This window comes from Nicotiana tabacum, chromosome 9 (assembly GCF_000715075.1).
Source record: "Nicotiana tabacum cultivar K326 chromosome 9, ASM71507v2, whole genome shotgun sequence".
NCBI classification, from domain to species: Eukaryota; Viridiplantae; Streptophyta; class Magnoliopsida; order Solanales; family Solanaceae; genus Nicotiana; species Nicotiana tabacum.
Window position 1 is genome coordinate 90,142,312 of NC_134088.1, and position 72,089 is coordinate 90,214,400.

General features: G+C 39.4%; 2 protein-coding genes and 1 non-coding gene across 6 annotated transcripts in view; 1 reads left to right on the forward strand and 2 right to left on the reverse strand.

Moving 5' to 3' along the window:
• Positions 1–27,292: 27,292 nt before the first annotated feature.
• On the reverse strand, positions 27,293–27,399 carry LOC142164431 (small nucleolar RNA R71). The gene has a single exon (XR_012695202.1). It is a non-coding gene; the product is annotated as a small nucleolar RNA R71 (small nucleolar RNA).
• A 33,419-nt stretch (positions 27,400–60,818) lies between these two features.
• Positions 60,819–69,095, forward strand: LOC107777853 (uncharacterized protein At2g33490). 4 transcript variants are annotated; one of them, XM_075221845.1, is made up of 11 exons: positions 60,821–61,115; positions 62,644–62,716; positions 64,304–64,378; positions 64,773–64,957; positions 65,241–65,302; positions 65,382–65,450; positions 65,964–65,992; positions 66,070–66,277; positions 66,394–66,654; positions 67,421–67,474; positions 67,723–69,095. In XM_075221845.1, exons 5-11 carry the CDS (start codon positions 65,255–65,257, stop codon positions 68,686–68,688), a joined length of 1,635 nt encoding a protein of 544 aa, XP_075077946.1. In that variant the 5' UTR covers positions 60,821–61,115; positions 62,644–62,716; positions 64,304–64,378; positions 64,773–64,957; positions 65,241–65,254; the 3' UTR covers positions 68,689–69,095. The 4 variants fall into 4 exon arrangements, with proteins under 4 accessions (XP_075077943.1, XP_075077946.1, XP_075077945.1 ...); XM_075221844.1 differs by having other exon boundaries at positions 60,942–61,115; positions 64,773–64,952; XM_075221842.1 differs by lacking the exon at positions 64,773–64,957 and having other exon boundaries at positions 60,819–61,115.
• A 1,747-nt stretch (positions 69,096–70,842) lies between these two features.
• The window catches only part of LOC107777855 (leucine-rich repeat protein 1), a 1,589-nt gene continuing 342 nt past the window's right edge, over positions 70,843–72,089 (reverse strand). The window contains exons 2-7 of the mRNA XM_016598010.2: positions 72,000–72,089; positions 71,745–71,816; positions 71,511–71,654; positions 71,325–71,405; positions 71,187–71,239; positions 70,843–71,095 (exon numbers count right to left, since the gene is read on the reverse strand). The exon at positions 72,000–72,089 is cut by the window's right edge and continues 43 nt beyond it. Coding sequence (XP_016453496.2) covers positions 71,055–71,095; positions 71,187–71,239; positions 71,325–71,405; positions 71,511–71,654; positions 71,745–71,816; positions 72,000–72,089 — 481 coding nt within the window. The 3' untranslated portion in view covers positions 70,843–71,054. The remainder of the gene's footprint in view (positions 71,096–71,186; positions 71,240–71,324; positions 71,406–71,510; positions 71,655–71,744; positions 71,817–71,999) is intronic.

The following is a 72,089-nucleotide window of genomic DNA, read 5'->3' on the forward strand; positions in this document are numbered from 1 at the left end:
TAAATGGAGCACCTTTCTAGGTCAATTTAGTCATAGGCAATGCAATAGTCGAGAATCCCTCCACGAAGCGACGATAATATCCAGCCAAGCCAAGAAAACTCTAAATCTCAGTAACTGAAGATGGTCTGTGCCAACTCCGAACTGCCTCTATTTTCTTCGGATCCACCTTAATCCTTTCACTGGACACTATATGTCCTAATAATGCCACCGAACTAAGCCAGAATTCACACTTAGAGAATTTAGCATATAGTTTCTCCTCTCTCAGCCTCTATAATACAATACCCAAGTGTTGTGAATGCTCCTCCTGGCTACGTGAGTACACCAGGATATCATCAATAAATACCACAACAAATGAGTTAAGATACGGCTGGAATACACTATTCATCATGTGCATAAATGTTGTTGGGGGATTGGTTAGCCTAAATGACATCACAAGAAATTCATAGTGACCATAACGAGTCCTGAATGTCGTCTTTAGAATATCCGAATCCCGAATTTTCAACTGGTGATACCTAGATCTCAAATCAATTTTGGAGAATACCCTCGCTCCCTGAAGTTGGTCAAATAAATCATCAATACGCGGCAACGGATACTTATTCTTGATTGTAACTTTGTTCAACTGCCTGTAATCGATACACATCCGCATAGTGCCATCTTTCTTTTTCACAAACTGAACCGGTGCACCCCAAGGCGACACACTAGGCCTAATAAACCCCTTATCAAGAAGCTCCTGAAGTTGCTCTTTCAATTCTTTTAACTCAGCTGGTGCCATACGATACGCAGGAATAGAAATGGGCTGAGTGCCCGACACTAAGTCAATACCAAAATCAATATTCCTATCGGGCGGCATGCCTAGCAGGTCTGTAGGAAATACATCCGGAAAGTCTCTCATTACCGGTACTGAATCAATAGTAGAAATATCTGCATTAACATCTCTCACAAAAGCCAAATATGACAAACACCCCTTCCCAACCATACGTTGGGCTTTCAAATAAGAAATTACCCTGCTGGGAACATAATCTAGAGAACCTCTCCATTCGACCTTCGGCAACCCCGGTATCGCCAACGTCACGGTTTTTGCATGACAGTCCAGAATAGCATGACATGGAGACAACCAATCCATACCCAGGATTACATCGAAATCAACCATACTGAGCAATAAGAGATCAACTCTAGTCTCTAGTCCCCCAATGGTTACCACACAAGACCGATATACACGGTCCACAATAATAGTATCGCCCACCGGCGTAGATACACGAACATGTAAAACTAAGGACTCACGGGGCATATCCAGATAATGAGTAAAGTATGATGATACATACGAATAAGTAGAACCAGGGTCAAATAATATAGAAGCTTCCTTGTGGCACACTGAGACAATACATGTGATCACTGCATTTGAGGCAACGACATCTGGCCTGGCAGGAAAAGCATAGAATCGGGCCTGACTGCCACATGATCGGCCTCTCCCTCTTGGACGACCCCTAGCTGACTGACCCCTACCCCGAGCTGGTTGGGCAGGTGGTGAAGTAACTGGTGCTGAAGTCGTAGTCTGACTTCTCTGCTGCACTGGACCTCCCGAGAGACAAGGACATTGTCTCCACATATGCCCAAATTCACCGCACTCAAAGCAGCTCCCCAGTACTAGTGGTGGTGCTGACTGAATTGGGCCCCGAGAACCAGAATAACTGCTAGAAGCACTCAGTGCAAATGAACCCTGAACTGAAGGAGAATGAGACGAACTCTGGGCTGGCAGGGCACTGAGAGATGACTGGCCCTGATGAAAACTGTATGAACCATGGCTGGATGATGCACCACGGTGAACTAGATGACCCGCCTGAGCGTGCCTATAAGGATGACCCCCACCGCGGTAACACTGACCCCGTGAAGAAACACCGCTGAAATCACCTGGACTATGAGGCCTCTTGGCCTCCCTATCTCCACGCTCCTTGCTACGAACCATCTCTATCTGTCAAGCAATGTTAACTACCTCATCAAAAGTAGCACCAAATACTCTCTCTCGAGTCATAAGTAATCATAGCTGATATGTGAGGCCATCAATGAACCTCCTAATCCTCTCCCTATCATTGGGAACCAAACAAACTGCGTGACGAGCCAACTCAGAAAATCTCATCTCGTACTGCATCACAGACATACCATCCTGACGTAACTACTCAAACTCTCTGCGTAGCTCCTCTCTGCGAGACTACGGCACAAACTTCTCCAAAAAGAGAACGGAGAATTCCTGCTATGTAAGTTGTATAGCACCGACCGACATGTGTCTCTCATAAGCCTCCCACCATCTAAAGGCAGCCCCAGAAAACTGAAAAGTAGTGAACGAGACCCCACTGGTCTCCAAAATATCCGTTGTCTGAAGCATCCACTGGCACTTATCCAGAAAACCCTAAGCATCCTCTAACTCAGCACCGCTAAATGATGGAGATCGAAGCCTCCCAAATCTCTCAAGTCTCCTCTGCTCATCATCTGCCATAACGGGGACTACCGGGGCCTGAACAACTGCAGTCGGCTGGGATGGTAGTGCCCTCGGTATCTGAAGTCCATGTACCACTTGATCTGGAGTACGGGCAACAGGGGTATGAGTACCTCCCCCGGCCTGAGAAGTGGCAGGTGCGGCCTGAGCCGAAACCACCTGAGCAAGTCTAGAGAAAACTGTCAATATCTGGGCCAATGTCTCCTGAAGGCCTGGAATATTAACAAGCACAGCTGGTGCCTGAGCTGGTCCTGTCGGCTCAGTTATATCTGGAATCTGCTCCTAAGCTGGAGCAACTAGTGGTGCTACAGGTGCTGCTCTAACTGTTGTACGAGCTACACCTCGACCTCTACCTCGGGCCCGGCCTCTACCACGGCCCCGGCCTCTCGCGGCCCTAGCTGCTGGCACTAGTGACTGAATGTTCGATTCGGTAGTATGTGTCCTCACCATTTTTGAGAGAATAGAATAACAGAAATTTAGTTTCCGGAATCACCAATTTGCACGACAGAATACAAGAAAGTGAAACTTTCCTAACGGTTAGGCAGCCTCTCGAAGATAAGTACAGATGTCTCTGTACCGATCTGCAAGACTCTACTAAACCTGCTCATGACTCGTGAGACCTATGTAACCTAGGCGCTGATACCAACTTGTCACGACCCAAAATCCTAACTTGTCGTGATGGAGCCTATCTCAATACTAGGCAAGCCGACAACACCAATAACCTACAATTTCTTTTAAATACTAAAAACATAATAATTAAGTTTAAGGGGGAAACTCCCACCAATACTAAATATAAATTTACTCCCAAAACCCGGTGTCACTGAGTACATGAGCATCTATACATTACAAGTCTGAAAAACGTGGTCTATAATAATCTGAGACCAAATACAAAAAACAAAAGGATAGGGAAGGAGACAAGGTCTGCGAAACATGGCAGCTACCTATGAATCTCTGGAAAATCGACTGTGTGAAAGAATCAACACCCACTGTATCTGGGATCACCTCGATCTGCACACGAATTACAGGGTGTAGTATGAGTACAACCAACTCAGTAAGTAACAATATTAAATAAAGAACTGAAAGTAGTGACGAGCTTCTCAGCTAAGTCCAAATACAGTACTTTTCAATATAAAGGGTAGGCATGCTCTCAAGTTCAACATTTAAGATTTCACTGAAATTTCATATCAAGTTTGACTGAAACAAAAAATAATGTTTTTCCAAAATTTCCAAAATAGCGATATATGACAGTTGAAATACAACAAATAATGAAATCAATGCATCCTCTCAGAGTAATAGTCACTCAGTCCTCCCATTCACTCCAACCTCACAGTCACTCTTTCCTCACAGTCGCTTATTCCTCACAGTCACTCATCACTCGGCACTCGGCACTAACACTTAGTAGATACATGCGCTCATTGGGGGTGTGTACAGACTCCAGAGGGGCTCCTTTAGCCAAAGCACTATATCAAGTCAATCATGGCACAAATCAATAAAAACATGCTGCAGCGTGCAGCCCGATCCATAAATATCCTCACAATCAAGCCCTCGGCCTCACTCAGTCATCAACCTCTCCAGTCTCTCGGTCTCTCAGAAATCATGATAAGCAGCCCAACAACAATGATATGATGCATCAATAATGAATAAGAGAGATGTGGTAAAAATGTACAAATAGAATTGTGACTGAGTGCAAAACAATAATTTAGCAAATAATTTCACAAGTACACGACCTCTGTAGGTCCCAACAGTGTAAACATATGATTTAAACATGATTCATAGATCAATTTCTCTAATACGGGGAAATATGTACGAATATCAACAGATTTTTCAACTACACAGTTCCATGGAATTGACCAAGTCATAATTCATACGGTGCACACCCACACGCCCGTCACCTAGCATGTGCGTCACCTCAAAACCAATCACATAATACATATTCCAGGGTTTCATACACTCAGGACCAAATTTAGAACTGTTACTTACCTCAAGCCGTGTAATTCTTTATTCTGCAATATCTTTTCCTCGTGAATTGGCCTCCAAACACCTCGAATCTAGCCACAAATAATTTGATTCAGTCAATAAAATTTATTGGAATTAATTCTATAAGAAAATACTAATTTTTCCAACAAAATCTGAAATTTAGCTCAAATATTGCTTGTGGGGCCCACATCTCGGAACCCAACAAAAGGTACATAATTCGAAAGCCCATTCAACCATGAGTATAACCATACCAATTTTACCAAAATCCGACCTCAACTCGACCCTCAAATCTTCAATTTAAACCAAGAGGGTTTTCTTAATCTTCCAACTTAATTCACTAATTAAATGTAAAAAAACAACCATGGATTCGGGTAATTTAACCAATATTCAGTTAGGAACACTTACCCCATTATTTTCCTTGAAAATCTCCCGAATATTCTCTCTCTCCGAGCTCCAAATCCGTAAAAATGGAAAAATGGGACGAAGTCCCATTTTCAGAACTTAAACTCTCTGCCCAGTCATTTGCTCTACGCGATCGCGGATAACCACACGTGATCGCAAAGCACAAATTTCCACTACCCAGATTTAACCCTACGCGATCGCAAACTTTTCCACGCGATCGCAAACTTTTCCACGCGATCGTGAAGATCACTCTCACAGGCCTACGCGATCGCAGACTTGTCCACGCAATCACGAAGCACAAAGCGTGTGACCTTCTTCACGCGTTCGCGAATAACAAACTCGCACAGCTACGCAATCGCGGCCCTCTTCACGCGATCACAAAGAACAAAATCATCACTACCTCAAATAAGCCTACGCAATCGCGGACATTCTCATGCGATCGCGTAGAAGGAAGCCAGTAACAGAAAACCAGCATTCTTCAGCTGGAATGCCAAGTCCAAAATTGATTCGTTAACCATCTGAAACTCACCTGAGGCCCTCGAGACCTCAACCAAATACACCAAAATGTCCCAAAACATCATACGAATATAGTCGAACCCTCAAATCACCTCAAACAACGCTAAAACCATGAATCATACCCCAATTCAATCCCTAATGAACTTTGAAATTTTCAGTTTCCACAAACGACGTCGAAACCTATCAAATTAGGTCCGATTGACCTCAAATTTTACACACAAGTCATAAATGACATAACAGACCTATTAAAATTTTCAGAATCAGATTTCGGCCCCGATATCAAAAAGTTAACCCCCGGTCAAATATCCTAAAAAGCCTAATTCCACTACGAACCACCAAAAAAAAAAATCAGACACGCTCCTAAGTCCAAAATCACCATACGGAGCTATTGGAATCATCAAAATTAAATTTCGAGGTCGTTTACACATAAGTCAATATCCGGTTAACCTTTTCAATTTAAGTTTCTAATTATGAGACTAAGAGTCTTATTTCACTCTGAAATCCTTCCGGACCCGAACCAACTAACCCGGTAAGTCATAAAATAATTATAAAGAATAACTTGAGTAATAAATAGGGGAACAGGATTATAATACTCAAAACAACCGGCCGGGTCGTTACATCCTCGATGCCTATTCTAGGTACAACCAAATCAAAATGAACTCGGAGGATCGGGAAAAAACTTCGTTCATAACGAACTTTGGCACATATTGCTAAAATGTGATGCCTTTCGGGCTTAAGAACGTCAGAGCCACTTATCAGAGGCTTGTGACTAAAATTTTTGAAAAACAAATAGGGAAAACCATGGAAGTTTACATAGATGATATGGTGGTTAGTCTTTGAACATAGGTGATCATCTTAAACACCCGCAAGAAACCTTTGACATCCTAAGAAAATACAACATGAAGCTTAACCCCGAAAAGTGTGCATTCGGAGTCAGCTCCGGTAAATTCTTAGTGTTTCTAATGTCGCAAAGGGGCATCAAAGTCAATCCCGATAAAATTAAAGCCATCGAGGACATCCCCGACCAGTTAACAAACATGAATGAGGTTCAAAGGTTAGCAGGAAGACTGGCCTCTTTAAGCAGATTCATTTCCCGATTTTCAGAAAAATGTCATCACTTCTTTTCACTTCTGAAAAAGAAGAAAAACTTCGAATGGACTCCGGAATGCTAGCAGTCTCTGAAAGATTTGAAAAGGTATTTATCAATCCCTTCATTATTATCGAAACTGGAGGAGGGTGAATAGTTTCTGATTTACTTAGCGATCTCGGAAGTACCAGTAAGTGTTGTTTTAGTCCGTGAAGATGAAGGTACACAACCTCCTATTTATTATGTTAGTAGATTTTTAATGGGAGCGGAAACTCGCTACCCACACCTCGAAAAATTGTCTTTAGCTCTCGTAGTCGCCGCTCGAAAGCTTAGGCCTTATTTCCAATGTCACCTGATAGCCATGGTAACAACCTTTCCCTTGCGGAATATCCTTCACAAGCCTAAAATTTTAGGTCGATTGGCCGAGTGGGTAGTTTAAATGAGTGAATTAGACATAAAGTATAAGCCTAGGACTGCGATCAAGTCACAAGTTTTGGTCGAATTTGCGGCCGATTTAGTCCTGGACTGTTGTCTTTGGCCACCAAAGAAGCGGTGATTGTATCAGAATTTACATCAGGAGTCTGGACCTTGTTCACGGACGGCACTTCTAACGTAAAAGGGTCCAGGCTCAGTGTAGTATTAATCACGCCCTCGGGAGAAACCTTGAGGCAGGCCATAAGAACTTTTTCCTTGACTAACAATGAAACGGAGTATGTGGCCTTGATTGCAGGACTCGAGTTGGCCCGGGGACTGGACTCCGAGGTCATAGAAATAAAATGTGATTCCCAGCTAGTAATAAATCAGGTCTACGGAATCTTTGATGCCAAAGAGGAATGCATGCAACAATATGTAGTGAAAGTCTAGGCTCTGCTTGCACGATTCAGGAAATGGTCAATAACCCATATTCCAAGGGAGTAAAATGTGGAAGCAGACATAATGGCCAATCTATGCTCGTCCAAGGAAATTAAAGGAACAGACTCTGGTTCGGTCTTGCAGCTTATGCATTCGGTATTGGATGTGGATGGTTATTATAAAGTAAACACGATCAATATGATCTAGGACTGGAGGAATGAGATCATTGACTATCTCGAGCACGGAAAACTATATGAAGATCCCAAGGCATCATGGGCACTGCGCAGTAAAGCAGCCCGATACTGCTTTAGGGAACGTCAATTGTTCTAGCACCCCGAAAAATTGTGAAGTGCTTAAGCACTATTAAGAAAGTTGATGTGTGCTAATTATAATATTTTATGTGCAAACGAGGGCTATTAAAATGATGGATATCAATTGGACATGATAATAAGTGTATGAGACATATTATAAGTGATGTGGGATCTAAGGAGAGCCCTAAGTCCAAGTTAAGTTGGAAACTATACGATGGACTAAAGTATCAAATGGGTACGCACAAGGTCTAATTTTAGATAAGCATAATTCCCAATACATATATAGAGTTGTATGATGAACTACCTATTAAATTAAAGAGCTTTGAGTCTAGTTTTCAACGGTTCTAACCATTCACTATTTAGACATTTCTACAAGGGGTTATGGACGTTTTAGTAAAAGGTGTCCAGCAGAAAGAAAAAAACTTGGAATACGAGGTACAACCCACACAGTGCAAGGTACAACTCCCTGAAGCACTTCTGCCTATATAAGGCAGTCACGGGCAGCAGCCATTTTTGGGGATTTTAGAGCTAGGGATTGGTTCTTTCATGGTGGATTCAACCTTGGGGACTACTTAAGCATACAAGGTAAGTTTTATGGATGCATTAAGTTAATTACATCCTATTAACAGTAGTATTAATATCATTCGATCTTTGAAATACCTAGGAATCATTCAAGTTGTTCAAGAACACCAAAATTTCCAAACATTGAATTTTTTTAAGTAAAGCTTCAAGAGGTAATTCTAATACTCCAAACTCATTTATTATGAGTAGTTAGCAGTATTTGTAGCATTTGTCATAAATATTAATGGTTGAAAAGTTGGGCGATAAAACCCTAGTTTATGGTGTAAATAGTGTCCTTGAGAAAATGAGGGAGAAGGTAAATAGTGTTCTTAGAAATGAAATTAAAGGAGGCAATGAACCTATAAAATCATTTTCTAGCTAAATTGGAAGTGTTCAACTAAGTAATCACCAAATTGAATATTTTGAAAATGTTGGTTTAGGAAGACGATGAATAGTAATTTGGCGGTGTTAGAGAATTAATGTAGTATCATTGATGACTTCAAATGGGTATTAAATGATAAGAGTGGAGTTAAATATGCTAGTAAGTGAACCTATTAGACGATTTGAGTTGGAGGCTTGTAGCCAACTTGTGAGCCATAAAATGGATATTGATGAATATTTTTGAGTTATATTTTGATTGTAATTGGGATATATAATTGTAGATATCAATTTTTTTGTGGCGTTTTTACTCAATGTTAGGATGTCGGAAGATGATTAAAAGCTTGAGAATGATATTAAAGTGAAAAAGAGTTAAGTTGATTAAAACTTACTCTTCTTGAGGGATTTTCTCTAAAAGCGTGTTTCGAGTTAATGCTTAAGTTATTTGCAAATGTGCTTTCGTGCTTGTGGGGACAAATGAGTGCGGATGTCTCCATATACTAAATTATTATGTTGCATATGTAGTGTCATGTTGTTTTATAAAATTTTATGTTAAATCTTGTTGGCAAAATAACACTTACGGCAAATGTTATAAGTTTTATCAAAATTTACGTATTGATAAGAGTATATATATTTGAGTGCTAATGATAAGTTATCATGAAAAGTATTTCTTTTAAAACTTGATAAATGAATAACACTTGTGGTATCTTTTAAAGATTTATGTTATATTGCTTAAGGTTTTAACATGTAAAAGGTTGTTTATATGCTTTTTTTTTCAAATGGTTTGGATTGTCTATTACTTTTATGAATTGATAAAATAGATCCTTTGAAACTATTATGCTATGAATCTATTTTAGAATATCAAATGTTTTGAGAGTTATTAGTGGAGACCGCCGAGATTGGTTCGAATGTTGAGTTCGTTACCATGAAACTACACGTGTCGGTGTAGGGACACATTCCAAGGCTAAGCCGAGGTTTGTGGAATAAGTCCCCCAAGTGGGGAAAATGTGCTATATTAGCATGGCTGAGTCGATTCGTGCGACACTGCGATGAGACGACCTGAGCAAGTACGGTATATGATACCTGCCGCTAGGTTGATCACCTAGTTGGCCTTGTTCTTATATCGGTATCAGTATAGTGCTTCCGGTGAAAGGCAAAGAATATTTTTTTTATGTTTAGGCCTAAGGAGCCGAAAGTGATTTCAATGACTTAAAGCAAATGGAATGATTTTATTAAAAATCTTGGATTGATATAAATATTTTAAAAGTTTATATCGTGGGATATATTTCACTTTTCTTTTATTTAAAATGATAAAGATCATGAATTGATAAAATTACTTTTTGTTTTATATCAAATATTGGTGCATTAGTTTTATAAAGTTTGTCCTAAGAACTTAAGTTAGAGAGAGTCTATGACACTTGTTGAGTACTATTGTGGTGTACTCAGTCCTTAGGGGCCCCTCTTCAGGGTCCCACTTTCTTTACGTGTTTCAGGATGAGATGTGACATGTGATGTGTGGATAGGACTAGGATGACTTTCTTTTCGAGGTATGATGAAGCACCACTTTTATCTCGTGGTAGCTATCATGTTATTTCTTATTTTCTTTTATTGGAATTATTCTAAGTAGTAGTTATATTCTCCAGTATATAGTCTCCATAGATAGTCATGTTGGATTGGAAAAATAAGGCTGTGGATAAAGGAATAATTATTTAATTTGATTATATAATTTTTATGAAATTTTTCATGTAAGATTTTGGAAATAAAAAAATATTCTATGACTTGATTTGAAAGTGTAAAAGATTTTCAATTGGCTTCCGCAAATATATTTGGTTTTGACATATGGGTTGGTTCGCTCGGGTCGGGTAGTGTGCCGGGTACCGGTCACGTAGATTTGGGTCGTGACAAACTTGGTATCATAGCACTAGGTTCTAAGTCGAGTCCTAGGAAGTCTATGGAGTCATGTCAAGTAGAGTCACTCTTATCAGTGTGTTATCGGCCACACTTATATTGGGGAGGCTACAATGACATCTAGGGAGTTTCACTTTCTTCTCACTCTAGATCGTGCATTTGTGCCTGAAGTGAGAGTCAGGATTCTCGATCGTATTGAATACCTATTATGGAAGATATAGAAGTGACGAGAATAAAGCTCAAGGTTCGATTTATATTACAAGGTATTTGGGCTAATAGCCAGAAAGTGTCATATTGTGCAAAATAGAACAATAGGTTAAGAATAAATTGGAACTGATACAGTCAAGACATATGACTTTGGTGAATAAGAATCATCAGCCGAACAATAAGAAATCATGGAAGAAAACAAGGTGATATCATCTATTACTATCAGGATGGTGTCAGGACTTATAAAGAATTTTTTTAAAGGATGTGAATAAGGGAACCTATGGTAGACCCTAGATTTCAATTCAAGATTGTTGGTCAAGATGTTAGAATGACTGTTTACTTGGATAATCACTATTAGCGAGTTTAACAAAGGTACAAAAAAGAAGATACTGTAAATGAAGGGTTGCACCTTAAATTATCATGACGAGATATAGAGGAATGATATGGACCTAATTGATAAGTGAGCATGACTCATAAGAATGAGGGAATAGTTAGGACAGTGTCAATAATGACCAAAGACACCATGCAAAAAAGAAGTAGACTTTCTTAATTATCCAAAAAGGGGATATTGCAAGACGTGAGAGATGGCCCTTATTCTACTAGAGATTGGGTTGCCTATGAGCATGATAAATTCTTTGTCATGATGGTATCATACGTGATAGAAGTGACACACAAGAAATAAAGTGACACGTATGAGTATGAATTGAGGATAACCGAAGCATTCAATATGTAAACGATGGGTACGACAACCTTGAATTCCTCCAAGATGATGAATGTGATACAAATAAAAGTCAATCTCTAATGATGCATACCAAGGTATGTGAGGATAAAGTATGTGAACTTAAATAGGTAAGTGTGAAATATTAAGGGATGAGATGCTCAAAAGGCGATTTCTTGGAGGTTATAAGAAGAAATATAAGTTGTTATAGAAGAAAATAAATGACGTGGAATGATAATTTTGAGTTTGCCTAGTCGAGGTATGTCTTATTATATTCTTTTGAAATGGTGAGAATTGAGAATTTTCAAGAATAAGCTCCAAGAAACTCTATATGTGCCAAGAATAGTAGTTAAACTAGATTGAACGGATCCTTATGATTTAAAAAGAATAAATATTGAAATGGCACATGGGCTAAGTTGCAGCTTTTGGCAAGTTATACATATAATGTGTACGACATAAGGCTCAAGAATTTGAAAATGGTTATGGTACAGATTTGGAAGTTGAGAAGTTACAAAAATTCTAAGGCTACATATTAATCGTGTACCCATACACTAGATTTCATGAAGAGTGGGAAAATATGCAAGTATATATTAATCATATGAAACATGTTGATGTAAAGATGTGGTATTAGCTATGGCCAAAAGAATTCGCATTATGATGACGACATGAGGTAATAAGACCCTACAGGCATGACATTTTTATCAGAAGTATTAGCCTACTAGGTGGGATACCATCAATATAAAGTTTTATGAAATGACTTAAGAGCAAGAAATATAATTTTAGAGATATATGCTACGGAATATATATATATATATATATATATATATATATATATATATATATATATATGCGGTTTGAGAACATGATGGTGGCATAAAGATAGATTACGTGTTTCTTATATTTAGCATTGTGAATATGGTATATATTGTGAAAAGTTGTATAATTATATGTGGATTTAGCCTAAGGGAGTCGCACTTGTTCAACACATATAAGCATGAGATGAGAGGCGCAAGGTAGTCATACTTGCTAGAATTGTATTAGATCATGGATTTGAAGGGTTAAATGTTAGAAGAGATTTCAACTGTAGAGTGAACATAAAAGAGTGAAGTGCTAACTATAATAATGTCGTAAGGGCGGGGAATAATGACACTTAGCAATATTTGTTGTTGTTAGTTGTAACGATCTGGCCGGTCATTTCGAGAGTTGTAGCCCCGTTCCCCTTTTATACTCATTTTTGTGCTTCACTGTTATTTTCTGACTTACTGGGCTAATTGGTTCGGGTCCGGATTAAATTCAAAGTGAATTGAGATACTTAGTCTCTTAACTGAAATCTTAAGCTGGAAAAGTTGACCGGATGTCGACTTATGTGTAAACTATCTGGGATTGGAATTTTGATGGTTCTGTTAGCTCCATTGGGCGATTCTGGACTTAGGAGAGTGTCCGGATTGTGATTTGGAGGTCGGGAGCAGAATTAGGCTTGAAATGGCGAAAGTCGAATTTTTGGAAAGTTTGACCGGGGGGTTGACTTTTTGATATCGGGGTCAGGTTCTAATTTTGGAAGTTACAGTAGGTTCGTGGGGTCATTTGTGACTTGTGTGCAAAATTTGAGGTCATTCGGACGTGATTTGATAGGTTTCAGTGTCGTTTGTAGAATTTGGAAATTTTGAAGTTCATTAGGCTTGAATCAGTGTGTAATTCGTGTTTTTGATGTTGTTTGAGGTGAATTGAGGATTCGACTAAGTTCGTATCGTGATTTAGGACTTGTTGGTATGTTTGGTTGAGGTCCCGAGGGCCTCAGGTTGATTTCGGGTAGTCAACGGACTTGGTTTCGAGTTGGTGAAGCAGCTAAAGTATTGTTGCTACTGGTGTAACTGCACCTGCGGAGTGGGCACCGCAGGTGCGAGCCCGCAGAAGCGGGACACAGAAGTGAGCTAGGTGGAGAAGGCTGTGGTCGCAGGTGCGATGTTCCTTCCGCACCTGCGAGGAGGCAGATGCGGCGAGAAGGGCGCAGGTGCGAAGCTTGAAGGTTTGGTTGTTTCCGCATAAGCAAACAAAGGGCCGCAGAAGCACCTCCGCATGTGCGAAACCTGGAGTGCAGGTGCGAGCCCAGTGACTTAAGTGGTTTCTGCAGAAGTGGAGTAATAACCGCAGAAGCGGTTCCGCAGGTGCGGATAAGTGGTCGCAAGTGCGAAAGGCATGGGCAGAATGTTTAAAAACGAGAGTTCGCGATTTTGGTCAACATTTTGAACTCGGTCTTAGGCAATTTTAGAGAGGGTTTTCGAGGGGATTCTTGAGGTAAGCTTCTTGTACTCGTTTTTGTTTAATAATCTTGTTTCCCCAGTGATTTTACACCTGGTTGGTGAGTTTTTGAGGTGCAATTTGGGGGTTTAGGGCTAGAGAATTGGAGAGTGAATTTTGGGGATTTGGATGGCCAAATGGTGTCGGATTTTGATAAATTTGGTATAGATAGACTTGTGAGTGAATGGGCTTTCGGGTTTATTGACTTTTGTCAGATTTGGAGATGTGGGCCCGAGGGCCGGTTTGAGCCAATTTCGGATTTTGGCTTATATTTCGTGTTTTTATTATGGAATGGATTCCTTTAGCCTATATTAATTATATTGTACCGCTATTGACAAGATTCGGGACGTTTGGAGACCGATTCGAGAGGCAAAGGCATATTCGAGTAGAGTTTTGCTCGGATTGAGGTAAGTAATAGTTTTAAATCTGGTCCTGAGGGTATGAAACCCCGAATTTTGTTGTTATGTGATTGTTTGCAGTGACACACATGCTGGGTGACGGGCGTGTAGGCGTGCACCGAAGGAATTGTGACTTGGTCCATTCCGTGGAACTGTAAAGTTGAATAACTTGTTGTTAACTATATGCTCTCCCTGTGTTATAGAAATTTGACTGCAAATCATGTTAGGAGTCATGCTTAGGCTATGTGACTACACTGTTGGGAACTGCAGAGGTCGTGTACTCATTGAATTAATTGCTAATTGTTATTTTGTACGCAGTCACTGTTTACTTGTGTATCATATCTCAGTCTCTTCTTGTTCTTGCTGATACATTACATTATCTTTGTTTGGGCTGATTTTTATGATTTTTGAGAACCCGAGAGACTGGAGAGGTTGGTGACTGAGTTAGGGACTGAGTGCCGATCTGCGAGCTATATGTATGTATATGGATCGGTTTGCACACCATAACGAGCCTTAGGGCTATATATATGGATCAAGTTGCACGCCGCAATGAGCCTTAGGTCTGTATATATGGATCAGGTTGCACGCCGCAATGAGCCTTATGGCTTTTTATATGGGATCGGGCTGCACGCCGTAACGATATAGCACTTGGGCTGAAGGAGCCTCTCCGGAGTCTGTACACCCCCAGTGAGCACCGGTACCTATTGAGTAGGAGTGTTGAGAGGTGAGAGCCGAATGATTGAGCAATTGAGAAAGGTTGAGTGACTATTGCCCTGAGAGGCTGTATTTGCTTTCATTTGTTGTTGCACTTAGCTGCTATATGTCACTATTTTGAAACTCCTGAAAGATATTGTATGCGGCTTTACTTGAACTTGGTAATGTTTAAACTGATTTGACTTAAATTATTGGATTTGAAAGCATGTCTACTCTATTGTTGAGATTACTGAAAACAAACTAAAATTGTGTAGCTCGTCACTATATTTCAATTCATTATTTATTATTATTACTTACTGAGTTGGTTGTACTCACGCTACACCCTGCACTTCGTGTGCAGATCCAGGAGTTTTTGGACGCGGAGAGTGTTGATATTTCGCGTAGCTGGCCGTTGGAGATACCGAGGTAGCTGCCTAGCGTTCGCAGTCCTTGTTTCTCCTTCCTTATCCTTCTTTCGTTGTATTTGGATCCAAAAATGTTACAGTCGTTTCATTTCTAGACTGATTATGTATAGATGCTCATGGCTTAGTGACGCCCCGATATTGGGAGCTATTTCCGCACTTGTGTTTTTTTGGGGTTTTACCCCCTTGTTTATGAAAACTTTGCCTATTTCAAATGTCTTGAATTATTTTTTTCTGTTAAATATTTGGAGTATTTGGAAATGACGGCTTGCCTAGTACCATCGATAGGCGCCATCACGACAGGTTAGGATTTGGGTCGTGACAAGTTGGTATCATAGCTTAGGTTACATAGGTCTCCCGAGTCATGAGTAGGTTTAGTAGAGTCTTGCGGATCTGTACGGAGACGTCTGTACTTATCTTCGAGAGGCTGCCGAACCCTTAGGAAATTTCACATTCTTGAATTCTTGTCGTGCAAATCGTTTAATTCCGGTAACTGAATTTCTATTGTTCTATTCTCTCAGAGATGGCGAGGATGCATGCTACAGAGCAGGATGGACAGCCACCAGTACCACCAATCAGGGTCACGAGGGGCTGAGGTCGCGGTAGAGGTTGCAGTAGGGGTAGAGGTGCAGCTCGCACCGCAGCTAGGGCAACACCTGCAGATCCACTAGTTGCCCCAGTTCAGGATCAGGCTCCAGTTGTGGATGAGCCTGTGGGACCAGCTCAGGCACCACCTATGCCCATTGTGATTCGAGGCCTTCAGGAGGCCTTAGCTCAGATTCTGACAGTTTGCACCGGCCTTGCTCAGGTGGTTTTGGCTCAAACCGCACCTGACACTTCTCAGGCCGGGGGAGGTACTCATACCCCTGTTGCCCATACCCCAGATCAGATAGAGCAGGGACTTCAGATACCAGGGGCACTACCAGCCCAGCCGGTTGCAATTGCTCCATCTTTTAGTGGTGCAGATGCGGAGGATGCCCGGGGTTTCTTTGACAAGTGTCAGAGGATTCTCCATACATCAGGTATTTTGGAGACCAGTGGGGTCTCGTTTACTACTTTTTAGTTCTCTTGGGTTTCCTTCAGTTGGTGGGAGGCTTATGAGAGGCATAGGTCGGTCGGCGCAGCACCTCTTACATGGCAGGAGTTCTCCGTTCTCTTCCTAGAGAAGTTCGTGCCTCGGTCCCGCAGAGAGGAGCTGTGCAAGTAGTTCGAGCAGCTTTGTCAGGGTGATAAGTCCATGAGGTAGTATGAGATGAGATTTTCTGAGTTGGCCCGTCATGCCGTCTGGTTGGTTCCCACCAACAGGGAGAGGATCAGGAGGTTCATTGATGGCCTCACTTTTCAGCTGCAATTGCTTATGACTAGAGAGAGAGTGTCTGGTGCTACTTTTGATGAGGTTGTTAACATTGCTCATCAGATTGAGATGGTTCGCAGCTAGGAGCGGGTTGAGAGGGAGGCCAAGAGGCCTCGTGGATAGGGTGGATTCAGCGGTGTTCCTTCTAGGGGTCAGTTCTACTACGGCAGGGGTCGTCCTTATAGGCATGCTCAGACGGCTCACCTAGTTCACCATGGTGCATCATCTGGCCATGGTTCACATAGTTACTAGTAGGGTCACTCATCTCTCAGTGCCCTTCCAGCTCAGAGTTCGTCCCGTGCTCTATCAAGTCAGGGCTCGTCTATGCCAGGTCCTTCTACCAGTTATCCCGGTGCTCGGGGCCTTCTCCAGTCCCCATCACCAGCACCGGGGAGTTTCTATGAGTGGAGAGTTTGGCCATATCAGGAGGTATTATCCCCGCCTTACGGGAGGTCAAACTCAGCAGAGGAGTCAGACTATGGCTTCTACACCAGTTACTTCACCACCTGCTCAGCCAGCTCGGGGTGGGGCCCAGTCAGCTAGAGGTCGCCCTAGAAGGGGAGGCCGATCGAGACCGCCCAATTATATGCTCTTCCTGCCATACCAGATGCCATTGCTTCAGACGCTATGATCACAAGTATTGTCTCAGTTTGCCACATAGATGCCTCTGTACTATTTGACCCTGGTTCCACTTATTCATATGTTTCCTCATATTTTGCTCATTATCTGGATATGCCCTGTGAGTCTCTAGTTTCATCTTTTCATATATCTCCTCCGGTAGGCGATACTATTTTGTGGATCGAGTATATCGGTCATGTGTGGTGACTATTGGGAGCCTGGAAACCAGAGTAGATTTCTTGTTGCTTAGTATGCTCGATTTTGACATGATTTTGGGTATGGACTGTTGTCTCCATGTCGTACGGTTCTAGATTGTCACGCGAAGACCGTGACGTTGGCGATGCTAGGGTTGCCGATGGTTGAGTGGAGAGGCTCTATAGACTATGTTCCCAGTAGAGTGATTTCATACTTGAAGGCTCAGTGGATGGTTGAGAAGGGTTGTCTATCTTATCTGGCCTTTGTGAGGGATGTTAGTGCAGAGAACCCTGCTATTGATTCTGTTCCGGTGGTGCGAGATTTTTCGGATGTGTTTCCTGTAGACCTGTCGGACATGCCGCCTGACAGGGATATTGACTTCGGTATTGATTTGGTGCCGGGCACTCAGCCCATTTCTATTACACCGTATCGTATGGCACCGGCGAAGTTGAATGAATTGAAGGAGCAACTTTAGGAACTCCTTGATAAGGGGTTTATTTGACCTAGCGTGTCACCTTGGGGTGCACCAGTTCTATTCGTGAAGAAGAAGGATGGTACTATGAGAATGTGCATTGATTACAGACAGCTGAACAAGGTCACAATCAAGAACAAGTATCCTTTGCCGCGTATTGATAATCTATTTGACCAGCTTCAGGGGGAGAGGGTGTTCTCCAAGATCGATTTGAGGTCAGGATTTCACCAGCTGAAGATTCGGGACTCAGATCTTCTTAAGACATTTTTCAGGACCAGATATGGCCATTATGAGTTGCTTGTGATGTCTTTTGGGCTGACCAATGCCCCAGCATCGTTCATGCATCTGATGAACAGTGTGTTTCAGCTTTATCTAGACTCGTTTGTTATTGTATTCATTGATGATATCCTGGTGTACTCTCGTAGCTAGGAAGAGCATGCCCAGCATTTGCGGATCATGTTGCAACGATTGAGGGAGGAGAATCTTTATGCTAAGTTCTCCAAGTGTGAATTTTAGATCATTTCAGTGGCGTTCTTGGGGCACGTGGTGTCCAGTGAGGGTATTCAGGTAGATCCAAAGAAGATAGAGGCGGCTCGGAGTTGGCCCAGACCGTCCTCAGCCACGTAGTTTCGGAGTTTTCTTGGTTTGGCTAGTTATTACCGTCATTTTGTAGAGGGTTTCTCTTCTATCGCATTGCCCTTGACCAAATTGACCCAAAAGGACGCTCCTTTAAAGTGGTCGGATTAGTGCAAAGAGAGCTTTCAAAAGCTCAAGACTGCTTTGACCACAGCTCCAGTTCTAGTTCTGCCATCAGCTTCTAGTTCTTACATAGTGTATTGTGATGCCTCGCGGATCAGTATTGGGTGTGTTCTGATGCAGGAGGGTAGAATGATTGATTATGCTTCGCGCCAGTTGACACCTCATGAGAATAACTATCTTGTCCACGACCTTGAGTTACCAGCTATTGTTCACGTCTTAAAATCTTGGCGGCACTATTTATACGGGGTCCATTGTGAGATTTACACTGATCATCGGAGTTTGCAGCATCTGTTCAAATAGAAGAATCTTACCTTATGTCAGCGGAGGTGGCTAGAGCTTCTTAAGGACTATGATATCACCATTTTTGATGCCTTGAGTCGTCGGGCGGAGAGTTTGGGGAGCTTAGCATATCTTCTAGCAGCAAAGAGGCCATTCGCAATGGACGTTCAGGCCTTAACCAGCCAGTTTGTTAGATTAGATGTTAATGAGCCGAGTCGAGTATTGGCTTGTGTGGTCTCTCGGTTTTCTCTTTATGATCGTATCAGGAGCGTCAGTATGATGACCCCCATCTGCTTGTGCTTAAGGACACGGTCCAGCACGGTGATGCTAAGGAGGTCACTATTGGGGATGATAGTACATTGAGGATGCAGGACAAGCTATGTGTACCCAATGTGGATGGTTTGCGAGAGTTGATTCTTCAGGAGGCTCATAGCTCGCGGTATTCTATCCATCCAGGTGCCACGAAGATGTATCAAGACTTGAGGTAGCATTACTGGTGGAGGAGAATGAAGAAGGACATAATAGAGTATGTGGCTCGGTGTCTAAATTGCCAACAGGTGAAGTATGAGCATCAGCGACCAGGTGAGTTGCTTCAGAAGTTAGAGATTCCGGAGTGAAAGTGGGAGCGGATCACTATGGATTTCGTTGTTGGACTCCCACGGACACAGCGGAGGTTTGATGCAGTTTGGGTGATTATGGATAGGCTGACCAAGTCAGCTCATTTCATTCCTGTGATGACAACCTATTCTTCCGAGCAGCTGGCTTGAGTATATATCTGCGAGATCGTCAGGCTTCATGGCGTACCGGTATCTATCATCTCTAACCGGGGTACGCAGTTTACATCACGGTTCTGGAGGGCCGAACAGCATGAGTTGGGTACTCGAGTGGAGTTGAGCACAACATTTCACCCTCAGACGGACGGACAGTCCTAGCGCACTATTCAGATATTAGAGGATATGCTCTATGCATGTGTGATGAAGTTTGGGGGTTCGTGGGATCAGTTCTTACCACTAGCGGAGTTTGCCTACAACAACAGTTATCAGTCGAACATCCAGATAGCATCGTATGAGGCTATGTATGGTAGGCGGTGTAGGTTTCCAGTGGGTTGGTTCGATCCGGGCGAGGCTAGATTATTGGGTACAGATTTGGTTCAGGATGCTCTGGAGAAGGTTAAGGTAATTCAAGATAGACTGCGCACAGCCCAGTCCAGACAAAAGAGTTATGAGGATTGGAAGGTTCGCGATGTTGCATTCATGATTGGAGAGTGGGTCCTGCTCCGGGTGTCACCCATGAAGGGTGTTATGAGGTTCGGAAAGTAGGGCAAGCTAAGCCCCGAGGTTTATCGGCCCATTTGAGGTGTTGCGATGTGTTGGGGAGGTTGCTTATGAGCTTGCCTTGCCTCTCAGTCTAGCAGGAGTTTATCCAGTATTCTATGTTTCTATGCTCCAGAAGTATTCATCTTATGTTGAGCAGCCGGTGGCGATCTTGGATACGCAGATTCAAAAGGTGAGGTCGAAGAATATTACTTTTGTGAAGGTTCAATGGAGGGTCAGCCGGTCGTGGAGGCGACTTGGGAGACCGAGCAAGATATGTGCAGCAGTTATCCTCATCTTTTCACCACTTCAGGTATGTCTCTATAATCGTTCGAGGACGAACATTTGTTTAAGAAGGGGAGGATGTAATGACCCGGCCGGTTGTTTCGAGAGTTGTAGCCCCGTTCCCCTTTTCTGCTCATTTTTATGCTTCACTGCTATTTTATGACTTGCCGGGTTAGTTGTTCGGGTCCGAAGTGAATTCAGAGTGAATTGGGACACTTAGTCTCTTAACATAAATCTTAAGCTGGAAAAGTTGATCGGATGTCCATTTATATATAAATGACCTCAGATTGGAATTTTGATGGTTCTGTTAGCTCCGTTGGGTGATTCTGGACTTAGGAGAGTGTCCGGACTGTGATTTGGAGGTCGGGAGTAGAATTAGGTTTGAAATGGCGAAAGTCGAATTTTTGAAAAGTTTGACCGGGGGTTGACTTTTTGATATCAGGGTCGGGTTCCAATTCCGGAAGTTGCAGTAGGTTCGTGGGGTCATTTGTGACTTGTGTGCAAAATTTGAGGTCAATCGGACGTGATTTTATAGGTTTCAGCGTCGTTTGTAGAATTTGGAAATTTCGAAGTTCATTAGGCTTGAATCATTGTGTAATTCATGTTTTTGATGTTGTTTGAGGTGAATTGAATATTCGACTAAGTTCGTATTGTGATTTAGGACTTGTTAGTATGTTTGGTTGAGGTCCCGAGGGCCTCAGATTGATTTCGGGTGGTCAACGGACTTGGTTTCGAGTTGGTGAAGCAGCTGAAGTATTGCTGCTACTGGTGTAACCGCACCTGCGGAGTGGACACCGCAGGTGCGAGCCCGCAGAAGCGGGAAGAGAGATGAAGAAGCGGGCTAGGTGGTGAAGGCAGTGGTCTCAGGTTCAATTTTCCTTCCGCACCTGCGAGGATGCAAATGCGGCGAGAAGGGCGCAGGTGCGAAGCTTGAAGGTTTGGCTATTTTCGCAAAAGCGGACAAAGGGCCGCAGAAGCGCCTTCGCAAGTGCGAAACCTGGAGCGCATGTGTGAACCTAGTGACTTAAGTGGTTTCCGCAGAAGCGGAGTAATAACCGCAGAAGCGGTTCCGCAGGAGCGGATAAGTGGCCGCAGGTGAGAAAGGCCTGGGTAGAATGTTTAAAAATGAGAGTTCGCGATTTTGGCTTCATTTCAACATTTTGAACTCGGTCTTAAGCAATTTTGGAGAGGGTTTTCGAGGGTATTCTTGAGGTAAACTTCTTGTACTCATTTTTGGTAAATAATCTTGTTTCCCCACTGAATTTACACCTAGTAGGTGAGTTTCTGAGGTGAAATTTGGGGGTTTAGGGGTTAGAGAATTGGAGAGTGAATTTTGGGGATTTGGATGGCCAAATGGTGTTGGATTTTGATAAATTTGGTATGGGTAGACTCGTGAGTGAATGGGATTTCGGGTTTTTTGACTTTTGTCGGATTTCGAGAGGTGGGACCGGGGGCTGATTTGAGCCAATTTCCGATTTTGGCTTATATTTCGTGTTTTTCTTATGGAATGGATTCCTTTAGCCTATATTAATTATATTGTACCGCTATTGACAAGATTCGGGACGTTTGGAGACCGATTCGAGAGGCAAAGACATATTCGAGTAGAGTTTTGCTCGGATTGAGGTAAGTAATAGTTTTAAATCTGGTCCTGAGGATATGAAACCCCGAATTTTGTTGTTATGTGATTGTTTGGCAGTGACACACATGCTGGGTGACGGGCGTGTAGGCGTGCACCGTAGGAATTGTGACTTGGTCCATTCCGTGGAACTGTAAAGTTGAATAACTTGTTGTTAACTATATGCTCTCCCTGTGTTATAGAAATTTGACTGCAAACCATGTTAGGAGTCATGCTTAGGCTATGTGACTACACTGCTGGGAACCGCAGAGGTCGTGTACTCATTGAATTAATTGCTAGTTGTTGTTTTGTACACAATCACGGTTTACTTGTGTATCATATCTCAGTCTCTTCTTGTTCTTGCTGATACATTACATTATCTTTGTTTGGGCTGATTTTTATGATTTCTGAGAACCCGAGAGACTGGAGAGGTTGGTGACTGAGTTAGGGACTGAGTGCCAAGCTGCGAGCTATATGTATGTATATGGATCGGGTTGCATACCATAACGAGCCTTAGTGCTATATATATGGATCAAGTTGCATGCCGCAACGAGCCTTAGGTCTGTATATATGGATAATATTGTACGTCGCAACGAGCCTTATGGTTATTTATATGGGATCGGGCTGCACGCCGCAGCGATATAGCGCTTGGGCTGAAGGAGCCTGTACACCCCCAATGAGCGCAGGTACCTATTGAGTGGGAATGTTGAGAGATGAGAGCCGAGTGATTGAGCTATTGAGAAAGGTTGAGTGACTATTTCCCTGAGAGACTGTATTTGCTTTCATTTGTTGTTGCACTTAGCTGGTATATGTCACTGTTTTGAAACTCCTGAAAGATATTGTATCCGGTTTTACTTGAACTTGGTAATGTATAAACTGATTTGACTTAAATTGCCGGATTTGAATGCATGTCTACTTTATTGCTGAGATTACTGAAAACAAACTAAAATTGTATAGCTCGTCACTATCTTTAAGTTCCTTATTTATTATTGTTACTTACTGAGTTGGTTGTACTCATGCTACACCCTGCACTTCATGTGCAGATTCAGGAATTTTTGGACGCGGAGAGTGTTGATATGTCACGTAGCTGACCGTTGGAGATACCGAGGTAGCTGCCTGGCATTCACAGTCCTTGTTTCTCCTTCCTTATCCTTCTTTCGTTGTATTTGGATCCAAACTATTACAGTCGTTCCATTTCTAGACTGATTATGTATAGATGCTCATGGCTTCGTGACACCCCGATATTGGGAGCTATTTTCGCACTTGTATTTTTTTTGGGTTTTACCCCCATGTTTATGAAAACTTTGCCTATTTCAAATGTCTTGAATTATTTTTTTTTGTTAAATATTTGGAGTATTAGGAAATGGCGGCTTGCCTAGTACTATCGATAGGTGCCATCATGACAGGTTAGGATTTGGGTCATGACATTAGTAGTGACGTGAAATTTGGATACGAAAAATGAACAAAGAAAGTTCTTATGAGTATAACTAATATATCCTACTGTCAGAATAATGAGCATATCAACGTAATAATGAAATAAAAGTCAATGTACGATGAAAGATTGAAGCGGTAAAATAAAGATTTCTAGTTGGGGAATAAAGAGCCTATAGTAGTCGGTGAACATGTATGTCACGACCCAGAATTCCCACCCTCGGGACCGTAATGGCGTCTAACATTTCACATGCTAGGCAAGCCAATGTTAGAGATAGTTATTAACCATTTTTAACAATTCAAATCAAATGAAAACCAATAAGTTGAATAAATTAAAATAGAATAAGTAAACTAATAAACAGAGATATCCAAATACAATTCCAGAATTGATGTCACGAATATATGAGCGTCTAGAGTACTAGCGATAATAGTCTGAATAAAAGCATACTTGTCTGAATCGAAATAAACAGCTAAGGTGATGTAGAAGGGGACTTCAGGGCTGCGAACGCTGTGTAGTTGTACCTCAAGTCTCCGTCGAGCACTCGATCCCAGCAAATCTACTTAATGTCGCGAGGACCAGCTCTAAAATCTACACAATAAGTGCAGAGTGTAGTATGAGTACAACCGACCCCATGTACTCTCTAAGTGCCGAGCCTAACCTCGACGAAGTAGTGACGAGGCTAAAGCGGGTCACTTACAATAACTTGTACGCAGTAGTAATAATAATAATAACAAGGAAGGAAAACAGGAAATGAAAGTAAGGCAGTTAATTTATGAAAATGAACTCAATTCTCACAATCAGAGAACCCAGAATAATCGATCTCATAATTTTATATAAGAATGCTGAAAACCAACACAATAACAACAACGAGTATAACACACACAATCTGTTGCGGCCCGCAACCCGTTCCCACTGTACATACACAATCCTCCCTTATTTCACCATAGCACATTTATCAATATCAAGAATCACGTATACAATCCGTTGAGGCTGATGGTAGGCTATAATCTTGCATTTTAGTCGCTTATTGCACTCTAATTTACTGCACTTTAATTGAGTTTGAGCTTTAATCGCTAGTGTTCTACACTAATTGATTATTTTATGCCTTGTAGGAGGATTCCGAGCTATATAGATATTATGGAATGAATTTGATCTATTTGGAGCTTTGAAGTCTGAGTAAAAGCCCAAGGGATTAAGTCGGGATCACGTTCGGGGGTCGAGGACCAAGTATGGATGTCAAAATCAAAGCAAAAAATCGGACTCTGAGAAAACTACTCTAGCGCGGCGCGTGGCACGGCACGTGGTGCGGCGCGCCTGCACAAATACTCTCGTCTGTCAGAAATCAACCCTCTGGAAATCCCCACTAATGCCCTGCATGGCGCATCGCCCCATGCGGCGTGCCTGTGCAATATTTACAGAGTATTTTCCTATTTAACGCAGGAGAAGGTTTTTTCATCTGGGCCCGACCCTACTTGGTATAAACACATGGAAAAACATTATTTTGAGACTTTTAAGTTTGATTGCTCGAGTACGAGCAATGGTTTAAGTGTGGGGTGTTGATGGTAGGCTATAATTTCGCATTTTAGTCGCTTATTGCACTTTAATTGAGTTTGAGCTTTAATCGCTAGTGTTTTGCACTAATTGTGTATTTTATGCCTTGTAGAAGGATTCTGAGCTATGTAGATATTACAAAATGAATTTGAGATATTTGGAGCTTTGAAGTCTAAGTAAAAGCCCAAGGGATTAAGCTGGGATCGCGTTCGGGGGTCGAGCACCAAGTCTGGATGTCAAAATCGAAGCAAAAGGCCGGACTCTAAGAAAACTACACTATTGCGTCGCGTGGCGCGCCGCGCCGGTACAAAATCCTGCCGTCTGTCAGAAATCAAATCTCTGAAAATCCCCACCAATGCCCTGCATGGCTCGTCACCCCATGCAGTGCGCCTGTGCAATATTTACAAAGTATTTTCCTATTTCGCACAGGAGAAGGTATTTTCATCTGGGCCGGACCCCACTTAGTATAAATACATGAAAAAAATGTTATTTTTGGGACTTTTGACACATCTAAGACCTAAGGAGGCGAGAGAGAAGGTGGAGAAGCAAAAGCACAAGGAATTCATCATTCAATCCTGACTCAAGACAAGAGTTTGGATCATCTTATGCTTTTCGTTATATTTGTGATGAATTACTCCATATCTATGGAGTATTCCCTTTAGGGTTTGATGGATTTGGTGTTTTGATATTTGTTTGTGGATTATAAATCTAGTTTTTATGTAGTGAATCATTTTGGATGTTTTATATAGTTGCATTTATATTCACATGTTCATGTAATCGAGAGAGGCATAACTTGTGATATCTTTGCATTATCTTGTTAGTTGAATTCATTAATTCTTCTTAGTAATCAAAAGAGGCTAGTGGCATTATTGATTAAACCTAGTTAGGAGGATAATCAAGAGAGGTTCTCTTAAAGACCAATCCACTACGAAGTCGTGCATATCTTCACCGAGCTTAAATTAGTTCATATTGTGAGGTTGAGACTTAATCGAGAGAGGAGTTTCTACTAAACGTTTGAACTAATAATTGAGTGAATTAGAGAGACTCACTTGAACATTAGAAGTAAATTAACTAGAGTTAAATCCCAGACATTTATCTTGCACTTATCCAATCAATCCCTATTTTCTCCCATTGATATCTTCCTTGCTTACTTTTGTTTCAATTGTCATTTATCAATTAGCTTTAGATTCTTAGTAAATTTTAGTTTTAAATCACATAATTCTAAACTGTTGATTATCTTGGATAGCAATCTAGCTACAAACTACGATAATACTGTTTAACTTCAATCCATGTGGGTATAATATTATATTATACTATATTCGACTAGCGAGAATAATTTAAGTGTGTGTTTCGAGCTCGTCAAATTTTGGCGCCGTTGCCTGGGATTGACAATCAATAATATTTGAAATAGTTTGTAGTGTAATTCAGGAATTTTTCTTTTTATTTATTTTTTTCATTTTACGTTGGTGCTTTTTAACTGTGCGCAGGCTACAGGTTATATTGGTGCATAACTCAATCTTCTGGGAAAGAATTGCTACCATACTAACCAGAAATCGAGAAACAACAACGACAGTTAAGGAAGGAAAGAAATCTCCCCGAGAATATAGAGAAGGTTGGGCAATCCTCAACTAAAGAAATTATGGCTAGAGGTGATGGTAATGTTGATTTCGCTGCAAGAGAGGCAGCCCAACAACGAGAAAAATCTGCACGAGATGCGGAGGAAGATGCTCTTCGTAATGCACAACTTGTCAATGAAGAGGAGAGGGCTCAGAGAATTTCTCAGAATCGACCTGTGGGTGCAGACCAGTTCGAAAATATACCTCCCGGGGCTAGAAGACCACTTGGTGATTATGCTAGACCAGTCTACAACCAAGGTTTATCAAGTATTAGACCACCTCTAGTTGTAGCGAACAATTTCGAATTGAAGCAAGGGTTGCTCCAAACTCTTCAAAATTGTTGTGTCTTCAGAGGGAAGATGAACGAAGATCCAAACACATATTTGATGGACTTCGAGGAGTTCTTGAATACCTTTCAATACAATGGTGTTTCATAAGATGAAGTTTACTTAAGGGCATTCCCCTTCACACTCAAAGATGATGCAAAGCAGTGGCTTAGAAGCTTGCCCCAGGGATCAATTAGAACATAGGAGGAGATGACCAGAAAATTTCTTGATAAATATTTCTCCTCAACTAAGACGGGCAAGTTTAGAAGAGAAATCCATAATTTCTTCCAGAAAGAGATTGAAATTGTGTTTGAAGCGTGGGAGAGGTTCAAGGAATTAGTTCAAAAGTGTCAACATAGCGGAATTGAACTCTGGATGCAATTCCAGGATTTTTGGGATGGTTTGACACCGGCCTCACATAGAACATTGAGTAATGTAGCTGGAGGCCCTTTGATGAAAAAGACACCAGAGGAGCTAGTCACTATACTCGATGAATTATCTAAAGATGCAAATCAGTGGCCCTCTGAAAGTGCTGACAGAAGAAGGGCGAGTGGTGTTCACCAGGTTGATGCTAACACATCTGTGCAGGTACAACTTGATGCTATGGCGAAAGAGATAAGGAAGCTAACATTAGATTCAATACAAAGTGAGAATCACTCAGCTTATGATATATGTGGAAGAGGACACCCTTCTCATGAGTGTCAGGACTCAACTGAGGACGTGAATGCTGTGGGAAATTATAACTTCAATGCAATGTGTCAGAAGCACCCCGATTTATCATGGAGTTCACCTGGGGGTACTACGAATGCATGGCAACAAAAAAAAACTCCATATTCCAGGGACAAGGAGCTCTAGGCTTTCAAAATCAGCAAAGGCATCAGTTTCAACCTCAACAATCCAATCAGCCTAGGCTAGAAGATCTAATGAAGTCCTTTATTGTCAAGACAAATGAGAGGTTAGATGCTCATGGTGCAGCTATCAAAGAACTTGGCACAGGGCTACAAAACTTGGAGAAGCAAGTGGGACAAATTGCCACCATATTGTCTGAAAGGATCCCAGGTACTTTTCCATCTGATACGGAAAGAAACCCCAAGGAGACGGTAAATGTTGTAACTCTGAGAAGTGGACAAGTAGTGAAAGAGCCCACCCCTATCCAAAAAGAGGTGGTACCTAGAAAAGAAAGTGGGGAGCAGCTGAAAATGAAGTTTATAAGAAGAAGAGAGGCAAGAAGGGAACTGGGAAAAAGAAGAAGGAAGAGAATTCAAGAAGGGATGAATCTGAAGAGAGCAAGCACATACCTGCTTTACCTTTTCCCCAAAAGCTTTATAGAGAGAAACTGGACAAGCAATTTGAGAGATTTTTGGATATGCTAAAATAAGTTAATGTAAATTTGCCATTCACAGAGTTGTTATCCCAAATGCCAGGTTATGCAAAATTCTTCAAGGAAATTCTGACAAAGAAGAGAAAGATAGAAGAAACATCAGTAGTCAAGCTCAGAGAGCATTGCGGTGCAATCTTGCAAAAAAAACTCCCACAAAAGTGTGGAGATCCAGGTAGTTTTACTATATCTTGCTCTTTAGGCTCTATAAATTTGATAAGTCTTTATGTGATTCTGGTGCCTCAATTAATCCAATGCCTTTGTCTATTTACAAGAAGAAGGAGAACGAGATTGGAAAGATAAGGTCGGTACCAATATTTTTGCAGCTGGCTGACGAAACAACTCTGATACCCGAGGGGATACTGGAAGATATTTTAGTGAGGGTAGATAAGTTTGTATTTCCTGTAGACTTTATAGTAGTAAATATGGAGGAGAATAAGGAGGTCCATCTCATCTTAGGAAGACCATTCTTAGCAACGGGAAGAGCAATCTTAGACATACATGAGAGAAGACTCATGCTTAGAGTGGGTGAGGAGACTATGACTTTAGAGATGAATGTAGAAACGGGGGTGAAGAAGGAGAAGCCAACTGCAAGTGTTGAGTGGAAACTAAAGAGCTTGAAAGAAAAGGCTGCAACGAATGGAAAATATATGTCTGGGTTGAACCCCAAGAAGGCTGAGAAGATGATGTCTGCATGGATGTGTGCATTTTTTTGGGCACGTGGAATGGAGCCCGACTTTGACTCAGACCCCGACTGAAAATTCAGGGAAGTTTCCTTTACCTTATGCTTTTTAATTGTGTGTCATGGGGACATGCCCCAACTTAAAGTGTGGGGTAGGGAAAATTGTATGTTGTATGTATCTATGTTAGTAATTTAGTTTTTTTGTTTTAGTAGTTAGAGATAGAAAAATGAGAAAACCATAAAAATTTAAAAAATTTAAAATTTTCGACTTTTCCCGACGATGGATATTATTCGACGGGTTTCTTGAGGGATTAAAGTCAAAAGGAAAAGACAAAAAGATTATATTTTGTTAGGTAGTGTAATAATTTTCCCTTGGTTTTTCTTTGTGCCACGGTTCTTTTCCAAGGGTTTTGTTTGAACCGGGTGTAGTTAATTTTTAAATTTTGTTAGTAGTAGGAAACCTTGTGTTGTGTTTTGAATTGAAAGCGATATCTCTTGACTTGGTTATGCCTTGAGAATAGTGAGTACTTTAGTTGTGACGCTTATGCTCAATTTTTGACTCTTGCACAAGCACTTTAAATTGTATAATTTTAACTTTGCTTAACTGCTTTGACTAGAGTATCTTGATAGTCCAATCTTTAGTGAGTTATGTACCATGTGTGTGTAAGGTTTTGTGTATTCTGTGCATTGCATTTGTTGTCTAGAACTTGTCCCGTGTGTTTGCAAAGCGAAATAATAGTGTTGTTCAGTCTTAGAAGTAATTAACGCATTTCTTTGTTGAGCCAATAATATGCTTTTATCCACCTAATTGTTTTGTATCGTAGTTAACCCCTTTGAGCCTATAATCATGTTTCTTTGGCAACCACATTACAAGCCTTAACCATTTGTTTGAATTGACTATCTATTTGAATCATTTACCTCTCGTAAGCACTTGAATTGATTATGAACTTTGTAAAATTTGAAGTGTGGGGTGGTTGGTTTGGCTTTTGAGTGGAACTAATGAAATAAGGAGAAAGGTGCACTGTATTGAAAAAGTAAGAGCCACTTGAATTGAAAATAAAACGAAAAAAAAAAAGAAGAAAAAAAGTGTTTGATTGTGAAAAATATTCCATGATGATGGTAAATCTTGATGCAATTGTGCTTAAAGAAGTGGGAGTTAATGTATATTGATGTGAAGGTGGAGTTATGGTTTGACATAAGTGTGGGGTTTTGAACAATGAAATGTATGCACTAAAGTGCTTAGGTAGATATAGTCACTCTTATATATAAGTGTATTCTACCAATCCTATAACCTACATTCCAACCAACTAAAGTCCTACTTGATCCTTGACTGAATGGGCTCAATTAGTTAAGTAGTACACTATGGGCAAGCCTATGGTTCATCGTTTGCGGCATATGAATGTTGTTTCTGAGAGTGAGTGAATTCTTTCTATCTTGAGTTCCTAATTGTTCTTAATTTCTGTTGTGTGTGGAACGGCTTTCTGTTGTGGTGAGGGTACTTGATGCATGAAGAAAAGGTACTGTCGTTGACCTCTGTGTTAGAGTAAGTGAGCGGATTATAATTAATGCATGGTACTTGTGAGTCAATTCTTGAGGCTAGGATTTTACACTATTGTGCTTAGTCTATGTTAATTATTCTTGGTATGATGAGTTAGGAGAGTTGTTTAGAAAGGTCGTGTCTTTATAGAGTGTAGTTTGATTGCTCGAGTACGAGCAATGGTTTAAGTGTGGGGTGTTGATGGTAGGCTATAATTTCGCATTTTAGTCGCTTATTGCACTTTAATTGAGTTTGAGCTTTAATCGCTAGTGTTCTGCACTAATTGTGTATTTTATGCCTTGTAGAAGGATTCTGAGCTATGTAGATATTACAAAATGAATTTGAGATATTTGGAGCTTTGAAGTCTAAGTAAAAGCCCAAGGGATTAAGCTGAGATCGCGTTCGGGGGTCGAGCACCAAGTCTGGATGTCAAAATCGAAGCAAAAGGCCGGACTCTAAGAAAACTACACTATTGCGTCGCGTGGCGCGCCGCGCCGGTACAAAATCCTGCCGTCTGTCAGAAATCAAATCTCTGAAAATCCCCACCAATGCCCTGCATGGCTCGTCACCCCATGCAGTGCGCCTGTGCAATATTTACAAAGTATTTTCCTATTTCGCACAGGAGAAGGTATTTTCATCTGGGCCGGACCCCACTTAGTATAAATACATGAAAAAAATGTTATTTTTGGGACTTTTGACACATCTAAGACCTAAGGAGGCGAGAGAGAAGGTGGAGAAGCAAAAGCACAAGGAATTCATCATTCAATCCTGACTCAAGACAAGAGTTTGGATCATCTTATGATTTTCGTTATATTTGTGATGAATTACTCCATATCAATGGAGTATTCCCTTTAGGGTTTGATGGATTTGGTGTTTTGATATTTGTTTGTAGATTATAACTCTAGTTTTTATGTAGTGAATCATTTTGGATGTTTTATATAGTTGCATCTATATTCACATATTCATGTAATCGAGAGAGGCATAACTTGTAATATCTTTGCATTATCTTGTTAGTTGAATTCATTAGTTCTTCATAGTAATTGAAAGAGGCTAGTTGAATTGTTGATTAAACCTAGTTAGGAGGATAATCAAGAGAGGTTCTCTTAAAGACCAATCCACTACGAAGTCGTGCATATCTTTACCGAGCTTAAATTGGTTCATATTGTGAGGTTGAGACTTAATCGAGAGAGGAGTTTCTACTAAACGTTTGAACTAATAATTAAGTGAATTCGAGAGACTCACTTGAACATTAGAAGTGAATTAACTAGAGTTAAATCCCAGACATTTATCTTGCACTTATCCAATCAATCCCTATTTTCTCTCATTGATATCTTCCTTGCTTACTTTTGTTTCGATTGTCATTTGTCAATTAGATTTAGATTCTTAGTAAATTTTAGTTTTAAATCACATAATTCTAAACTGATAATTATCTTGGATAGCAATCTAGCTACAAACTACGATAATATCGTTTAACTCCAATCCATGTGGATACAATATTATATTATACTATATTCGACTAGTGAGCATAATTTAAGTGTGTGTTTCAAGCTCGTCAGCGGCGCGCTACCCGATCCCACCATATCATCATAATCAATATCATAATCCTCTCACATTACACCATATTATCATTTATCAATATCAAGCATTACATACACAACTGTTGCGGCACGCAACCCGATCCTACCATATCGTCAGAATCAATATCATAATCCTCCCTTATTCCACCATATCACAACTGTTGCAGCGTGCAACCTGATCCACTAATAATTCAATAAACGTAATCAATCCAATAGCTCAATTTACAAGAACCTCTACAATCAAAGGATATGAAAGCAAAGCGATAAAGGAAACACATACTAATCAAAGAAATGCTATAAATAATACAGAAGCAACAAGACAAGTCAAGTACGTGACAATTAAGGTATGCAAGTAAGACAATTAAAGAAAGTAGCAATTAATCAGGGAGCCATGGAAGGGACGAACAATTCAATACAAGAATAATTAATAACAAGTAACAAATTACGCATAGAAAGCAATTAAGACATGTAACAATTAAGGCATGGAATGAGATAATTCATGAAATACGAGAAGGCATGGAAACAATTATTTTGACGGCGTATATACACTCGTCACCTCGCAAATACACTGTTACACACATAATTCACATAACATATAGTTCAAGGGTTCCTAATTCCCTCAAATCAAAGTTAGACCCAACACTTACCTCACTCCGCAACCAAATCAAAGCTTAACCGGGGCCTTTACTACAAAATTCGCCTCTGAACCAATAGAATTTAATCAAAATTGACTTAATATCATCAAACAATGCTAGGGAAATTACTTACTATAGATAAAGCTAAGATCTTTACACTTTTTCCAAAAAGTCAACAAAAGTCAACCTGGGGCCCGTCTGGTCAAAACCCAGGTCCAATGATAGATTCCGACAACCCATGACCCCGCGAGTTCATATATTTGATTATTTTCAAAATTCGAGTTCAAATAGACTCTCAAAACTCAATTTCTTATTTTTCAAAAACTTGACATGGTTTCACAATTTTTCACTTTGATTCACATGATTTTGATGTTAAAATCTAAGTTAAATTGATGGAATATGAATAGAAATATATTAGAATCACTTACCCAAAGTTTGTAGATGAAATTCCCTCTTCAAAATCGCTTCCTACCGAGTCTAGGGTTCAAAAATATGAAAATGAGGCTAAAAATCCCATCCCTCAGCTTTTTATCCAGTCGCATGTGTCGCAATTGCAACCTCGGGTTTGAAATTGCTAGCCCTGCAAATATGAGAAATCCATCGCAAAAGCGAAGAACCCACATCCCTGCTACTGTCGCAAATGCAACTTAATGTTCGCAAATGCGAACTTTGGATATTCGCAAAAGCGATCATATGATCGCAAATGCGATCACTACTGATTCCAGGCCCCTTTCGCAATTGCCAACACTGGGCTTGCAAATATGACCCTAACAGGTTAGGCCCTACGTCGCAAATGCGACTTCTAACCTCGCAATTGTGAAGCCTGCAATACCAGCTCACACCAGGAACTCAAACACTCTCCAAAACACTATGAAACGCGTCTGAAACTCACCCGAGCCCCCGAGGCTCCAAACCAAACATCAACACAAGTCTAATAACATCATATGAACTAGCTCGTGCGAATAAAACACAAAAAAGACACCTAGAACTACGAATCAGAAAGCAAAATGTATGAAATTTTCAAAGAAACTCAAGAACTTGCAAATTTACAACCGGACGTTCGAATAACGTCAAATCAATTCTGTTTTGCACCAAATTTTGCAGACAAGTCATAAATAGTGAAATGAACCTATTCCAAGTTCCGGAACCAAAATCTAAAACCGGTAGCAACAAAGTCAACCTACGGTCAAACTTAAGAATTCTTTAAGCCTTCAAATTACTTGTTTTCAACAAATCACGTTAAATCAAGTTAGGGACTTCCGAATTCGATTTCGGGTATACGCCCAAGTCCCAAATCATGATACGGACCCATCGGGACCATCAAAACGCTTATCTGGGTTTGTTTATACAAAAATGTTTACCGTAGTCAACTCAAATTAGTTTTAAGGCATAATTTCATATTTTCTTTAATTTTTCACATAAAAACTTTTTGGAATAAGACACGGACTGTGCACACAAATCGAGAATCACTAAACGGAGAAAGTCGAGGTCACGGTATGCGGGAATAAAGGCTAAAACTCAAAATGACCTATCGGGTCATCACATTCTCCACCTATAAAACAAACATTCGTCATCGAACGGACATAGAAAGGTACCCTGACTGGTGAAAAGGTGTAAGTATCTACTCTGCAAGTCAGCCTCGGACTCCCACGTGGCTGTCTCGATTGGATGACCTCTCCACTGTACTCGAACTGAACCAAATCGGTACCTAACAACTGAGCCTCTCCCGGCTCAAACCAACTAACTGGTGAACGACATCGTCTCCCGTACAATGCCTCATAAGGAGCCATCTGAATACTCGACTAGTAGCTATTATTGTAGGCAAACTCCACAAGCAGAAAGAACTGATCCCAAGAACCCCCAAAATCAATAACGTAAGCGCGAAGCATATCCTCAAATATCTGAATGGTGCGCTCGGACTGTCTGTCTGTCTGGGGGTGAAATGTTGTACTCAACTCAACTCGTATTCCTAACTCATGTTGTACAACCCTCCAGAAGTGCAAGGTGAACTGCGTACCTTGATCAGAAATAATGGACACCGGCACATCGTGAAGACGGATGATCTCGCGGATATAAATCTCAGCCAACCGCTCTGAAGAATAGGTAACTGCTACTGGAATAAAATGTGCCTACTTGGTCAACCTATCTACAATGACCCATACCGTGTCAAACTTCTTCTGAGTCTGTGGGAGCCCAACAACAAAATCTATGGTAATACACTCCTACTTCCATTCAGGAATCTCCAGCCTCTGATGTTCGTAATTTACTTGCTGACAATTTAGACACCGAGCCACATATGCAACTATATCCTTCTTCATTCTCCTCCACCAATAATATTGCCGCAAGTCCTGATATATCTTGGCGGCACCCAGATGTATGGAATACCAGGAATTGTGGAGCTCCTCAAGAATCAACTCATGAAACCCATCCATATTTGGCACACAAATCTAACCCTGCAATTGCAATACCCCATCATCTCCAATAGTAACATGTCTGGCACCACCGTGCCGTACCGTGTCCGTAAGGACAAGCAAATGGGGGTCATTATACTGACGCTCTCAGATGTGCTCATACAAAGAAGACCGAGAGACCGTGCAAGCTAGAACATGACTGGGATCCGAAATATCTAACCTCACGAACTGATTGGCCAAAGCCTGAACATCTAATGCTAGCGGTTTTTCACCAATTGGAATATACGCAAGGCTACCCATACTCGCAGCCTTTCTGCTCAAGGCATCGGCCGCCACATTGTCCTTCCTAGGATAATACAAAATGGTGATATCATAGTCTTTCAACAGATCCAACAACCTCTGTTGCCTCAAGTTGAGATCCTTCTGCTTGAACAAATACTATAGACTACAAGATCCATGAACACCTCACACGACACGCCATAGAGGTAATGCCTCCAAATATTAAGTGCATGAACAATGGCTGCCAACTCTGGGTCATGAACAGGGTAATTCTTCTCATGCACCTTCAACTGTCATGATGCATACGCAATCACCATGCCATGCAGCATCAATACTGCACCAAGCCCAACACGCGTTGCATCACAATACACTGTGTAGGATCCTGAACCTGTGGGCAATACCAACACTGGCGTTGTAGTCAAGGCAGTCTTGAGCTTCTGAAAGCTCAACTCACACTCACCGGACCACCTGAATGGAGAACCCTTCTGGGTCAATCTAGTCAATGGGGCTGCTATGGATGAAAACTCCTCCACGAACTGGCGATAATAACCCACCAAACCCATGAAACTCCGAATCTCTGTAGTTGAAGTAGGTCTAGGCCAGTTTTGAACTGCCTCAATCTTCTTAGGATCCACTTTTATGCCCTCGGCCGATACAACATTCTCCAAAAAGGCGACCGAGTCTAACCAAAACTCATACTTTGAAAACTTGGCATATAACTACTATCTTTTAGAGTCTGAAGTGCAATCCAAAGATGCTGCTCATGCTCCTCTCGACTGTGGCAGTAGATCAAGATATTATCAATGAATAAATAAAAGAATTCAAATAGGGTTTAAATACCCTGTTCATCAAATCCATAAATATTTTGGGGCATTTATCAATCCAAATGACATCACTAGGAACTCATAATGCCCATATCGAGTCTGAAAAACTATCTTAGGGACATCTGATGCACTAATCTTCAACTGATGGTAGCTAGATTGCAAATCAATCTTCGAAAATACTTTGGCACCCTGAAGCTAATCAAATAAGTCGTCAATCCTCGACAACGGGTACATGTTCTTGATTGTGACTTTGTTCAACTGCCGGTAGTCTATAAATATCCTGATCGAGTAGTCTTTCTTCTTCACGAACAACACATGCATACCCCAAGGCGAGACACTAGGTCTAATGAATCCCTTATCAAGCAAATCTTGCAATGGCTCCTTCAGTTCTTCAACTCAGGTGGCATCATACGGTATTATGGAAGAGAAATGGACTAAGTGCCTGGAGCCAGGTCAATACAAAAATCAATATCTCTGTCGGGTGGCATCCCCGATAGATCTTTAGGAAACACCTCTGGAAACTCACGCACAACAGGCATCGAATCCATGAAAGGAACCACCGCACTAGAATTGCAAATATAGGCCAAATAAGCTAGACATCCCTTCTCAACTATACGTCGAGCCTTAACATAAGAAATAACCCTACTGGTACAATGGCCAAGAGTCACTCTCCACTCTAACTGAGGAAACCCTGGCATGGCTAAGGTCACCGTCTTGGCGTGACAATCCAATATAGCATGATAAGGTGACAACTAATCCATGCCCAAAATAACATAAAAGTCTACCATATCAAGAAGTAGGAGATCTACACTAGTCTCAACACTCTCAATAGTAATCATACATGAGTGATACACATGGTCTACAACTATAGAATCTCCCACCCGCATGGACACATACACATGAGCACTCAAAGAATTGCGAGGCACAACCAGATATGAAGCAAAATAGGATGACACGTAGGAATAAGTAGAGCCCGGATCAAATAGAACTGAAGCATCTCTATGGCAAACTGGAACAATACCTATGATAACGGCGTCAAATGACTCGGCATGAGGTCTAGCTGGGAATGTTAACGACCCGGTCGGTCGTTTCAAGATTTGTAGTCCCGTTCTCCCATTTACTACTCCTTTTGTGCTTTATAGGTGTTAAATACCTTATCGGTTTAGTTGGTTCGGGTTCGGAGAGATTTTAGAATGAATTGAGACACTTAGTCTCCTAATGAAAAGTTTATGTTGGAAAAGTTGGCCGGATATTGACTTATGTGTAAACGACCCTGAATTTGCATTTTGATGGTTCTGTTAGCTCCATTAGGTGATTTTGGACTTAGGAGCGTGTCCGGATTGTGATTTGGAGGTATGTAGTTGAATTAGGCTTGAAATGGCGAAAGTTAAATTTTTGAAAAGTTTGACCGGGAGTGGACTTTTTTATATTGGGGTCGGATTCCAATTCCGGAAGTTGGAGTAGGTCTGAGATGTCATTTGTGACTTGTGTGCAAAAATTGGGGTCAATCGGGCGTGATTTGATAGGTTTAGGCGTCGGTTGTAGAAATTTGGAAATTCAAAGTTTATTAGGCATTAATCCATGTGCTATTTGTATTTTTGATGTTGTTTGAGGTGATTTGAGGGTTCGACTAAGTTTGTAAGATGTTTTAAGACTTGTTGGTATGTTTGGTTGAGGTCCCGGGGGCCTCGGGTTGATTTCGGATGATTTTCGAAACGAGGTTTGAAGTTGAAGAGTTGATGAAGATTTTCAACTGCTGGTGTAATCGCACCTGCGGATTGAGAACAACAGATGTGAGCTCGCAGAAACGAGAAAGGGAACGCATAAACGGTCAAGAAGGAAGTTGGTAGAGGTCGTAGGTGCGAGGTCCTTTCCGCACTTGCGTGTCCACAGATGCGGCTATTGGATCACAGAAGCGCAGGGGCGCTTGGTGAGGCAGCTTTGCAGAAGAGGACGGTCCGTCGCAAAAATGGACTGGGCACCACAGAAGTGTCAAAGGCTGTAGATGCGGTCAAGTGAACCGCAGAAGCAGTTTTGTTGGTCAGAATTTAAAAACATAAGGGTTCGCAGTTTTCTTCGTTTTCAAACATTTTGAGCTCGGACTAGGGCGATGTTTGAGAGGGTTTTTTGAGGGTATTCTTGAGGTAAGTCCCTTGTGCTTGTTTTTTTATCAATAATCTTATATCCCCATTGATCTTCCACCTAGTTTGGGTGTTTTTGAGGTATAATTTGGGAGTTTGAGTCTAGGGATTTGGAGAGTTGATTTGGGGGATTTGGATAACGATTGGGTGTTGGATTTTATAAAAATTGTATGGTTGGACTCGGGGTTGAATGTGCTCTCGGGGTTAAATGGGCTTTCGAGTTTGGTGATTTTTGTTTGATTCTGAGACGTGATCCCGGGGGCCGGTTTTGAGCCGATTTCGGATTTTTGAGTTAGAACTTTGTAATTTCTTGTAGAATTGATTCCTTTAGCCCGTATTAATTGTATCGTATTGTTATGGCTAGATTCGAGGCATTTGGAGGCCAATTTGCAAGGCAAATCGGCGTGTTGGAGTAGAGTTTTGCTCGGATATAGGTAAGTAACACTTTTAAACTTGGCTCTGAGTGTTCGAAACCCCGAAATATGTGTTATATGATTGGTGTTAAGGTGACGCACATGCCAAGTGGCGGGCGTGCGGGCGTCACCAAGAGAATTGTGGCCTGGTCGATTCCATGACACTGTATAATGAACTTATCTTGTTGATGTCCATGTTTTCATCATGTGATAAAGTAATTAAGCTGTTAAACATGCTAGAGATCATGTCTAGGCTATATGCCGGTACTGTTGGGACCCCTAGTGGTCGTTTCTTATTGTTATCTTACTGATTTCATTGATAATTTGTACTCAGTTATATTCATTCATTTCACATCATATCTAAGTCTATGTTGTTATTTATTGATGTATCATATCATTGTTTTCAGGCTAGTTTCATTGACATGGTGAGCCTGTGAGAGAGACTGGAGAGATTGATGACTGAGTGAGGCCGAGGGCCTGACTATGAGTGACATTTATGGGATCGGGTTGCACGCCGCAGCGGTTATACTGATTTATGATAGCACTTGGGCTGAAGGAGCCCCTCCGGAGTCTGCACACATCCCCAATGAGCGCGATTGATTATATTGAGGGATGTATCTTCCCTAGACATGGATCTTGTCCGAAGCATTATATACCTAGGGATGGATCTTCCCAACGGGTTGGATTGTCCCTACTCAGTACTGGATGACTGATGGTCAGTCTATGTATATATTTCGGGATGGATCTTCCCTGGGCCGGGTTGGCCATATACAGTACCGAGTGATTGAGCAAATGAGAGTGTGAGCACATGAGGCTGACAACATAGTGCATCACATACAGCATGTGCATTGGCATGTAGGAGTAGAGAAGTTATATTCTTCTTATCATTCAAATTTGATCTATTTTACTGTCTTGAGTTTATCTGCTGAACTTAAAAGCATGCCTACGTTTCTGCACTGTTACTTCTATATTGAACTGTATCGGTTGAGTTCGTTACTACTTTCAGTCCAAAGTTTGGATTTGTTACTTATTGAGTTAGTTGTACTCACGCTACACCTTGTACCTCGTGTCAGATCCAGGTGCTTCCGGTCATGGCGGCTGCTGAGTGTGGAGTCAGGATCTCGGGAGACTATCGAGGTAGATGCATGATGTTTGCAGGCCTTGACCCTCCTTCGTTATCTTTACTTGTATTTTAGATTTTACTCTTTAGACATTGTATTAGACTATCTTCCATTGTAGATGCTCATGTACTCGGTGACACCCCGATTTTGGGAGAGATTGTATTGGGTTGCGTAATTATTTCTGATTTCAAAGGTTTTCCCTAAATATTAACTGCATCCGTAATTTTTTTCAAAGCCTTTGGTTATGTTGGAATAGTTAAGTAATTGGCTTGCGTAGTTCCGCGATAAGCGCTATCACGATGGTTGGTTTCAGGTCTAACTGGAAATGCATAAAAATGGGGTTAGGCCCCACCACTCTGACCTCCGCCTCTCGGACGGCCTCTAGTTGGCTAGCCTCCACCTCTAATGGCCTGACCTCCACCTCTGGCAGCCTGACCTCTGCCTCTAGCTAGCTGAGCGGGCGGTGAAACAACCGATGCCGAAACCATGGCACGAGAACTCTGATATGGCATGCTGCTCAACAATCTCAGGTAGTACTTCCTGATGTGACCAGTACCTCCACACTCGTAACACCCCTCCTGCTGTTGTGGCTGCTGAAGCTGACCTGAACGAGCCGGATAACCACGGTGGTAGGTTTGGATCAGAGGCGCACTAATAGGAGATGATGGTGCATTGTAGGCTGGCTACCCAAGATGAGATACATAAGGGCCACGACCACCTGAAGCACCGTGGGATGCCTGAAGTGCTAAATGAAATGGCCTAGGAGGATGGCCTCTACCAAAAGTACCCCTGCCTCTAGATGAGGCACCACTAAAACCACCGGAATGATGAGGCCTCTTATCAAATATCGTCCCCCTCTCCTGACCACGAACCATCTCGATCCGTCTAGCAATATCTATGGCCCTCTTGAAAGAAATATCGTCCCCAGTCTCCTTGGCCATCTGTAGCCTGATACTGAAAGTGAGCCCATCAATGAATCTCCTTACTCTCTCCCTCTCAGTAGGGAGTAAAATAATGGCATGGCAAGCTAGGTCCACAAATCGAGTCTCATACTGGGTAATAGTCATGCTACCCTATTGAAGACGCTCAAACTACCTGCGGTAATCCTCTATCAGAGTGAAAGGAATGAACTTCTCTAGAAATAGCTATGAAAACTGATCCCAGGTAAGTGCAGGTGAACCAACTAGTCTAGTCAACACATAATCTCTCCACCATCTCTTGGTAGAACCGGTCATTTGGAACATTGCGAAGTCGACCCCATTGGTCTCAACAATACCTATGTTGCGCAACACCTCATGGCAACGGTCCAAGTAATCCAGTGGGTCCTTAGAAGGTGCACTGCAGAAATGAATAGGAAAGAGCTTGGTAAACTTATCCAACCTCAACAAGGCCTCAAAAGACATAGCGGGCCTATCCCCGACCTGTGCCGCAACAACCGGCTGAACTACCCAAACTAGTTGGGTTGCTGGGGTCTGATATAGGGGAACCACCTGCTCCGGGGTATGAGTAGTGGAAGTTTGTGCTCCTCCCCCGACCTGAGAGACGGCTGGTGCCACCGCAAATGCACCGTTCTAGGCCACACTCTCTATAAGGCCCACTAAGCGGACTAGAGCATCCTGAAGCACTGGAGTGGCTATAAATCCCTCTGGAACCTGAGCTGATCCGACGGGCATGGTCTGAGCTAGGACTTGCTCCTTGTGATCAATTTGAGGCTCCACTGCTGGTGTTGCTGCTCGAGCTCTAGGCTGAACTCTGCCTCTACCTCAGCCTTTAGCTCGACCCCGGCCTCGGCCTCCACCCCTGGTAATAGCTGCCACAGGGGGCTCCGACTCCTATCCGGCTGCAAATATTGTGCGTGTTCTCGCCATCATCGAGAGAACAAGAATAAAATGGTTCAATCATCAATGATAGAATGAAATCGCATGATAGAGAGAAAAATAAGTGAAATTTTTCCTAAACTTCATAGCCTCTGGAAGATAAGTACAGACGTCTCCGTACTGATCCTCCAAACTCTACTAAGCTTGCTCATGGCTCGTGAGACCCAGGCAAGCTAGTGTTCTGTTACCAACTAGTCACGACCTGGAATTCCCACCCTCGGGACCGTGATGGCGCCTAACATTTCACTTACTAGGCAAGCCAACGTTAGATATAGTTATTAAATACTTTTAACAGTTCAAATCAAATGAAAACCAATAAGCTGAATAAACTGAAATACAGTAAGTAAACTAATAAACGACAATATTCAAATACAATCCCAGAACAGGTGTCACTAATACACGAGCATCTAGAGTACTACAAATAATAGTCTGAATAAAAGCATAACTGTCTGAATCAAAATAAATAGCTAAGGTGATATAGAAGGGGACTTCAGGGCTGCAAATGTTGTGCGGCTGTACCTCAAGTCTCCGTCGAGCACTCGATCCGAGCAAATCTACTTAACGTTGTTATGACCAACTACAAAATTTGTACAAGAGGTACATAGTGAAGTATGAGTACAACTGACCCCATGTCTGTAAGTGCCAAGCCTAACCTCGACGAATTAGTGACGAGGCTAAGGCGGGTCACTTACAATAACCTGTACGCAGTAATAATAATAATAATAACAAGGAAGGAAAATAGGAAATGAAAGTAAGGTAGTTAATTTATGAAGATGAACTCAATTCTTGCAATCAGATAACCCAGAATAACAGATCTCATAATTTCATATAAGAAATGCTGAAAACCAAAGCAATAACAACAACGAGTACAACACACACAATCTGTTGCGGCATGCAACCTGATCCCACAGTACACACACAATCCTCCCTTATTTCACCATAGCATCATTTATTAATATCAAAAATCACATATACAATACGTTGTGGCGCGCAACCCGGTCCCACCATATCATCATAATCAATGTCATAATCCTCCCTTATTACACCATATTATCATTTATCAATATCAAGCATTACATACACAACCGTTGTGGCACGCAACCCGATCCCACCATATCATCAAAATTAATGTCATAATCCTCCCTTATTCTACTATATCACAATCGTTGCGACGTGCAACCCGATCCACAAACAATTCAATTAACCTAACCAATCCAATAGTTTAATTTACAAGAACCTCTACAATCAAAGGATATGAAAGTAAAGCGATAAAGGAACCACATACTAATCAAAGGAATGCTACAAATAATACAAAAGCAACAAGACAAGTCAAGTATGTGACAATTAAGGTGTGCAAGTAAGACAATTAAGGAAAGTAGCAATTAATCACAGAGTCATGGAAGGGACGAACAATTCAATACAAGAATAATTAATGACAAGTAACAAATTACGGCATAGAAACCAATTAAGGAATAGAATGAAATAATTCATGAAATACGAGAAGGCATGGAAACAATTATTTTGACAGCGTATATACACTCTTCACCTCGCATATATGCCTTACATACATATTTCACATAACATATAGTTCAAGGGTTCCTAATTCCCTCAAATCAAGGTTAGACCCAACATTTACCTCACTCCGCAATCAAATAAAAGCTCAACCGGGATCTTTCATAAAGAATTCACCTCCAAACCAATCGAATCTAACCAAAATCAACTTAATATCATCAAACAATGCTAGGAAAATCAATTACAATAGATAAAGCTAAGATCTTTATACTTTTCCCTAAAAGTCAACAAAAGTCAATCTGGTGCCCGCTCTGTCAAGACCCGGGTCCAATGGTAGATTCTGACAACCCATGATCCCACGAGTTCATATATGTGATAAGTTTCAGAATTCGAGTCCAAATCAACTCTCAAAACTCAATTTCTTATTTTTCAAAAACTCGACAAGGTTTCACAATTTTTCACTTTGATTCACATGATTTTGATGTTAAAATGTAAGATAAATTGATGGAATATGATTAGAAATAGATTAGAATAACGTACCCAAAGTTTGTAGATGAAATTCCCTCTTTCAAATCGCCTCCTATCTAGTCTATGGTTCAAAAATATGAAAATGAGGCTAAAACTTCTACCCCTCAGCTTTTTGTCCAGTCGCAAGTCTCGCAATTGCGACTTGGGGTTCGCAATTGAAACCCCGCAAATGCGAGAAATCTATCACAAAAGCGAAGAACTCACATCCCTACTACAGTCGCAAATGCGACTTAATGTTCGCAAATGCGAATTTTGGATATTCGCAAAAGCGATCATATGATTGCAAATGCGATCACTGCTGATTCTAGGCCCCCTTCGCAATTGCGAACACTGGGCTCGCAAATGTGACCCTAACAGGCTAGGCCCTACGTTGAAAATGCGACTTCTAACCTCGCAATTGTGAAGCCTGCAACACCAGCTCACACTAGCAACTCTAACACTCTCCAAAACACTCTGAAACGCGTCTGAAACTCACCCGAGCCGCCGGGGCTCAAAACCAAACATCAATACAAGTCTAAAAACATCAAAATAACACTTAGAACTACGAATCGGACATCAAAATGTATAAAATTTTCAAAGAAACTCAAGAACTTGCAAATTTACAACCGGACGTCTGAATCACGTCAAATCAACTCCGTTTTGCACCAAATTTTGCAAGCAAGACATAAATAGTGAAATGAACCTATTCCAAGTTTCGGAACCAAAATCGAAACCCGTTAAGCCTTCAAATTACTAGTTTTCAACAAATCACGTTAAATCAAGTTAGGGACTTCCGAATTCGATTCCGGGCATACGCCCAAGTCCCAAATTACCATACAGATCCACTGGGATTGTCAAAACACTGATTCGGGTTCGTTTACAAAAAATGTTGATCGCAGTCAACTCAAACTAGTTTTAAGGAATAATTTTATATTTTCTTCAATTTTTTACGTAAACACTTTTCGAAATAAGACACGGGTTACGCACGCAAATTGAGAAATACTAAACGGAGCTAATCGAGGTCTTGGAACGCGAGAATAAAGGCTAAAACTCAAAATGACCTATCAGGTCATCACATTCCCCACCTCTAAAATAAACGTCCATCCTCGAACGGACATAGAAAGGTACCTAGACTAGTGAAAAGGTGTGGGTATCTACTCCGCATGTCAGACTCGGACTCCCATGTGGCTGCCTCGATTAGCTGACCTCTCCACTACATTCGAACTAAAGGATAACTCTTAGACCTCAACTTCCGGACTTGTCGGGCTAGAATGGCCACCGGCTCCTCCTCATAAGTCAAATCTTTGTCCAATTGAACTGAGCTGAAATCTAACAAATGGGACGAATCATCGTGACACTTTCAAAGTATGAATACATGGAACACCGGATAGACTACTGATAAACTAGGTGGCAATGTAAGCTTGTAGGCCACCTCACCCACTCTCTCAAGAATCTCAAAAGGTCTGATATACCTAGGGCTCAACTTGCCCTTCTTTCCGAACCTCATCACACCCTTCATGGGTGAAACTCAGAGCAGAACCCTCTCTCCAATCATGAATGCAACATCATGAACTCTACGATCGATATAACACTTCTGTCTAGACAGAGTTGTGCGAAGTCGATCCTGAATCATCTTGACCTTTTCCAAAGCAACATGAACCAAATCGGTACACAACAACTGATCCTCTCCCGTCTCAAACCAACCAATTGGCGAACATCACCGTCTCTCGTACAATTCCCCATAGGGAGCCATCTGATTACTCGATTAGTAGCTGTTATTGCAGGCAAACTCCGCAAGCGGCAAGAACTGATCCCAAGAACCCCCGAAATACATGGCTTTGAGCAAGCTAAGAATTAAGGCAACATGAAAATATGTTATTCTTTATTATCTCAACAAAATAAAATTTATAAATGTCCAATTACAGAGAGATTTCTATTTATTTGAAGATACTTTTCAGATATGACCTGGCGTATGCATGACTAAATAAAATGAAGGCATGTGCAGTAGTGATATGAGAGCTATTTAGTAGCTAATATTGATATTGAATGGTATTCATGTATGTTACAAGTTAAAAGTTTCAAAGATTTACATTTGATGCACTTGTGGTATATGTACGGCCGAGTGGCGCCAAGATGGTACATTATATTATGTATTATTGGTTGTTGAGCGATATTATTGTTGGTGCCCGTGTGGAGGATTATTTTGGACAGGTTAAAAATTTTGGACAGTCCCAATTACAGGGGAAACTCTGCCGAAATTTTTAAGAATTTGTAAAGTTAGCCAAATTTTGAGCCATAAGTAAGTTGAGATTTTGGAAAGAAAGTATAAAACCCATATAAAGTCATAAGTGCCTATGCATAATAGTTGGAGATAAAAGGATGGTAACTCTATGCTTAAAAATAACTTGTAAAACATTCGAGGACAAATGCTCTTGAGTGGGGGAGAATGTAACACCCCGAAAAATTTCGAAGTGCTTAAGCGCTATTAAGAAAGTTGATGTGTGCTAATTATATTATTTTATGTGCAGACGAGGACTATTAAAATGATGGATATCAATTAAACATGATAATAAGTGTACTAGATATATTATAAGTGATGTGTGGTCTAAGGAGAGCTCTAAGTCCAGGTTAAGTTGGAAACTATACGGCGGACTAAAGTATCAAATGGGTACGCATAAGCTCTAATTTTAGATAAGCATAACTACCAATATATATAGAGTTGTATGATGTACTACATATTAAATTAAATATCTTTGAGTCTAATTTTCAACGGTTCTAACCGTTCACTGTTTAGACATTTCTACAAGGAGTTATGGACGTTTTAGTAAAAGATGTCCAGCATGTAAAAAACTTGGGATACGAGGTACAACCTGTACAGCGCAAGGTACAACTCGCTGAAGCACCTATGCCTATATAAGGCAGTCACGGGCAACAGCCATTTTTAGGGATTTTAGAGCTAGGGATTGGTTCTTTCATGGTGGATTCAATCTTGGGGACTACTTAAGCATACAATGTGAGTTTTATGGATGCATTAAGTTAATTACATCCTATTAACACTAGTATTAACATCATTCGATCTTTGAAATACCTAGGAATCATTCAAGTTGTTCAACAACACCAAAATTTCCAAACATTGATTTTTTTTAGGAAAGCTTCAAGAGGTAATTCTAATACTCCAAACTCATTTATTATGAGTAGTTAGAAGTATTTGTAGCATTTGTCATAAGTATTAATGGTTGAAAAGTTGGGCGATTAAACCCTAGTTCATGGTGTAAATAGTGTGCTTGAGAAAATGTGGGAGAAGGTAAATAGTGTTCCTAGAAATTAAATCACTGGAGGCAATGAACCTATAGAATCATTTTCTAGCTAAATTGGAAGTGTTCAACTACGTAATCACCAAATTGAATATTTTGAAAATGTAGGTTAAGGAAGATGATGAATAGTAATTTGACAGTGCTGGAGAATTAATGCAGTATCATTGATGACTTCAAATGGGTATTAAATGATAAGAGTGGAGTTGAATATGCTAGTAAGTGAACCTATTGGACGATTTGAGTTGGAGACTTGCAGCCAACTTGTGAGCCATAAATGGACATTGATAAATATTTTTTGAGTTATATTTTAATTGTAATTGGGATATGTAATTGTAGATATCAATTTTTTGGTGGCGTTTTTACTCAATGTTAAGATGTCATAAAAGAATTAAAAGCTTGAGAGTGATGTTAAAGAAAAAACGAGGTAAGTTAATTAAAACTTACTCTTCTTGAGAAATTTTCTCTAAAAGTATGTTTCGAGTTAATGCTTAAGTTGTTTGCAAATGTGCTTTCATGCTTGTGGGGACAAACGAGTGCGGATGTCTCCATGTACTAAATTACTATGTTGCAAATGTAGTGTCATGTTGTTTTATAAAAATTCATGTTAAATCTTGTTGGCAAAATAACATTTACGGCAAATGTTATAAATTTTATCAAAATTTACGTATTGATAAGAGTATAGATATTTGAGTACTAAAGATAAGTTTTCATAAAAAGTATTTCTTTTGAAACTTGATAAATGAATAACACTTGTGGTATCTTTTAAAGATCGATGTTAAATTGCTAAAGGTTTTAACATGTAAAAGATTGTTTATATGATTTTTTTTTCAAATGGTTTAGATTGTATATTACTTTTATGATTTGATAAAATAGATCCTTTGAGGCTATTATGCTATGAATCTATTTTGGAATATCAAATATTTTAGGAGTTACTAGTAGAGACCACCGAGATTGGTTTGAATGTTGAGTTTGTTACCATAAAACTACATGTGCCGGTGTAAAGACACATTCCAAGGCTAAGACGAGATTTTTGGAATAAGTCCCCTAAGTGGGGAAAATGTGCTATATTAGCATGGCTGAGTCGATTTACGCGGTACTACGATGAGACGACTTGAGCAAGTAGGGTATATGATACTTGCCGCTACGTTGATTACCTAATTGACCTTGTTCTTATGTCGGTGTCGATATAGTGCTCCCAGTGAAAGGTAAAGAATAATATTTTTATGTTTAGGCCTAAGGAGCCGAAAGTGATTTCAATAACTTAAAATAAATGGAATGATTTTATTCAAAATCTTGGATTGATATAAATGTTTTAAAAGTTTATATCGTGGGTTATATTTCACTTGTCTTTTACTTAAAATGATAAAGATCATGAATTGATAAAATTACTTATCGTTTTATATCAAATATTAGTGCATTATTTTTATAAAGTTTGTCCCAAGAACATTAGTTAGAGAGAGTCTATGAAACTTATTGAGTACCATTGCGGTGTACTCAGACCTTAGGGGCCCCTCTTTAGGGTACCGCTTTCTTTACGTGTTTCAAGATGAGGTGTGACATGTGATGTGTGGACTTGACTAGGATGACTCTCTTTCCGAGGTATGATGAAGCACCACTTTTATCTTGTGGTATCTATCCTGTTATTTCTTATTTTCTTTTATTGGAATTATTCCAAGTTGTAGTTCTATTCTTCAGTATATAAGCTCCATAGATAGTCGTGTTGGATTGTAAAAACAAGGTTGTGGATAAAGGAATAGTTATTTAATTTGATTAGTATATCATTTTTATGAAATATTTCATGTAAGATATTGGAAATAAAAAAATATTCTATGACTTGATTTGAAAATGTAAAAGATTTTCAATTGGCTTCCGCAATTATATTTGATTTTGACATATGGGTTGGTTCGCTCGGGTCGGGTAGTGTGCCGAGTGCCGGTCACGTGAATTTGGGTCGTACAATTGTATAGAAAATCTTCCCAAGCCCCCTTGCCCCGATGTTTAGGAGCCTCCAAAGCTAATTACGTTATGAGAGAAGTTCACGAAGGAATCTGTGTAAATCACTCGGGAACGGATTCCTCGATATTAAAGCTAATTAGGGCAAGATACAATTGGCCCCGGATGGAACAAGACGCTAAGACTTATGTTAAGAAATTCGATAAGTATCAACGCCACGCACCGTTGGTATATCAACCGGCAAAGCTATTACATTTGGTTTTGTCACCCTAGCTATTCATGAAATGGGGGATGGACATAGTCGATCCGCTGCCACTGGCTCCCGGTAAGGTAATATTTCTTTTAATTTTAACTAACTACTTTTCTAAGTGGATTGAAGCAGGTCCTTACCAGAAATCTGCGAGCGCGAAGTAGTCGATTTCCTGTGGAAAAACATAATTTGCAGGTTCAGGATACCAAAAGAGATAGCATGCGACAACGGGCCACAATTTATAGGCGCAAAGGTCACAAAATTCCTTGAAGATTTTTGAAAATCTAAAGAATCACATCATCGCCATACCACCTGAGCACAAATGGACAAGTGGAATCGACAAATAAAGTGATTATTCAGAATCTTAAAAAGAGATTGGAAGAAGCCAAAGCCAAATAGCTTGAAGAGTTACCGGGAGTGTTATGGGCGTACCAGACGACGACCAAATCAAGCACGGAAGAGATGCCTTTATCTGTCATATATGGAGCAGAAACTCTCATCCCGGTGGAAGTAGGAGAACCTACAATGAGATACTTCTGGCCAAACAAAGAAGCAAACAACAAAGCAATACTGGTCAGATTGGACCTGCTCGACGAACGTAGGGACTTGGCACATATAAGGATGGCGGCCCAAAAATATAGAATGGAAAGATATTATAATCGAAGAGCCAATCTATGTTATTTTAAAGTGCAAGAGTTGGTTTTAAGGAAAGTGACTCAAAACACCCGAGAGCTCAATGCAGGAAAGCTGGGTCCAACGTGAGAAGGCCCCTACCTAGTTTCAGCAGTCACCGAGAAAGGATCATACGAATTGGAAAATCAAGTCAGAGTAAAATTGTCGAGCAACTGGAATGTGGCACACCTCAAAAGATACTATTGCTGATGAGAATCGCCTATACTGAAAGTATATGCTGCACTCTTTTTCCCTTAGTCCAATTTTTGTCCCAATTGGGTTTTTCTGGCAAGGTTTTTAATGAGGCAGCAACGGAAAGCATACTATGGAGAAAACATCATCAACAAAAATAAGACCTTTAAGTGACAAGGCGCGGAAGCAATGAACCACTACGGGGCGGTTAGATAATCTTTTGCTCGGTAGCAAAGTTCCTACCGGGAAGTAAAGTTTACTATCGGGCCAAAGGTTACTCGACCACTCACGAGTGCGAGCCACTAGAGGGTGGTTAGATAGTATTTGGCTCTATAGCAAAGTTCCTAACGGGAAGTGAAGCTTGCTATCGGACCAAAGACTATCCAACCATTTACTAGTGAAATCTTCAAAGGAGCAAGACTTCCAGTGTTCAAATTCGCACTCTTTGCATTCGAACACCGGGGGGGATGATATGAGGATACGACAACATGACTGCCACGTAAATCGGGACTACAAAATTCGGGAACAAAGTTGTATCATCGAAACCGGAGACTACACGGTCAACCCCGTAGAAACAAGTTTATTAGCCACAAGTAATGGCAATTTTTTAGCACAACAAATGCTTATGTACTTTTGAAAATGGAAGGAATAAAGTAAAGTCATTTTATTTTTATCTTGTTTCTTGTCCGAACGATGAATTAATTTTATCATTTGAAAGTTAAACAAGTACTTCAAATGCTAGTGCTAGAATTAACAGGAGACGTCCTCTTTAAGAGCACTGTAAACATAAGAGGGCCCTCTCTTATGAAACCCTCATAGTAAAGGGTTGGTTCTGGAGAAATTCATGCCTGGGATCCAAATACTATCGGGGAAGAAACACACCCGAAGCCTTGCATAACTCGACGCAAAGAGAAAAATTTGCACAATATTTAAATAAAAAAGCACTTTTATATAACAAACATGCCAACCAGCACAAGTACAAAAGTATGAAGTGAAAAACAAAAGGAAAGAAAGCAAAAAAACTAAACTACTGCATCCGGGGGAAGAGAAGCATTTGCGCCCCTAGGAGAAGTAGGTGGATCTGTCGTCGGCTCGAGATCTTGACCTTCCTCATCATCCCCTTCAAGTTCTTCCTCAGATACCGAGAACTCGAAACTGAAACCAAAAGAGTCAGTCACATCAGGTTGGACTGGGAGACCCCTTCGGGCAGTTGACTCCAGCTCACGTGCCTTGGCGATCTCGGCATCAAAGTCAATGACGCCCGCTTTGGCATCTTCCAAGGTTTCTCTCCTCATGCTATACATCGAATATGTTTTTTCAAAAATAAGGGAAGCCACTCGGCACTGAAGCTCTTCCTTAAGCTGGTCAACCTCGGTCGAAAGGTTATTTCGCTCGGATCTAGCGGCCTGGAGGCTGACGTCAAGGTCACAGATAGTGGATTTATAAGCTTTATTGTGCTCCATGACCTTCTTATACTTCTCTTCCATCTGGGCATGCTTCTCTTCAGCATCAACAACCTCTTCAGCTTTGGAGTTCAAGGCTGCCTCCAAATTATTTAGTCTTTCGGTAGAGGTAGCCTCGCGCTCGACAGCACCAAGAACAACATTCTGGACCTCGGACCACTTAGCCTTGGCCTCTTGAAAGTGTACCCTTAATAGGGAAGCCTCTTGGCTAAGGGTCACCACCTCTTCTTCGCTCTGCTGCAATCGAGCGTCCAACTCAACAGCTTCGGTGGCTTGTGCTTCCAGTGCCGGGATGCGAGCAGCAATTTGCTCCCGCTCGGCCAATAATTGGTCCCGCTTAGATGTGAGTTTCTCTTATATCAAGGATCAACCTCTGAAGGCCATCAGAAGCAAGGAAGTTAGCAAGTAAAGCAAAAGTTCAAATCAAAAATCCTATCATAGCGAAGCTAGGAAAAATAGTATAGGGAATAAAGATTGTACCGCTCCTGCGTTATGCATGGCATTGTTTACCATGCACTCCCCCGAGAGAGAATGTATTTTATTCCTATATTTCTCTGAAGACAGAGGCTTCAAGTAATTGGTAAGTTCCACCGGCCAGGATAGTAGATGGCACTCGGTAGAGACCGAAAGGGAGACGCTCCTCCTCCGAGGATCTGCAGAGGGGGGCGAATAGTTATGCCCCAAATTCCCATGGACTGGGACTGGGGAGGAGGGACATCCTCTTCTCGGGTGTCTGTGGCCGGTAGAGATGATGTAGCAATTGCTGGTGGCGAAAGCATAGTTGGCGAAGAAGGAGATGAAGTTGATGGCGTTGTGGGTTGAGAAGCAACTGCGGCAAAAGCAGTGCTAGTTATTGGTTGCTCATCAACCGAAGACGGAAGAGGCCTGGTACTCAGCCTCACAGTACCGGGAGCAGCAACTCGAACTCAAAAGCGAGAGTTGGCATATTCCATTTTATCACACTCCCCCCAAAGCGTCTGGACATCGTCCTCAGTTGGTGTAACTAGCTCCACAGATTGAGAATTATGTTGAGATGATGAAGGTCATCATCTTATATGTAGAGAAGCCCCTTCATCACTGGCTCCCCCATCATCATCGATCACCACAGTGTCTGCGGTTGGCTCAAGCGCGACGCTCTTCGCATTTTTATTTTTACCCTCGGCCGTAGAGGAACGTCGCCTTTTTTGTTGCTTGTTCACCGGTCGGGGACTCCGAGAGGAAGCACTTGCACCGGAAGCAGGTCCGATGACACCCGTTCTGGTGAAGGCTTCCTGCAGCAACCTCATCGCATCTGCGGGATAAGTCAAACGTCCTCCTCGGGGATGGTAACAGAACCCTGCAGAAGACATGAGTTCAATAAAAAGAGAAGTTAGCTAGTTTTCTTATACGCAAGGTAAAAACAAGATTAGTTCAAGAATCAACATACCATGATTTTTGGCCTTCCATTCATATTTGAGGGTCAGTTCTTTTCACCGGTGGGTCCCAGGCGTAATAACATCCAAAATCTTCTAGACCCAATGGTCCAAGCCTTCAACCCTTGCTGGTGTCCACCGAGTTGCTAAAATAGTAAAAAGAAAAGGATTAGTAACAACATGAAGCGATCTTTAATCAGAAAAAAGACAGGCGTTGAACTTACGTTTAAGATTCCATGATTCAGGAAAGGATGGAGTTATGGCCGGGATGATGTCCTTGGTGGCAACTACAACGAACTGCTCCATCCATCCACGGTCATTGTCATCATCCATGCTGGTGAACAAAGCATGGTGACCACGTTTGCTGAAGTTTATCATTCTCCCACGGAAAATTTTGGGGGAATAAAGGTTCATCAGTCGAGCCAGGGAGAGCTCTTCCCCCGTCTCCTGGCATAGCCGCCAAAGACAAGCTACTGTCCGCCACACATAAGGGATCACCTGCGCCAAGCAAACTTGAAAATAGAAGCAAAACTCCAAGACTACGGAGTCAAGTCCCCCGCTCAATGAGAATGAGCCCAAAGTGAAGGGATACGTGTAAACATATGTAAAACCCTTCTTGGGAAAAGTTACTTGCTCCACCAGATCGGGAGCGATGATGTTCAAATCATGGCAGCCACAGTCTTTCTTCACAGCATGAATGCTAGAAGGACGGATAGAAGAAAGGTACACCAACAACCCATGTGCGGGAGTTAGAAGAAGGAAAAATTTCTCAAAATCCTTGGTTGTACTGAGCTTTCTGGGAATAATGGTGCTCACCGTAGGAGGTGCAACATTATTGGTGCTTTCCTTGTTCTTTGAAGAGCTGGAGGTTTTGGAAGAGGAGGCAATAGTTAGTAGAAGGAAGTAAGGTTTCTCTGAAGAAGAAGGTTAAAGAAAGTTGAAAGCAAGAGAGAGTTGAGTAAGAAAAGTTGAGAAAGTTCAAAAAATTATAAAGTGTAAAAGAAGAAGATTGAAGTGTATAAGTAAAGGAATAAGCGGCTAAAATCGTGGCCATGATTACCTCAAGAACAGGCGAAAGTACTCTTAAATCGTGAAGTGACACGTGTTCGGGGCATTAAATGCGGAGAGACGTGCGTCTAATCAAGCGTCAGAATTTTTTCAGAGGAGATCAGAAAATTTTCCGCCAAGAAAGGTGTCTTCACCAACTTCTCGATGATACAAGGATGTGCCACCGGAAAGCATGGGGACTATATGTATAGGGTAAAATCGGTTCACATTAAATACTCACATAATAAAGCGACACGTGAAACCAGATATAGACAGAAAGTGAGATACGCGGGAACCAAGATCGGGGGCAACTTTGGTTGGCATCGGAGAGCCCCCGAAGGGAATATTGCTAATGAAGGCAAACGAGTGTCTGCCACCCGGTATCATTTAATGAAGAATATTCTGCAATTTTAAATACACAATCCGTTATAGAGAATTATGGCATTCATAGTGTGCTGTTACGCATTCTTTAATGGCCCCATTATTGTCATTTAAGAGAGGCTTGATCCTTGGACCTTGTTCTCTAGGTGCAACTATAAATTGTGATTTCAATAGTCATTGTAAGGAGACGAATTTTCTTACAAACTTATGCTATATACTATTCAAAAGCTCAATAATATTTTATTTTTTGCTTATTAATATTGCCATTACTGCCTTCGGAAGCTCCGCTCCCGGAATCAGGCTATTCACTGTCTTATCTCGATTTCAACGCTAAGTCTTGCATTTTTATTTAATTTATTTATCATTTTGGGATCAAATCAATTTGTTTGTTTATAAACCACGTACAAATTCAACTATACTGTTTTACGGGATACTTTGGACGGAGGTGTTGGAACCACGGAATGGTAAAAAAGAACAAGCAATTTCTTTTTTCAACAATAAGCAAATCATTAGGGGAAAAAAAAAAGACATCAAACGTTTACGTGAAGAACTTTTCTCGTAATTGTCGATCCCTTGTATTATAAGGTAGAATAAGTTAGCGATAATTTAAGTGAGGATGCGATCAACAAATTAGAATGATATTGGAAATACTGGAAAAAATAAATAGACAGAGGATTCAAAAATGGACTATGTTCTGAACTCAATTTCAATTAATTTGCGTGTCAACACAATAACCAATTGAGTGGTCAACTTGGAAGCCAAATATTTAAAGAGTAGTTGGATTCCAAATATGCTGCCAACTTTATATCGGAAAATAAAATATACTAATACCAGTAAATCAGGGCGAAAACATACAGCATTATATAATTCTTTGTCATTTTAGTAAACTAGTATCTCCCTACGTGCACGTGTATTCACTATATGTATTATTATAATACATGATTTTGTAATATAATAACACATTAAAATAAATTTTTGAGTAAATAATTTTATATGAAAAAATAAAGTACAGATTTCTATGAATAACCAACACGAACATATGTGGCTTGTCTGTCGATGTCGATGTGAAGATGATTGTATCGAGGGAGAAAGGCACGTTTCTTTAGCAGTATTATTTGCTATTTCGGTCACTTCGTTAGAATTCCTTTTTTAATAATTGTTGTTGTTAGTTTTGTATTTGTACAACTTTGACTATATATTAGCTATAGTTGTTATATATATAATCATCCCGTTAACCAAAAAAAAATTGACTCGGTAGAAGATAACGATTTTCTAGGGAAAAAAATGAAGATAAAGATTTCCTAAAACAACGTCGAAGCATTTACATCTAGTACTCTTCATCTCGCTCTCTTTTTTGCGCCCTATTCTTCTTCTTCTTTTACCCTCTTTTTGAATACCTCAATTGTAATTAATATCATTCGTGGCTCGAGAAAACTGTTGCACCCTCATTATATCTTGGAGGTGAGCATAAATCGCCTAGCCATTCCACTATATGTCTTTAGCTGCCCTCGCAATTTCATGCGTATAGAGTCTGATACGAATTATATTGGTCCATTTGCTTGTGTATTTTTATGGAATTGTAGGCATCAATTCTTCTTTTGCAATACTATCTTGGATTTTGGTAGTTCATTCCATGTCCGGTTTGCTACTACTTTGTCAGTTAAATCTCTCAAAAATATTATTTGCTGAAAGTATAAAAAATAATTGAATTTTGACATTACATATCTAATATAAACTTAATTATTTAATGTGGTTTGGTCAGGATGAAAATCATGCAAATGGCTGTTTTATTTACATGACTACTATTATTGATCTTACTCAATTGCAAAATATTGTGTGGTACTATATATAGTGACAAAGAAAGTTTCGCTTAATTTCGAATTCCTATTATAATGTGATTTTAATTGTAAAATAAAATGGCATGCATAGTTAGTATTGGCTTACTCATGTTCAGGTGACACATTGTGATCATTTTTTTCACTTGGCTTGTTTGCAAAGATGGATTGACATAAAGATGGAGTGTCCAATTAGATGTCGGCATCCTCTTCCACCGCCCTAAATAGATAGAGTTAATTTTACTGTCATTCAACTATTTTTTAATTTTACTAAAATCACTTAATTATTTTTTGTCACTTAAAAATAATTAAACTTTATCATTATTACTTAAAAGTCATTTTGGCTCAAACCCTACCATAAATATAATTTAATGAGAAAAATCCAAAAATAAAAATCACATAAGCTTAAATGGGTCATACCCACTAAATTCATTTCTCCCTTAATGGATTTCAATAGGGAGAAAAGCGCACACCCCTTATAAAATTAGGTCTTGTAATTTTTTTTTTTTTGGGGGGAGGGGGAGGGGGAGGTTTGATCGTACAGATATAGTCTTTCTTTTGTTTAAGCAATTGCAATAGGTTGTCTATAATTGCATGTCCATTGATAATTTTTGTTATGCACTTTACATGTGTTGCTTACTAAGCAGGTTATTTGTATGATGGTGTTGCTTAATAAGCAATATTTTGAAATTAATAGAATGATAGTTTGTGAAAATAGATTCTTATTAGCCTTATTATTCTTGTATGCTTATGATACATTAAAATGTTATGTGAGATGAATACAATACTATTTTAATTTTACTAGAAAATTATAAATATGTTATGTGAGTTAGATACAGTAGTATTTTAACTTCAGTAGAGTTATAAAACGACTCGGATGGGGCATACAAACAAGAGAAGAATATTTTAGTATAAAATAAATATAAATGGGGATTATGTAACAGAAAAGACAAGAATTTTGTAGTATAGGATAATTATTTTAAACTAATGTGGAATAATTTTTTTTTTATCGAAACTATTTGGATTATGGGTCAAATCACATTAAGGGAGAAATAGATCTAAAGTGGGTATGGTCCATTTAAGCTTATGTGACATTTATTTTTGAATTTTTCTCTTTAAATTTTATGACATGTCATATTTTGTGGTAGGGGTTTGAACCAAAAATGACTTTTAAGTGACAATGATAAAGTTTAGTTACTTTTAATGACAAAAAATAGTTGAGTGACTTTAGTGAAATTGAAAGATAGTTGAATGACCATCAATGAAATTAATACTCAATAGATATGATCAAGTTATTGTATTGACCAAAGAAAAAATTCAAGTTAGTGCAAGTTTTCTTAGACTAACACGCACATGATAAAGCTAAGTAAAATACGCACAAATTTTCAACCAATTTAGCAAAAGTGGACAAAAATTCATTAGTTTCAGAAGTAAAAAAAAATGCTACTAATAAGATGAAGAGGGGATGCACCTCATATAGAGGATTCGGTGGAATCCCCATGTGATAGAAGAATAGGCGGCAATAAGAAAAATGACTTGTTTTGTTCTTTGGCTGTTTCTGAGAAACTTACCATGGGTGTGGCTCCAAAGATTGAAACATAAATTAATTAAATGAAGAGTTGAATATGAATTTATATAAAATTAAACAGGTAAAATTAGTAAAAGGCACAATACATAGTTTTCTTCTTTCCCGTTTTCTTTATTAATTAAAATATATTATTATTAAATAATATTTTTATTATATTTAAGTAGGATATTTAGGTTATTTAGAATGTACAACAACAACAAACTGTTTCCAATAGATCCTCGGCTACCTCCCTCCAAGAACTCCCACCTTGCTCTTGGGGTGACTCGAACTCACAATCTTTTGGTTGGAAGTGGAGGGTGCTTAGCACTAAAGCAACCCACTCTTGTCAGGTTATTTAGAATGTAATTAGGTTAAAACCAAAAGATAATATCTTTTTTCTTTTTCTCTACTTGTGCTCCATTTTCATACATATTTGTCGGAAATCATCAGGCTTTTCCTCTTAAGATTTTAACAAGTAAGCAACAGTTGAATATGCTTAAAAAGATATTTAGTTACTTATTAATAAGTCACAACTTCTTAGAAAGGACACTTCAATTACTTTTTTCTTCTTAAAAATATTACTATTACTATTACATTTTTATTTTCTATAAATAGGGTAATTAAGAATTTAAGAAGGGTATTTTGGTAATTCAACCTTTTACTTAAGAGTTTCCTACTTTAAGTATAAAATATAGATAGATAAATGTCAATTTATTCGAAATCTGTTAGTTCACCTGTTTCATTTTATGTGTCATTCTTTTTTTATTCCATTATTAAGACAATGACTTCTTTCTATTATTTAAAATCGTTTAACCTTAAATTTTTCATTTACTAGTAATAACATACTATACATCCATAAAAAATATTGTGAGTTGTGACATATTTAATATTACAAGTTTTAAAAGTACTTTTGATATATGCTAAAGTTCTTTCTTTCCTTTTTGAACCCGGTATCTAATTAAATATTACCATATAAAATAAAACATAGTAAAATTAACAACCCCTCCACTTTGCTTGTTTTGTTTTGGCAGTAGATAAAGAATCAAAAGTGGTAGTTGGAGTTTTGTTAAGATATTACTTTGATTGGTAAAGTACCGAATCATGGTTGTTAAACTTTGAGTTATTTAATGAGTTAGAGTGTAAACCTTTAATTATATAAAGTAGACTATCGTTTTCTTCCCCTTTATTTAGGAATACCGCAATAATTAGTCGACATCATGACTTGTATAGCATTTTTGTTTGGTTTCAAAGATTCTTAAAAAATATTTAAGTAAAAAGAGAAACCAGAATTTGTATCATTTAAGAAGATGCAGATACAATGTGGTTGAGGGTACAGCAAGTTTTCCGTGGACTAGCAGGAAGGTTTATTGGCAAATGAGAGGAGCGGAGGCTTCAGGTGGTGGTTTTGGTTTTACTTAATAATGAACTCTGAGTAAATAAATGCCCCAAAAATTCTCAAAGAGAAATAAGGAGAAGAATGTAATTGAAGGGTCAATAATGATTAAATAGTAACGCTACCAAAAAACAACTCTAAAATAATCAAGGAATACTTCCGTGCTTTTCTTTTTATTTTATTATTATAGTAGTGAGCGTCATTACACTGAACATATATTAAAAAATTTTTACCAAAATTCAGACGGATGAAAAGAAATTATTATAATATCGCTTCCTAAAGAATACTTCCTACTCTTTCATCTAAAAATAAAACTTAAGTTCAATTTTGTACCGGCAATCTCGAACATTGCAACACTTTTCAAGAGATCCAAATTACGCAGTACTTTTCAGGAAATTCAAATTATAGTAGTATAACTTTGAATTTAATAAACGCTTACTTATGACAACTTAATTGGATTCCTTCATAATTTCCATCTATATTATTATATATATGCATAAGGCACATCTATTAGTCATTGCTTCCCGAATTGTCAACCCCACTAATTACGTTTGAATTTCTTAAACTCCACATTATTTTTTGTTTCCTAGAAAAGTTGGACTGGTCAAGACATTACAAAGTTTTTTTAAATAAAGAAAAGGAGTAAAAGAAAGACCTTAAAAAGCAAGAAACCAATTGGAAACCAAACTCATTAATGGACCATTGACCATAAAAGGATCAGTCAACCTTCTTGGTTGTTCTCTCTTACAAAATTAATCATTATACTCTATTCTCTGTGTGTTTTAAATATCAAACACAGAAACCTATTTCTAGTAGTATTAGAAAAAGACAGAAACTGATTTATCTAAAAGACAGAATTTTGAAGTGACATACAAACTTTTACCGCTTTCATATTACTCAATGTGTCTCAATTTATATATTGAAAATAATTTTACTTTAATTTTTTTATTTTACTCTTAATGAAATGATCTATTCGCACTAATACTTATGTTTTGCTTTAGACAATAAATTTTAAGAGTATTCTTATTTTTTTTAAATTTCGTGTTCGGTTTGATTGCATCACATAAAATAGGACGGAGTGAGTAATTATTAATAATTAAAATAATTCTGATACTTTACCTATATTTTTATGTCTCAAAAGTCCAATTTTTTTGTTGTCATTTATTGTCATATATATAAAAAAATAAAAAAACAAAGAAAGCATTTTTGGTGAATAAAGTTACCAATACCTACATTATTAATATAATATGGCAAATATCCAAAAGAATAAATTTAATTTGAACATCAATGTTATAAAATATTAATTTAATATTAAAAAAAAAAAAGGAGAGTGATATTCAGATCATATTCAAAATTTTCCAAAACCGCTTTGACGTAAACCACAAAAACCATATACTTACAAAAAGAAGTCGTTCATTGTTGATTTTGACCAATTTGTGACACGCTCTCTCTCCGTCTCTCTCCCATTTAGGTTTTTTCATTTTCACAACAATTTCCCAGTATATTATTCAACACGTCTTTCCTTTTTGCATCTACATGTTAATATTATTTGGTTCCACAACACTTGGTTTTCTCTGTATCAATCAATAGATCGAGAAAAAATATGAAGACATCGCTGAAGAAATTAAGAGGATTGGCTAATCTTCGACATGATAAAAAAGAACGGAGGCTTCGCCAGCCATCTGACGAGCTCGCTTTGGCTACTCAGGTTTTTTCCCCTTTATTTCTTTATGTATTTATTTTTCCTTAATTGATTATTGATTTTGGTTAATAAATCCCAGATGCATTGAAAAAAATGAAAAATAAGGATTAATACAGTTAACCCCATTAGTTTTCTTGTTAAATGATGTGGGTTCGAACAGAAATGAATGAATTTGGAGGATTTTTTTTATGATGGTTGTGTCGGAGCAGTTTGAGGATACCTCGACTATTCCGTAGGTACCTGCTATCTGCTATCGAACAAGTATAGGTACCGGGTAACTCTAGCCAACTCGAATATCGAAGATTTATATATAACGGACTCCAACTAGTTTGGAAGTCAGTTGCAGTTGATTAATTGATTGGTTTGTTATCAGAACGTTGATTAATTGATGATGTGCTAAGGTATTTTGTTCTAATTGAGACGTTATTTGGAACACGAACTTCACAATTTAGATTTAGATTTGTGCTATAAGGAAACGTTTGTTTCGAAACGAAGTGCATTCTTCCCATTTACCTATCTTAGTGTAGAGAGTTACAGGGTAGACGGGTACCCATGTTGGTAGGAAGCAGTAGGTACCCGTGGATTAGTCAAGGTTTGCTGAGGTTAGCCCTGACACCAATGTTATTAAAAATGTCTGTCGTGACTTTGCTTCTTCATAATATTTTCTATGAACAAATTGTCGTTCTTGTAGTAGTAATCTTCTCTTGTAGGTTATTATATACATATAAGAATATGGGAGACCCTGCTAACATAAAAGAATGTTACGTTTTGTTTGCATTACAACAACAACAACAACAAACCTAGTGAATTCCCACAAGTGGGGTTTGGGGAGGATAAGATGTACGCAGCCTTACCCCTACCTTAGAAGGGCAGAGAGGCTATTTCCGATAGACCCTCGGCTAAAGCAAGGATGAAAGGAAGTGAAGGCAGTAAGTAGTAACAACAACAAGATAAAAGGAGAAGACCGAAGCCAAGATAACAATTATACGCTAGGTAGTAATAACAATCTACGAATAAAAGATAACATACTAATACCTTTGCATTAAAATAATTAATTTTGAGCCCCGGTATGTGTTACTAGTCTAGCTTAAAAGAAGGTTCTTAGTGCAGTAATCTGAGGGAGTGTAAACTTGGGCATGTGTAGGTCCTATTCTCATAGTTAACCCTCAAGAAGTAACGAATTAATGTTCAATTGTTCATCACATGCCGCAATGTTGCGAATTGTTTTAGGCTTTTAGCAGACACTAAGAAAATATTGTATGTTGTAGTGAATGGTGGGATGTAAGTATAACCTTCATTCTCTACCACTTGGGGTCGCCTTCAAAATGCCAGCTCTGTTTGTAGGTCATTGACTCGGGAATCAACTATAAATATTTGATGTCGTAACCCCCAGTCCTAATCTTCACTTATTTATCAAATATCTTCACTTTATTTATCTATAGATGAGACTTGAGAGCTATGAGAAGTATCTTGTCAAATTTTCTGGTTAAAATTTATTACAGTTTGGTCTTTAACAGCTGCTTTCTTCTCTTAGGATATGGAAGAAATGAAAGATTGCTACGATAGGTTACTTTCTGCAGCTGCTGCAACTGCAAATGGTGCATATGGTAATTTATCGCCATTTTCCTCCCTCCAGCTTCTGACTAGTGCGTGTTATCTTTTGGAGTAACTTTACTATCAGATAGTATCTGAATTATCTTCTTGAAGTAGCTTCAGCTTGTAGTACCTTTTATGAATATTTTCATATTTGTTTTTGATAATCGAGAAATCCCCGAAATAGCTAGTTGGCACATAGTCCGAAACTTGGTGGATAATGGGCCCACCCTCTACCCGTCTCCACTTAACTATGATGTTGTTGTCTATGTCAGCGTGCATATTTCCATCATTTGTACATTATCTTTAAACATTGTGGTGGTCATATAACATGACAATGGTCCCTGCCCTTCCTTTTTGATAAGAGGCCTTTGAGAATTTCTCCCCTTACGTGATTGATCTATATTATGACTCTTTTAAACTGAATAAAGTTGGTCAATGTTCTTGCTTGTTAATAATGATGTTCTCTTTGGTACTTCTCGTAGCTGTTTGGGATAGTTGTACTTTTGGTTCCTCACATTTGACAAATTCCAATTCTGGTCCTTGTGATGTTTGACTAAGCTCAGTTTGTTAATGGATTGACTAGACAAAATTAACATTCAACTGATAGAAATGTATGCTTTTGATCTCACCAATCACGAATTCCCACAAACTTGGTGATATTTTAACTGTTAAATCTTGTGACTACCCATGTGTTGGGCTAAGTGGAGTATAAGTATCAATATAACCTACACTTAGCATAACAGGTGTGTTCACTTTTGTTGTTAAAAAGTCTGTTAACTTTGTGAAATCAGGAGAACTAAACAGAAATTTTGGGAATAATTGATGGTCTAGAAGCATACTTATGCCTAACTCTTTTTCACCTCTTTATATGACCTAGATATAGCCGCTGTAAACATAAAGTACTCCAAGCAGAGACGTATGTTTCATTTTGCATCTGTGATAAGTTCAAGCATTTAGCTCCAGTGGAACACATTGGTGACCTCATCTTCCGTTTCGGCGCTCCTTGAAGTGTTATTGCAACTCATTCAGCCAAATTAGAAAATAGTTATTGGTTAACAAAGTTACTTATAAAAAAAGGAGTTATTAGTTGACACAGGCTTTGATGAATCATATAAAGAAGCAAAAGGATTACATATAAGAAATTGAAGACGCGAATGGCTAATAAGTTACTGCAAGGACGTGCAGGCCCTGAAAAATTATGAAATAACTTAGCAAAGGGAAGCCTAACTAAATGTCGTTTTATCCATCAAACCAATCTAATTTTAATCTTGCTTGGTTGAACTTTTCAAAAAACGGATTATACTTGCAAGCTTGAATGCATATTTTATTCTTTGGGCTGTCAAAAGAAAACAAATTAGCTTAAGAAGCTCAGTTTCTGTGTACTTCCATCAGTTATCACATTAATATTATAATGTGTTTTACACATGGAACTTTACTGGTTTAACGTAATATCCATGCTTATTGTAGCTTAGTGCGCATGCAGATGTGTTTATTATTAATTAGCAAGGATTATCCTCGGCTTTCAATTTGTTTCTTACCAGTTGGATTTGAATAACTTTTTGGTTAAATTGTATTTAATTGAGATAGTCTATTTTCAGAATTTTCCGAATCATTGCGAGAAATGGGCGATTGTCTTCTTGAGAAAACAGCATTGAATGATGATGAAGAAAGCGGTGAGTATGAAGAATTATTATGTTTATTGATCAATTGTATGACCAACTCAACTAATATTATTTTACAAGGATAACTCAACTAAGTTTTAAGCTGTTATAGAGAGAACACTTTTATTTATTTATGTTATGAATACAATTCTTCACATGTGGTTGTAATTCTTTTCCTTAGGCCAAGCACGTTGAACAATTGATGTATCTCTTTATTATGGATGTTGCTGAACCTAGAGTTGTTGCATGCATCAGTACCATGTTGAATTGTTAAATCGCCTAATCTAAAGCATAAACTATTGGACAGGGGACTCTTACTTATTTGAATTAGATCTACAACATTAATAAATAGTTATCAAATAAAATACCTCAAAACTAAAGTTCTATGATGTCCGCTCTGTTGAAGGTCCTCATTGCATGATAGCTGATCTTGTTAGTTACAAGAGTGGGTTGCTCTAGTGGTGAGCACCCTCCACTTCCAACCAAGAGGTCGTGAGTTCGAGTCACCCCAAGAGCAAGGTGGGGAGTTCTTGGAGGGAGGGAGCCGGGGGTCTATCGGAAACAACCTCTCTACCCCAGGGTATGGGTAAGGTCTGCATACACACTACCCTCCTCAGACCCCACTAGTGGGATTATACTGGATTGTTGTTGTTAGTTACCAAATCAAAAAAAATAGATTTTGTTAATTGTTGTTTCTTTTGTTCTTAAATCATAATGTGCACATCTTTGGATTGTTAGAACTCATTATACTGTTACTTTAGCTTTATACTGCCTTGCTAAGAGATCAGCTGCAATTCTCCTTAACACCTCCCCCTCTTTCTTTTTTCTTTTTTCTATTTGGATTGTTAAAATTGAGCTTGTTTCATATGAACAGGTAAGGTATTGCTAATGCTGGGTAAAATGCAGTTTCAGCTTCAGAGACTTGTAGATAACTATGTGAGTGCTTAAGTTGAATTGATTTTTTAAAGTTCTTGAAAGTACCCTATTTTGATGAGTATTTGTGTTCTCTTATCAGCGGTCACATATTATCAGGACAATCGCAGTCCCCTCAGAATCCCTTCTCAATGAACTGCGCATAGTTGAGGTTAGTCATTTGGATAAAGCAACTCTAGCTATGGGCTACACCTGCAGATTGTGTTATTGGCTGACAATGTATTATTCTTCTTATGCTTCTATCTGGATTTTTCTAGACTTCAGTGTTCTCTTAGAAAAGGAAAAAGTTTATGGTGCTTTGTTTCTAGTTTGCCGCACCTCCCATTGTCTTGGTACTTTTGCTTGTCTGACTTCGGGTACCTGTTTTATGGAAATTTTATTTTACTAGATGAAAACAAAATGCAAAACTCTTGCTACTTATACAGACTTCTACTCTGGATACATGCTTTCTGCAATATGAAGACTAGGGAGTCTGATGATTACCAAAACTCACAAGGCTAAATTATCATTTTGTCTTCCCTTTGATGGTAGATAGTAACTACTGGGATTAGGCTTTCACAATTAGAAACATAATTTATCTGTTGAATAGATATTGTTGCATTTTTCTTATGCTTAAAAGTCTTCCGAACTTTGACTGCTGATGTTTTTTCCCCTCTTTGTGAAGGAGATGAAGCTGCAATGTGATAACAAGAGGTAAAACTAGATCACTTTTAATCTTATGTTTAGCTTTTCTCTATGTGAGTGTCTTCTCACTCTCTCTTCTTCTTCAGAGAAGTTTATGAGCAGATGGTGCAAAAATACAGAGATAAAGGCAGGACAAAAGGCACTAAAGGAGAATGTATTTCATCTCACCAGCTGCAAGCAGCTTATGAAGAATATGATGAGGGGGCCACTGTTTTTGTATTCCGTATGAAGTCCCTCAAGCAAGGACAATCCCGCAGCCTTTTAACACAGGCAGCTCGACACCATGCTGCTCAGGTTCTTTTTTCCTTTGATGTTAATGAAATCCCTTGGGTTTCATAGTGAATCAAAGCATATGCTTGCCCCTTATTTAGGGTGGTTGTTCATGAGCTTTGGCTTGTTTGTTTAATCAGTTGTCTTTCTTCAAGAAAGCCGTCAAGTCTCTTGAGGTGATTGAGCCACATGTCAAATTGGTGACGGAACTGCATCATATTGATTATCACTTCCATGGGCTTGAAGAAGATGATGGAGATGATGTTGGCAATGATGATGATGATGATGAAAATGATTACGACGATGACTCTGATGACGTATCCGAGTCACTTGATGACGGTGAACTGAGTTTTGACTATGGGCAGAATGACCAGGTTAATCCTTCAACCCATTCAATGGAGGTATGTTTTTGTCCTTTTTTGCAATTGATGTGGAACTTCATGAAATTGTTCTCATTATTTTAATAGTGTTAGTTATGAACTGTGGATGATCTGTGTACATGTCTGTCTGAGAGTTGGAGAAAATTGATTATACCCTTGCAGGTGAGTGATCATATTAATTGCCGTATCAGTAATTTTAAGATACATAGGAGGAAGAAATCTTGTTGGTTTCTGTCTGGATAGATTACCCCCATTACATTTTGTTAAACCTAATTTGAATTTTGATCTTCAATAACATTCCATTTGACTGTAAACTTTTAAAGGGTTTTCAAATAATATTTTAGTTCAAGAAATTAGTGTTCTGTAGTGATATTGATGCAGTATTGCATTTTTTAATAAATAAATAAAATTCCAAGAGTAGATTATACATTTTTTGGAATGGGATGGAGGTAGTGAGGTTGGAAACAACCAATAATTATTCGTCATGTAGAATATTTGATTCTTGTTGCTAGCTCTCAATCATATCTTGAAATCATTTTGTGGAGAGCCTCTTATGTACGTTACTCATCAATTGAAGCCATACCAGGATTAAACCTCAAAGACACTGGTGTTGATGCGATGAATTAAGACTATTTTTGATTCTATACAGTAGTTCATTGTTTGTATCATCTGCTTGTATACTATCCTCGTTGAATCATTTATTTTACATTTAGTTACTATAATGATACATGCACCGTGCAATACTTTCAATGATGAAGTGGTTGTTGACAACATGACGTTTATGCAGTTGGATAAAGTGGATGTTACAGTTCCTGAAACTGCTACAAAGGGTGCATCAATGGTACTATACTTTATCTTCACTGACCTTCTTTATCAGATCATATCCTTTCTTGGAGCTCTGCATCAATCTATTCTCTTTCGTCTTTATCAAAAAATGAATTGGGGCCTTCATCTTTTTGATAAAAAACAAATGACGAATTCTGTCTTTCTCAATTTGATTTATTATGGTTTCTCCTCTCGTATGAGATTGCTGAAGCCAACCTGTCACTTTCTGGAGATTAATAATATTTCTTCTGTGGGTTTTTATAGGAAAATCTCAATAAGAGTCATGGTGGAAACTCTTTTTCCTTCTTTAGAGATGTTAACAGCACCAAGTCAGCACCACTTTTGTCTGGGAGGAAACAAGATCCTTCTGAGGGGGGTGCCACACGAATGACTTCGTCACTCTCAAACAAGTTTCAACCGTATGTTTTACCCACACCAGTTGAGGCAAAAACTACAGATTCAGTAAAATCATATAGCGTACACCCTCAAACAAGGCGAACTGGCCAGACTGCTAGTGTACTTCACTCATGGCATTCGTCCCCTTTGGATCAGTTCAAACATGAAAAGCTTGTGGCAGATGAGAAGTTATCTGGACCTATCACCTCGAATACACAATCAGTTCTCACAGAGAGCAACAATTATGCAAAATCTGGTCCGTTGCCCCCTCCACTGCCAGAAGGCCTCTCATCTTTGCAGCATGATTGGTCGAATGCTAAAAAGGTCAAGAGACAAGCTTTTTCTGGTCCTTTGACCGCGAAGCCGTGGCCAAAGAAGCCTGTTGTTTCTGCTGGTAGTCCAATTGCTTCAACTGGATACCCTCAGCATTTTTCTCTGCCTTTCTTGCATGCTTCAACGCCTGAACCTTCATCGGCCCCTAAATTATCTTCACGTACTTCTCCTCCTCTCATGTCATCACCTAAAATAAGTGAGTTACATGAACTACCTAGACCACCAGCTAATTTAGCCTCCAAAAGACCCCCACGTCAGATTGCTCATTCAGGACCTTTGGTGTCAAAAGTCCAGGAACTTTCTTCCACAAATAAAGTGACAGTGTCTTCAACTGCTTCTACACTACCAACACCTCCAGCCCTTCCTCGTAGTTACTCCATACCATCTAGGGGTCAGATAGAAATAGCTTTCCATGTTTCTAAGCCACTGGAAGATATGGCTTCACCTCCTTTAACGCCAATAGCCTTCGGGAACATCCAGCATTCTCCCCCTGCTTCATAGCCTCCAAACTAGCTAGTCAAATTAAAGGTGTAACTACGCGAGCCGCCAGTATTTTTCTGACTTTCCAGAGGAGCTTAATTGTTCTATCAGTGCAACTCAGTTAGGGTGAAAGGCAACATTTTGCTAGGGTATCCTAATGTGTACAGCAATTGAGTCTTGTATTGCTTCTGACATATAGTGGCATTTTTGTTTTTGCCGTAAGTATATCTATTTTGCTTTTCCCATTAGATGCAGGCTTCTTCACCTTGTAACTATTTAAAGCTTCTATGAGATCACAACAAGTGGCTTAGATAGTTCTATATTAAAATCTTTCTGTAAATATCCCAAAAGTAACCTATCCTGAGGAAGAAAAGGAGTACAAAATGTGGAGAATATCAAAGTCCATGTTAATAATGCATTTTCGTTTACTTCTTGGTAGTTCGTGGATAGTTGCAATTCAACTGACATATGCTAATAACTTTTGTGAGAGAACTAGAACATTTCAGACTCACTTTGTACGGAGCTTAAAGTAACACAAGTGAGCTGTTCAAGCATATTGAAAATAAATAGATCGGTTTAATGCTCACTTCAGGAGGAAGATGCTGATATAAAATTATGCATCAATAAGATAGTTGTAGATTCACATTGTTGTTATAAGTTTCTGTAGTATTTATCATGAGATATGGTGATTCCCTAACATCTAGAAGTTTGAGGAAGTAGTTCTATTTCGTTGCATGTGTTGAAAGTACAAATTGTGCAGCTTGAAGTACAAGATGTGCTTGTAGAGCTGAAGATATTTTAGGGGTGTTGTAACTCAATTAATTACTTGGTTAGAAGTTAGTTACAGATTATTTAGGAGTAAAAGGTTATTTTAGTAGTATAAATGGCACATTAGATTGCTTGAGTTAGAGGAATTTCTAAACCAAAAACTTTCTTCTTCTCTCTTATTCTTTCTTCCAGCTTTGAACAGCGTGTTTGTTTGCCATCAACACTGTAACCTGATCTCAGGTCTGTAGGTTAATGTGAATGCTTGAATAGAAAAAACACACACATGCACACACAGACGCAGAAGCGGATCAGGATTCGAACTCTCGCCACATATTCAAGAATACACCTTAAGTTGGTTCCTCCGTTTGCCCCTGGATCAGAAGCTGGTTTTACTTATGGGGTCCAAGCTAAAAATAATTATACATTTAACAGATTTCTCGATACAAATACAAGGTTCGGGTAAAAGTTATTAGGTTACCGGGAACCCATATCCGATATTATAGATCTGCCCCTGCACACAAGATGAGCTTGTTTTGATCATATCTTATTTTGGGTGTTTGTTCTACGATGATATCGAATCATTTTTGTATGAATGAGATATCGTTTGTGTCTATTTTTTTTTATTGTTAGTTGAAGCTCATTGAAGAAGCAATATTTCGGAATTTCTATAACGGAAGTTTAAAACCTTTTTTTTTGTTTTTGCAACATAGTTTCAGAATCGCACTTATATACCAAAGCATTAAGTGCTTAAATTACAAAACTCAGTGATCATTTTAATTGTAAAAACAAAGTACATAAATTACAACTTTACAAGTAATTAGTGAAGTTGATGGATGCACTGTCCACTTGCAGACGTTTAATATTTGTTTTAACCAGCAGAGATTCAAACCTTGTAAGCGTTTTCTAAAAAGGTGATGCCCCTGCATCTTTCTTGGCCATGCCCTTCAACATAAAAATCTCGAATTCTGCACACAGTATATGTCAATATTTACCCAAGCCAAAGTCCTACAAGATCTATGTGCAACCTGTCTTTTCTTTGTTTCCTTTTTTCTATTTCTTTTTTTGGATCAAAATCTTTAGCATATGATATAACTTATAGCACTACTACTAATTAACTATACTCAATGGTAGGTCATTTTCAGATCATTGACAAGTAAATTGGGAAAACGGCCATGTTTGAAGCTTCAAATTTCAGTTTAAAAAATTACCCTGGCAACATGAATAGCTGTAAATTAGGCCAGTAGTAAACGTTTCTTTCTCTAGTTAGCTCTGAAATGAGGCAAATATAGATATAAGTAGTTTCGGCGTAATTGCGCCCCGGTTGACAGTTAAGACTTTGGGAATTTCGTTTTGTAGAAGAAGAAAGGTTAAGCCAATCAATCAAGTCAAATACAAGACACAAAAAGCCACTGAAATCTTTTGGAAATTCATTCAATACAATACGAGTAATGTAATCATTATTATTACAGATTATTATTCTTCTCAAGTATTCCAATCACATTTTGATTATTGAAAATCATAGATCTAAAATCTTGACTTGACTTGACTTGACACAGTCTAATATAGAAATGCAACTTTGCAGGACAATCCAATTCCAAACGTTGATCAAGTAACCTGATCTAGGCCTTGACGTCTTGAACAATTGTTGTAATTGCAAATCCTACATAAGATAATAACACCCTCTCATTTCCAAGTTACATAAACCATTAGTTTTAATCTCAAAAAATGTACAATTAGCTCTTTATTTATACCTGTTTGGTTAGCACGATGGACAGTCCCTGCTAGTTTATTGTCTGAAACATTCCTGTTCAAAAAAAGAATATCATAAAATTCCTATGGTCTGCAGTTCGGTATTGGAAACTAAATTAAATGAATATGTAGCGGCTCACAGTAGCTGCAAATTTCCCCAGTAGATGAGCTTCAAGACTGTGATTGGAATTTTCCCTGATAATTTATTACCGTTCAATCTCCTGCAACGAAAAATTACACCAAATTATACAACAGTCTTTTCCTTAGTTAGGGGCCTTTTTTTTGAAGAAAAAATGGAACAAGCAATGATTGGGCAAATGACTTACATCCATCGCAAAGATATTAAATTGCCAAGAGATGATGGGATAGGGCCACTCAGCTTGTTATTGTCTAATCCCAAACTCACTAGCCTTGTCAAGTTGCCTAATTGGCTTGGGATTGCTCCGCTAAATGAATTATTTTCAAGTTGCCTGCCCGTGTATTAAACAGGAAAAATAGTTACATCTGAAATTGCATTATTATTTGTTTCAGCAAAAAGACAAATCATTAATTGATCTTACAAGTATTGAAGATTGGCTAGCATTCCCAACTGAGGTACCAGTGTCCCGGTAAGATTAGCAGCACCTAGGTCCCTTCATTGGTATATCAAAATTAATGTCAATATGAACAAGAAAATAACATATATATAAATCCGACTACAGTACAGATGAAATCAAGATATATATATGTGTGGTGCGAACAAATTCTATTGATCAATCAACCGAACCTAACTCTAGCTAGATCCGTCAAAAGAGATTAGTTAAATGGTGACTTACACTCTTACAACAGTATTTTCGCCGTTGCAGGTGACATGAAACCATGTGCAAGGATTGATTAACGTCGGGTCCCAGCTCTGAAGAACATTG

Excerpts from the sequence above, each read along its gene's own strand:
- LOC107777853 (XM_075221842.1), top strand. The coding sequence starts at position 61,011 with ATGAAGACATCGCTGAAGAAATTAAGAGGATTGGCTAATCTTCGACAT. Across the intron at positions 61,116-62,643 it reads AGCTCGCTTTGGCTACTCAG|GATATGGAAGAAATGAAAGA; the intron begins GTTTTTTCCCCT and ends TTCTTCTCTTAG. Across the intron at positions 66,278-66,393 it reads CTCGACACCATGCTGCTCAG|TTGTCTTTCTTCAAGAAAGC; the intron begins GTTCTTTTTTCC and ends TTGTTTAATCAG.